The sequence below is a fragment of the Populus alba genome, chromosome 4 (assembly GCF_005239225.2).
Source record: "Populus alba chromosome 4, ASM523922v2, whole genome shotgun sequence".
NCBI lineage: Eukaryota > Viridiplantae > Streptophyta > Magnoliopsida > Malpighiales > Salicaceae > Populus > Populus alba.
In genome coordinates this window covers 14095586-14167674 of record NC_133287.1, presented here as the reverse complement: position 1 = coordinate 14167674, position 72089 = coordinate 14095586, and the positions used below count along the sequence as shown (strand labels likewise).

The 72089-nt window shown below is 30.9% G+C and overlaps 2 protein-coding genes and 1 non-coding gene across 3 annotated transcripts; 2 read left to right on the top strand and 1 right to left on the bottom strand.

The window, feature by feature from the left end:
- The first annotated feature begins 1492 nt into the window (after nucleotides 1-1492).
- LOC118050866 (small nucleolar RNA R71) lies at nucleotides 1493-1601 on the top strand. Its single transcript, XR_004687936.1, has one exon. It is a non-coding gene; the product is annotated as a small nucleolar RNA R71 (small nucleolar RNA).
- Nucleotides 1602-25433: 23832 nt separating this feature from the next.
- On the top strand, nucleotides 25434-26934 carry LOC118050851 (zinc-finger homeodomain protein 9). Its single transcript, XM_035061328.2, has one exon. The coding sequence runs from the start codon at nucleotides 25686-25688 to the stop codon at nucleotides 26697-26699; it is 1014 nt and encodes a 337-aa protein (XP_034917219.1). The 5' UTR covers nucleotides 25434-25685; the 3' UTR covers nucleotides 26700-26934.
- A 34622-nt stretch (nucleotides 26935-61556) lies between these two features.
- On the bottom strand, nucleotides 61557-62351 carry LOC118050850 (mini zinc finger protein 2-like). The gene has a single exon (XM_035061327.2). It carries the CDS (start codon nucleotides 62214-62216, stop codon nucleotides 61824-61826), a length of 393 nt encoding a protein of 130 aa, XP_034917218.1. The 5' UTR covers nucleotides 62217-62351; the 3' UTR covers nucleotides 61557-61823.
- Between the last annotated feature and the right edge of the window lie 9738 nt (nucleotides 62352-72089).

Sequence of the window (72089 nt, the reverse complement as noted above, 5' to 3'; positions counted from 1 at the left end):
TAATCAAACATAGAGTATACTTAACGTACATAAAATATAACAAGAATGTAAATAATAGTAGTAGTAATAGTAGTAGTAGTAGTAAAAAAAAGAAGAGGAAGAAATTAATGAGAACTTTGAGATGGAAGATTACGTAAGGATTAAACAATGATAAAAACAAATGTTAAGGTTAGAGGATCCACTAATGGTATTTCAAACAAGTACAGTATAAACTCTTATTACTCAATTTGGAAACCACACACGAAGGAGGTTCCAATCGGATGATTTGTCATTATTAACTCATTATAAATTGTTAACATGATCATATTAATTATCTTATTTAAGTAACACTGAACTTTTAAATATTGTCAGGAACTCATGATGTTAACTTCTGTTAACAACAAATCAAGTTCCTTTCGTAGTATAGGTGTAGGTAATACCATATGATTGGGCTATGAGAGTGCCAAGCATTTGTTGTACCAAGTGTTATACAACACAAATCTAGATTAACCATTTAACAAGCAAGGTTTAAGAATTAGTAAGATAAAAAGATAAGACATGTTAATATTAAATATCAAGGTCCATGTTGAGTTTACACCATACTTGTTCTTATACCATTAGTGTAACCTTTTCACCTTGACATAATAAACTTAGCTAAACATAATGAAGAAGAGAAACATAAATAAACAAAACAAGAACATAAAGAAAATACAAGTTAACTATGTAAAGGAAAGGAAATGAAAAGCATAAACAAGATATTAATGAAAGCAAAACTTAAAATTTACAAAAAAAAATATAAAGAGAGAAATAAAGAGCATGAACTTGATCTAAACAACCAAGCTCCTAAATACATGGCAAATGCCTCCTTTTAATGAATGAATGCAATGTTTCCTCAAGATTTCTTCTAGGAGGTGGAGCATAAGGAGGTGCATATCCATGAGAATTTTGAAAATTATGGTGTGCTTGAAACAATGGCTGTGAAATTTGTGCATTATTGTTATCACTCTTCCAACTAAAATTTAGGTGATTTCTCCAACCAGGATTGTATGTTTGCGAGTATGGGTTATGATTGGGCCTTTGGAAACTGTTTAAAGCATGGGCTTGTTCATGGAGGCATTCCTTGAAAAAAGGCAAAGTTGGACAATCATTGATTGCATGTTCATTTGTTTCACAGATTTGACACACGATGTCTTGAACAAATTTTAGTTGACCACTCTTTTTCAATTTTAGTGCCTCGAGTTTTCTAGCTAAAGATGCAAACTTGGATTGGAGGTCATGATCTTCCCTAAGGTTATACATACCTCCATTAGATGTATGAGGTTGAGTTTTACCCGGTGCCTCATAAGTGCCCGTAGTGTCCCAATTTTGCGCATTTTCAACTAGCAAGTCTAGGTACTCCATTGCTTTATTAGGGTCTTTATCTTCAAAAGTTCCATTGGACATCAATTCAACCATTTGCCTATCTTTAGGTGTTAATCCTTCGTAAAATTGTGAAACCAATCTCCATGTTTCAAAACCATGATGAGGGCAAGTATTAAGCAAGTCTCGATACCTATCCCAACATTGGTAAAATGTTTCACCTGGTTTTTGAGTGAAAGTGGTGATTTGTTTTTTGAAAGAGTTGGTTTTGTGAGATGGAAAAAACTTCTTTAAAAATTATTGTTGCATTTCATCCCAAGCACGAATGGATCCTGACCTAAGATTTTGTAGCCATGTTTTAGCTTTATCTTTTAATGAAAAAGGAAAAAGCTTTAATCTAATGGTATTCATGCTACAATTTAAGTCATTATAGGTGTTACAAACTTCTTCAAATTCTCTCAAATGCAAGTATGGATCTTCAATTTGACCCTTGATTTTGCTGATTTAAGTCCTTTAAGTCTCACATCTTTTATGGTTTGATCCTTATTTCTTCAATCAAGTCCTTAATCGCTTATCAAACTTCAACATTTATGGAATTAAACCCCTGATTTGACCAAAATAACTTTTTAAAATTGCAATTCAATAAGGCAAATTATTCAGTCCAATCTAAAACACACCAAACATGGGACAAGAGAGTTATTTGTCTAGTCTAGTCCTAGGGACTTCAATTACTTCAAATTAAAGCCCAAATTCAATTAAATTAAAAAAAAAAAAAAAAAACAATTTTCCTTGCAATTAAGGCCTATAAAATTCCAATTGAGTTATTAAACATCTAATCTTGAATTTGTTTTGTTAATACAGCCTTCATGAGTCAAAATTGGACTGTTAATTTATTAACTTTGGATATTTTGATCCTCTCCAACTAGTTTTTGGAAATTTTCTGGAAATTCTTCATGTTGTTTCCACTGAAATCTTTTTTTTTTTTAGCTTTTTAAAATTTTTTATATTTTTTTTGGTATATTTATTTGGGGTCCCAAAATGGGTAACAAAATTAGTGTTGGTAGTACTATACTTGTTAATAAATTGAATCTAAACATTGCTAAGCATGGTAGGCCTTATAAGCTTCAATGGTTGAATAAATATGGTGAAGTTATGGTGACTAAACAAGGTTTGATCTTTTTTTCAATTAGAAAGTATAAGGATGAGATTTAATGATTCCTATGCATGCTAATCATTTATTATTAGGGATACCTTGGCAATTTGAGAGGAAGGCCAAGTATGATGAATTTTAAAAAAGGTATTCTCTTGAGAAAGATGGAAGGATATATACACTTGCATCATTGTCACCTAGACAGGTTTATGAAGACCAATTGAAATTGAAAAGAAAAGTGAAGCTGAAATGGTAATACAACAATATGAGATCATGGTTACAATGCAAAAATGTATATGAAAGTGGTTAGTAAGGTGTGCTTATTTGAAATTATTACTATTTTCATATAGTGTTGTTGGAGGCAAAAGTTGGCAAAAAAAGAGCTTTGAAAGCTTAAACAATACCAATTAAAGTTGAAAAGAGAATGCAATGCCAAAGAGACAAATAAATCATGTGAGGTCATAAGTCTAAAGAGTTAAAATAAAGTGAGACTTAAGGAAAATATAAAAGAGGAGAAAAAACTCAGATTTGGATAAAAGAGAAAAAAAAGTCAATTGAAGCCGAGAATGGAGAAAAGAAAATAAGGATGAGAAAAGAGAGAAAGATCAAGAGTGCTTATTTTACTAATAAGCCTATGTTTTACTTGTGTATAAGGAAGCATATTTTAACACTAACAATCTTGATTCTTTTATTCCTAGTGTTGCTATATTTGTTTTACAAGATTTTGAGGATAATATAGGACAATCAAATTTATATTTAGCTTAATTTTTCCTCTTACACATCTTTATGCCAACAAGCATAGTTTTTTTTTTTATCTAAATATTGGATCAAGTTGAAATTGTTCCAAAAGTTTTCAGAGATCATTTTTTTTATCTTGGGATAAAATTGCAGGTCAATCAGAGTTTATTAAGGCTTTATGATAAAGGGTCGAAGTTGTTGTCTAGATTTTGCTATGTATTTCCTAATGAGATCCATGGTGGTTTGCTATTGATAAAAGATACGATCAATAATAGTATGATAAAGTATAGACATCTTGTCCTTAGAATTGATGATATTCTTAATGAGTTGCATGGATCATGTATGTTTAGTAAAATTAATTTGAAAATTGTTTATCATCAAATTAAAATTAAAGAAGGTGATGAAGGGAAAAATAACTTTAAGACTAAATATAGATTGTTTAAATAGTTAGTCATGTTATTTAGTCTTACTATTGCACATAGTAATTTAATGAGATCTATGAATAGTATATTGTGTGCATTCATAGGTAGCTTGATTGTTGATTACTTTGATGATATTCATAGTAAGAATCTAGGTAAGTGACACGACCAAAAGATTGATGTCTTCTCCCAAGTGTAGGAGTGTTGAAGTAATAAATAACCCAGCAAGACCGGGGTCGAACCATAGAGAGGTTAATTGTATAAATTATAAATAACAAGACAACAACAACAACAACAACAATAACAACAACAATAATAACAATAATAGTAATAATAATAATAATAATACTTAGTACGTGGCGTTGTTATACCTGAGAATGATCTAAAAGATCGGGTCACAGGTTTCCAGCCTATATACTGAGTTTATGAAAAGATCAAAGAGATAAATTATATAATATAAACAGAATGTAAATAATAGTAATAGTAATAGTAATAGTAATAGTAGTAATAGTAGTAGTAGTAGTAATAGTAGTAGTAGTAAAAAGAAGAGGAGGAAGAAATTAATGAGAACTTTGAGACGGAAGATTAATGTAAGGATTAAACAATGATAAAAACAAATATCAAGGTTAAAGGATCCACCAATGGTATTTCAAACAAGTATAGTATAAACTCTTATTACTCAATTTGGAAACCACGCACGGAGGAAGTTCCAATCGGATAATTTATCATTAATAGCTCATTATAAATTATTAACATGATCATATTAATTATCTTATTTACATAACACCAAACTTTTAAATATTTTCAGGAATTCATGATGTTAACTGATGTTAACAACAAATCAAGTTCCTTTCATAGCCCAGGTGTAGGTAATACCATATGGTTGGGCTATGAGAGTGCCAAGCATTTATTATATCAAGTATTATACAACACAAATCTAGATTAACCATTTAACAAGCAAGGTATTAAGAATTAGTAAGATAAAAAGATAAAACATGTTAATATTAAATATCAAGGTCCATGTTGAGTTTACACCATACTTATTATTACACCATTAGTGTAACCTTTTCACCTTGACATAATAAACTTAGCTAAACATAATGAAGAAGAGAAACATAAATAAACAAAACAAGAACATAAAGAAAATACAAGTTAACTAAGTAAAGGAGAGGAAATGAAAAGCATAAACAAGATAACGAGAACAAAACTTAAAAATTACAAAAAAAAATATATAAAGAGAGAGAGGAAGAGCAAATTCTAGATCTGAACAATCCAGCCCCTAAATGCATGGCAAATGCCACCTTTTACAGGCCAAAATTTGGAATTATTGATTTGATGACTAATTGTTGAGTGGGTGGCCAACTCTTGACTTAGTGAAAATCCTTATCTTGTTGTCTGAATAAAACTAAATTTCTAGCATCAGAACTGGGACCACTTGAAAATATGAAAGTTGTAGGAAATTGTCTCAGCTTTCCAGAAAAAAAAAATAGGGAGGTCATTTGGACTTTTAGAACTCCAAATATGGGCCAAACACTGAACAGTGTTCGGGTTGCAGGACAGATTCGGACTTCTCTGTTGTTGTTATAATTTGGACTTGCAAACGGCCTTCTTAGATCTTGGTGTCCACATGAAAGTTGTAAGCCTATGTCTTAATAAATCTGTGTAAACATTTGAGATTATTTTGACATCTAGAACTCGAGATATGACCCAATTACCGAACAGTGTTCCAGTTTGGACTACACCAACATCTCTTTTCTAAGTTTGGCCCTCTCTTTGTCCTTTCAATTTCCATACTTGAAATCATCAATCAATCCTTTGATTTATGTGATAGGCCTACATTTAAGATGAACATTTACCATATATTAAGGCATTTTATAGTATTAGACTTGTTATTATAAAACATGCTTTAGTTAAGGAGTTATTGATACTTCAAGTGCAAAATGATGATATAAAACCTTGATAAATATGCACTTTTAATTACTAATCAGCGGCGCACACCTGAATCGCTTTGGACCACACAAATTCAGCAGCGAGCACCTGATTCACTATGGACAACATAATTCGACAGCGAGCACCTGATTCACTACAGACAACACAAATTCAACAGTGAACAGCTTATTCACTACGGACCACACAAATTCGACAATGAACACCTGATTCACTACAGACTACACAATTCAGCAGCGAACCCTTGATTCGCTACGAACACCACCAATTCCGTAGTGAACACCTTATTCCCTGTGGAACACATAAATTTGGTAGTGAACACCTGATTTGCTTCGGGCCATAGAAATTCGATAGCAAAAACCTGATTCGTTGTAGACAACACAATTCGATAGGGAAAACTCATTCGCTGCCAACACACAGTTTGATAGCGAAAACTCATTTCCTACAGTCAACACAGTTTAGCAGCGAAAACTCATTTCCTGCAGTCAACACATTTCGGTAGCAAAACTGATTCACTGATGACACATAATTCGGCTACAAAAACTCATTCGCTACAAACAACACAATTCGGCAGTGAACACCTGATTCACTTCGAACCACACAAATTTGGCAAAGAACACCTGAATCGCTACGAAACACACAAATTTGATAGTGAACATGTTGTGATGTCGCGGTCGCACAAATTAATTACCCTGGCTTCAAACACAACACACAAGATACTATAGAGCAACCAAGGGGTTGATCCCACGAGGAAGGTTCAAGTCAGATTTTTATGCTAGATAATATGCAATTTTAGGAGGTTTGGACGTTATCTAAGCTGAAGCAAAAGAATACAGAAAACTATCAAACAAAATTTAATAAAATCAGAAAATTATCAAGAGAACAAACCTTGATCGCAAGCACACATCCACCTACAGAATTCAGAACTGATCATGGAAACGAAACATCAATTTATATTCTTAATATTTATCTCTTCTTAGCATTGGTTAGTTAATGGATCCACTGTATAACTAACCCTAACCATCAAACAACCATAGTGTTCACACTAGTAATTTAATTCAATGACAGCCTTCAAAATTGGATAAGTTGATTAATCAAAAAAACATAACTATCCGCAGTCTATGTTTGATTTGATTGAATGTTCTCCCTAAGATTTATAACGTAGATCCACCACAATTATTAAACTCAGTTGTTTCACAAGTTCATATACCATAACTCAGGTTTTGATATCAAACTTAGCAATAGATTTTCTATAATAATAACTTAAAGTCCGCTCTAGCAATTAAAATAAACAATCATAGGAGAACAAACATATTCATCATATAAACTGAAAAGAAAAGGTAAAATAAATCTCATAGTTCTTGAAATCCAAAGGTTTCCGTGTTCTTATAACCAAGAAAATGAGTTTACCCCTACATGTTTGTTGAACAACTAATCAAAAAGAAGGGGGAATGCATGATTTCGGGTTTCTTATAAGAGGGGGCATTTTTCTCCTCTTGGCTGACTGCCCCCCTTTTCTTCTCTCATTCTTTTTGTATCCTACGAAACCCTAGTCTCGATATTACAAAATAGTCCTCCCTTAAGTAGATAGTTTACATTTAAGTACTTCGATAACTATTTTCCTAAAAAAAAAGAAATAGCCTTGCATGAAATCTTCAAGCTTTGACTTAGAAGAGCTAAATTGCTGAAATAAAAACTTGGATATCGATTTAGATGCTTCGGAATGTAATTTGGATTCGTTTCTTCATGAAACCTGTTTGTTGGTAGAATTCAGTTGTCATATTTGAAAAATCATTTCTCCCTCATATGAAATCGTTTTTTGCTGCAATTTGGAGCGTCGATAGGCATTTGAGTCAGGAATCCAACACTATTTAGTTTGCATCAATTGGACTTCTCTAGCTCCAAATATTCAAGTCAACATTGGCAGATTGTGATAATTGACTTTAAAGGCTGCAATTTCTCTTTCTTATTTTATTTTCTTGCCTTAGATGTCCAAAAAGGTATGGATCTTAGCTTTTTAATGTCACTAGAATCACTTCATTTTGATCTCTAGAGCTCACGCTCTGCACAAAACATCGACTAAGGGTCAAAAGGTATGGATCTTAGCTTTTTAATGTCACTAGAATCACTTCATTTTGATCTCTAGAGCTCACGCTCTGCACAAAACATCGACTAAGGGTCAAATCTACCAATTACCTCCAATTTACTCCTTTTTGCATCTTTCATCCAAAAGTGCCTTCAAAACATAAAACAAAGAATATCAAGGCATTTTATATAAAAAAAAATTGGCAAAACACTAGTTAAATGTGGGTGAAACTATCGAATAATATGGTTGCGTTAGAACACCTGATTTGCTGCAGACAACAGAATTCGGCAGCGAACACCTGATTCGCTGCGAACAACACAATTCGGCAGTGAACCCCTAATTAGCTGCAGACAAAACAAATTAAGCAGCAAGCACCTAATTCACTATGGACAACACAATTCGACAGCGAAAACTCATTCACTACAGTCAACACAGTTCAGCAGTGAAACTGATTCGCTTCTAACACATAATTCAGCAACAAAAACTCATTCGCTAAAGACAACACAAATCAGCAGCAAAACTGCATTGTTGTCGATTCAGAAATCGTCAGCTAAACTGCATCGCTACCGATTTAAAAATCGCTAGCCACAAACTGCGTCGCTACCGATTCAGAAAATCAGCAGCTAGAAACTGTGCCACTGCCTATTCAAAAATCGACAGCGATGGTGGAGTCATTTCGGTTTCACTTCTCTTTCTTTTTTTTTTTTTTTTTTTTGGTTTTTACAAACTTTGAGGTAGATGTCTTCATGGAAAATTTGATTAATTATTTTATAATTTTCAAGAAACAAACCTTACCCCATTTGGAGTTATAGAACTCCAAATATGGATAAAAACACTTGAGAAAGGTCAGGCTATATGTTACAAGATAGATTCTCATGCCACTAAATTTCAATGAATTTAAGTGTGTAAACAACAAAACTAGGTTTGACCCTCTTCACCAAAAGTGTATTTATGTCTTATCTTACTAAAGAAAGAAACCCGTATTTGAAACTAAGTTCTACAACTATAGTGAGGAGTGAAAAACTAATTAGTGTTCTGGTGCATTGTTAGGAATTGTTAAACTTAACAAGTCTAAGTATGAAGTTTAGAAGAAGTGTTTTTTATACAAAGTATGAGTATGTAGATTGTAAGGAATGTACTAACAAAAAGTATTCATATGGTGTAAGGGGGACATTGGGGACAAGATCCTTTGTCAATGGAGCTCACTCAACCAAAGAAGGAGGTAAGTAAAGTCTTACTTACAAATTATGATGTCGATTTAAGTTTTTGGTTGTAATTATAAATACTATGTATGAAAATAATATAGATAAATTGTAAATGGTAGTGTGAAATCAATGTGATTTGGTTGCTTTTGCAACGTACGAAAACTAATGACTGATTCCAACGCCTCCATCTTATCTTGATTAATGCTATCAAATGACTTGGCCTTGTGGGATTCATTGGCAAATGCATCCATGACTGGCAGGGCTGGTACAGGTGTCGCTGACTTCACAAATGCTGGATTATGTTGAGGCCCTTGACCATGTTCACTCATTCTTTCTTCAGGCTGAGCTGCTGTCAGAGTCTGATTAAAGATGATCGGTCGGTTAGAAGGACCTTCACTAGAGGTATTTCTCAATGTTTGCTCGAGTAAGCTAATGATGAAAGCCACACTTGTCTTCAGAGACTCCAACTCTTCTTGAAAATGGGCGTCACAGTGAGCACGCTCTTCATTTTCTATGTTTCTTGCTTAAAGTCGGGTGTTGTAGACTTTTAGGGTCTACACCCTTGATTGGCTGACTTTTACTTTTGTTCAATTTTACCCATGAAGAACTTCAATTTAAAACCTAGATTTCAGCACATTTTTTCCTTTGGTCCTTGGTTTTGGATTTATGCAATTTGACCCTTGATTGATAATAAACTACCAATTTCTTCAATTTGATCCTTGATTTGGTCAATTTCAATCACTTTATTCACGCACCTTTTCCAATTTTGTCCTTGGCTTTTTATTTCTTCAATCAAGTCCCTAATTGACCATTAAACTTCAATATCTATGCAATTAAGCCCCTAATTTAATCAAATTAACTCTAAAAAATTCTACTTTGACCCCAGAACTTTAATTTCTTCTAATTAAAGCCTATATTGACTTTAAAATTAATTTTTCTTATAATCAAACCCTATATAAATTCAATTAAACCTCCAATAAAAATTAATTAAGTCCATAAACATTCGATTTTGGACTTTTTTTCTCAAAATTGAATTTTTCTTTGTTAACAAGGCTCTTCATCTGTAAAATATACTATCAAATTTTAATCTTTGAATTTTTGAGTCTCCTCAACCAACTTCTAGCCATTTTCTAGGCACTCTGATATCATCTTCTCACTATTATTATTTTTTGGATTTTTTTTGTTTTTTACTTTGAATATTTTTTTTGATTTTTTGAAAGAGAAAAAAATAAATTTGAAGAATAACCAAAAAAAATAGGTTATTACAAGCAGATATAAAAGAAAAAGGAACAACAACAACAGAAAGTACCAATGATGCTGAATAATTACAGTGATAATGAAGAGTAAGATTAGAGAGGCAAGAAGAATGACAATTCTCGTATAGGTTGCTATCTCCATTAAAGTCTTTATACTTGTCCCTCTTGACTCTTTTCTGCATACGTTTTCTTTTCATTTTAATTTTTAATCTTATAATTCCTTATTACCTACCACGTGCATAGAGAGGCCTACAACAGTCAATAATTTAGGTGGTTAAGCCACACAACAAACAATCAGATTGATGGGGCTCTCTCCTCCTGCCAACAACCCCTCCCCTCTGCATCCCCGAGATAGGGCCTTTGTACAAGTTTGCTAGCTGTGCCCATGACATTTCATTTTCTGTAAGTAAGTGTATTTGACATACAATTCTTGCTGACAATCAATCAGATTGCTGGATTGATTTTTTACAACATAAAAAATCAAAGTTCAAGCTCAGTAAGTGTATTTTAAAAAACAATTCCCAACCCGACATGATAATTGAAAAAAATAACAATTACCAATTTTCAAGAATTAAAATATAGAGGGATGAAATCAAAAAAAAAATCTTGAAAAACAAAGCATTAATAAAACAGGTTGAAATTATCAAAACTCATAAATAAGATCATGTAAATGGTGTAATCCAATAGAAGTCAAAATAGAAAAAAAAAAATTAATTCTATAAAGAATTGAATTTTGAAAGACAATAAAAAAGGATAAAAAAGTAACCTAAAAAACCTTGACCACCCGGACAAACCTCATACCTAGATTATTAAATAGGGATAACTTGATTGAAAAGAAAACTGAAGAAAATAACAAAGTTCATTTTTCAAAACGAACAACTTCAAATGATGTAATCAAGAAAAGAAAATGATGCCATCTTATGTTAACTTTACAAACTCATAACCCTAAATAGTGACTAAACTGGAAGCACCACATTTGAAAAGCCACTATTTTAAAACTCGACTCAACCAGATGAGTTAACTTGTAACCTAAGTGACTTATGGCTTAGACCAAGCTGGATTTCAAAAGAAATTGGGGGAGAATTAATCTAGTGTAAGGCGGTCAACCCTAGGCAAATCCAGTCAAAACACATTAACTATTTGCTTTTTCTTTTTTCAAAATAGTATTGTTTTTACTTTTTAGAAATCAAAAAGATTTGGATCACTTGGGTTAACTCGGGTCAACCCACTCGACCCGTGACTTGTTACTTGTCTTGGATTGACTCCCAAGTAGGATCTAAAAATAATGGGAAAAACCAAGTAAACCAAATCCCAAAAAAATCAAACTTTGAATGATGAAATAAAAAAATCCTGGATAAAAAATAGCAATTAATAGAATAAGGACCTCATTAAAAAAAAAAAAAAAAGTGGACAACCTAAAATTTTGAATTGAAGGGTAAAACTTAAAAAAGGGATTGAATTTAAAAAAAAAATCAAGATTATAGATCTAAAGGTGAAATTAAAAACAAACTAAAATTTGATAAAGGTTAGGAATTAAAATTAAAAATTAAAACATTGAGGGCCAAACCTTAAATATCATCAAATTTTGAATTAAAGAGCAAGATTAAAAAGAAAATTCAAATTCACCAAAGAATTCAAAATAAAAATAAAAATCAAGAGAATAATGACCAAATATGAAAAAAAAAAAAAATAAGATCATGGATTTAATGATGAAATTGAAAAAAAAAATTAAAATTTGATATAAGAGTGAAGAATCTGAATTAAAAATTAAAACATTGAGGGTCAAACCTGAAATATTATAGAATAAGATGATAAATTTAATATAAAAATCAAATGGAAAAGGATGAAATTGAAAAAAAAAAATAAGATTTGATGCAATTAAAAGAATGAGGATCAAATGTGATAAAATTAACAAATAACACTTTTTAAATTTTTTTCAAGTACAACATGTTTTTCAAAGTTGAAAAGAGAGAAAAGAGATTGGGAGAAATGTCGATGGAGCTCTACCATATGTAGAAAGGCTACACACACCACACCACCATGAAGGTGACAGCGAGACGCATCAAAAGCTGCCTTGAAAGGTGGTGTTCAACAACTAGGAGGCGCTGTACATGCCAATAACTTTTTTTAATTTAATTTATACAAATATTAAAATTTCCATAATTCCATATAATATTAATGGAAAAAATATATATATAAAAAAAAACCTTTAATTTTAGCTATAAATTATTTGACTTAAAGAATATTTTAGTGATTGTACTGTACCAAGAAGATTAAAAAACTGAATGCACCTCTACCCTTATAGTTAAGAAAATTAAACTTTTCTTGATATTTTAGATTTTATATTATGTAAATAAAATAATAAGATATATTTACTCTCCTTAAAACTTATAACAGCAAGTATCTCCCATGAAAAAATAACACATTACTCTTCAATTTAAGGTAGAAGACTTGAATAGGTAATAGCAAAATCACACTGTGCTTTTGTTATAATAATCATGCAGGTTCTTTATGGACACACTCGTTTCTGTAATACCTCTGAGAAGCATGTAGGGTCCCCTACCAGATGCCTAGTTGCTGTTCTTAGGTAGATTTGTCAGAGATCATTATTAGGCATGTTGTCGCCCCTTTTTTTTTCTTTTTTCTGCTGGTTCATTTTTTTTAGCTCGGAAGGACTCCATTTTCACGTCTACATGGGCCTTGAAAGCAGACAACACGGTAAACCTGCACGGGCCTCCAAATAAATCATGATTTCTGATTTTATCTTCTCGCTCTGTTTATATAATCTTTCGCTGGATTTCTATTTTTTTATTTTAGTTTTTGTTCCAAATCTTTTCAGTTTCAAATTATACCACTCAATGTCATGTTTATCGATAAGCAATGCTGCTCTACAACATCAGTTTTTTTTTAAAAAAAAAACATTTTTCACAATCTACGAACACTAAATGATTTGCCTTCTAGGTCACCTAGACTATTACTCTTCAGAAAAGGTACAGTATAGACATGCAGGCACAGGAATATTCAATGGCATCGCCTTCTGTAGCATCTGTCCTCGAAGTAATTTGCAAGTGCCGTATCATCAATTACATTAAAGAACCTTATCCTTCTTCCCATATGAGAGTCTCTCTCCACCTCTTACTGTTTCACATTTTGCCCGTTTGAATCCCAAACTACTCTTTGCCTTGTGGGTCATGCTACGCTGGAGAGAAAAACAAACCATTATTGCACAAAAGCTATGCTAGTTGTTGCCTTTCACTAAAACAATCCTATTATTAATCTAGGGAGACAAGGAATTATGCATCTCATCTTCCTCCCATAACGTCCACTTCGCAATACATCAGTTCAGTTGCTTACGCTCCTATGCAGGTATGGATTCGAGATGATTGGTAGTATTGGGGTGATTATTTTAGCATGGATTCAGTTTTTAACTTAAAAAAAATAATCAAATCAATTTAAAAAAAAAAATTCAAAACCAAAATCAGTTTAAACTAACTGGTTTTGATTTGAATAATCAGTCTTGGTTTGATTCTGTTAAATTTGTTCCGGTAAAAACATAAAAAAAAAAAAAAAAAAAAAAACCTCGCATGATTTCTGGCCACACATCCACATGATCTCAAATTACTTGCTCGTTTTAACCAATGTTTCTCGACACTAGATAATTTAAATACAATTAAAGGATGATAAAGCAAGCATGGATCATTATACTGGGCTGTGCAACTCATAGCCATCTGCAAAGGAAAATAAACACAAGCAGAATCTCACATCAGATCTGCTTCAATCGTAGTTGGATTATTCTTTGATGGCTATCAACTGGGTTTTGGGGTGTTCTTGGGCTACTGTGGTTTTTTATTTTGTTGTCTTTGGTTCGACAATTGGGTTTGTTTTAGGAAAGAACGAAGAAAAGAGAGAGAGGCGTGGTGGAGGTCATCCGTGCTTGCTATGTTAGATCTGAAGAGTTTGGTTTTTTACTTTTCTTTGGTAAAAGATAAAAAAAAAAATACAGGGGGTGGGGGGGTGGGGGGCGGATAGGGAGCTGTCGTTGGGTTTTGACAATGATGGGTGATGAAGAAGATGAGAGAAAATAAAATAAAAAGCTTAGAAAATTGAGTATTTGTATTTTTTTTATTTTTTAGTGTTGGTTGAACTGATTTGGATCAATTGATTTTAGATAGTTAAAATTAAAATTAAACTAAATCAATATTTTTTTTGTTTTTTAATTGGTTAATTCGGACTTCTCCGTTGTTGTTATAATTTGGACTTGAAAACGACCTTTTTTAAATCTTGGACTCCACATGAAAGTTGTTGGCCTATGTCTTACCAAATCTTTCCAAAACATTGAGGTTATTTGGACATCTAGAACTCGAGATATGACTCAATTACCGCACAGTGTTCCAGTTTAGACTGCACTAACATCTCTTTTCTAAGTTTGGCCCTCTCTTTGTCCTTTCAATTTCAATACTTAAACTCATCAATCAATCCTTTCATTTATGTAATAGGCCTACATTTAAGATGAACATTTACCATAAATTAAAGATATCTTATATTATTAGGTATGTTATTATAAAACATGCTTTAATTAAGGAGTTATTGATACTTTAAATGTAAAATGATGATATAAAACCTTGATAAAATACACTTTTAAATACTAATCATTAGCTTTCTAACGAGACCGACCTCACTTAAATTAGAGTTCTAGAGCTCTAGATATAAGTAAAAATATAAGAAAGGGTTAAGCTGCAACCCCTGCTGACAGTTTCTATAAGTTACTAAAACGAGAAATTTAGACATGTTAGGGGTAGAATTTAGTTTCTTTCCCTTCAGAAAATGCGTAGTTCTATGTCTTAGTGTTTAAAGGAAATAAGCCATGTTCGAAACTAAAATTTATAATATTAGTTATAATTAAATAAAGAACAATGATTTTAAATGATGTAATGAGAAACACAAATGTAAAGAAAAAATTATTGAAGGGAGGTCAATATTTGTTGTTATTATTGCTATTATTGGTATTATGAGAAATGTAACTTAAATAGGAAATAATATGGAATATTTGTAAATACAAGAGGGAGCACAGGAGCTACATAATAGCAGCAGGGAAGCGCAAGTCAAGCTTCTGCAACAAGTAGGTATATATATATATATCCCCTCAAAATGGGGAAACATTTAATGAAACAAGTGAAAAATGGAAACAGGTTTTATTAACTATCCTGATTAGGAATGGTTAATGATATCAATGGGTTTCATCGATATCGATATTTCTTTGGATTTGATTAGTTGGTCCAAGATATGGGAGACTAATGATGTTAGTAGATTTTGCTAACATCAGCATGATTACCATGAAACGTGGAGGATATTAAACTTGATTAACTATTCAGATTAATAATAGTTAATGATATCAATTGGCTACATTGATATTGATATTTTCACAAAAACGTGATTACCTACTCCTGGTATGAAGGCTAATGATATCAAGGATCCTTTGACATCAGCATTTTGGAGGATATTATAAGGTATTGTTGGAACTTGATTTCCTATCAAATGGTATCAATGGGTTATATTGATACCAACATTCATAATAAACTTGATTAGTCGATCCCGGTATAAGAGACTAATGATAATCATGAGATTCATTAGCATTGGCATTACCTTTCAAAGGTTCTTAGAAAAGAAAAGATTTGATTAGCTATCCATTGAAGAATAGTAAATTATACCAATAAATTGATATCGACACTTTCTTGAAGGAATTGTCTTTCGGTATTAGTATATGATATTGGTTAGAAATTGAGAGTGGAATGGAAAAATGTTAGTGAATTCATGAGAAAAAAAAAATCCTATATGGACCAAGTGGGGAATTGTAAGAAGTATGAATGTATGTTAGTCTTGAATAAATTACTTAATTACCAATGTTACTATTGTTTTTCCATGAAATTTATTATCCAATGTTATATTTGTTTCAAGTTCGTTGCACTCACTTTAGGAGTGAATATTAGATCTTTGTATCTTTTTGTTATCTAGTTTAAATTGAATGTTCATGTATTTTGTATCTTAAGAAACTGTCATGACTTAAATTGTATTAATATCTTTTAAATTGAGTGTATGAACTTAAATTATATTTCATGTATTTATATTTTACATGTAAGTTTGTTTACTTATTTAGTACTATTTAATACTTCATTTCTATTATATCGATGTTTGAGAAATTGTGATTGTGTTTATGGATTGTTGGAATTGAGACCTAGGATGATTAAATCATGATTGGATAATGATTAATAAAAGTGTAACAGGTTGTTATCAATAACTTAAGACTTCATGATATAGGAGACACTCTGCCAAAATTTCGGTAGACTTTCATATGAATTCATTTTTTTTTAATAATTTTTTTTACCATGCCTTTTCTTATATTATGATTGGTGTATTGTTTTGTTAATTGAGTTATTACAAATCGAACTAGTTAAAGCCTGATTTTACTATAAAAAAAAAATATCAGATAATTATGTTCAAACTTTTTTTTCTGTTTTTTTAAAAGGGCATGCTGTGGAAATCTTTGACAGCATCATTAAGCCTAGCCGAGTAGGCCACCTTGAAACTCCCGAACTAATTTTTTTTACCTCAAGTTTTGAATTAAACTATGTGAAAGTTGTCACGACGTGACCCAATAAATTTGACAAGTTTAAAAACAACTTGGATGAAAGATAAAAACATAGTTTGTTTTTAAAAAAATTATGATGACATTATTTTTAATAATGAGACAACGACATATTGGATTAAGCCTGATCGACCTAAATAAACCATCAAATTCAACTTCAATCAAAACTCCTCTTTGGCATAAACTTTTGGCTCTTTTGATCAATATGTAAAAATAGCTCTCCAACATAGAAATGTTATTTTGGCTCTCTAATATAACTTCCTCTCCGGAGCCATAAAAATAAGGGATGAAAACACAATTTTTTTTTATTTTTTCCTTTTTGCTCTTCGCTTGAAGATGCCCTTAGTTTTGCTATGCCTTTGATATTGCAAACATGGCTAGCATGTCCCATTGTCACCCAGTTTTTGTAATGATAGTTATTGGTTCTCATCTATCTTTTTATTATGGCAAAGGGGTGGAATTTGTTTTGCTGAATTCTCTTTCTTCTTCCCTTTTTTTTTTTTTTTTTTCCTATTCCCTTGATATAACATATGCCTTATCCACGTCATCTTATAGTTGGATTGTACAATATTACTCCACTGTTGTATTGCTATTATATGGTACAAGAGCAAGTTACACTTCTCAAATAAGAGATGGAAATGAATGCTCCTGGTTAGATTTTGTATTATTTATACCGAACTTAAAATAATTATCAAAACCTAACTTAAACTTAATTAATTAGATTTTAGATACTTATTAAATATTTATATCTGGAACTCAAATTCAAAATTAAAATTTTCAATTTAAATTATTTAGTATATAATTAGTTTGATATACATTTTATTTTTTTAATTTTTAAAGTTATACATTTATTTCAAATGCAATTGGTAACGATATTGAAATGAAAACTCTAACTTTTTTTCCTTTAAAACTAGTGAAAATTACCAAACTTATTATCTATCTTGTTTGATCAAAATTATGGCTAACCTTGATCAAACATAATAGAGAATATGGCTAACAAATCATCTAATAAGTGACTTAATCATAAAAGTTTGAGACCAAAAGATTTATTCCCTATGTGGTCTCAAGTTCAAGCACTATAGTTGCTAAAATAATGGTCATTTAAAGTTTATATAATTATTAATTTTAAAACTTATAAAATTAGTCGAGATATACATTAGTTGTTTTGAACACTTGTATTAATAAAAAAAAATAATTATAGGTAACAATATCAATAAAAATAAAAAATTTCTGAGAGAGTACGCAAGTAGTCAATTGTCACACAACCCTACAGGCCTATACCAATGTGACCCTGTCCCTAAGAAAGACCAAATTCTATCATGCATCTTGCTTTCGAGATTTAAATATGTTTTATTAACTGTAGTCACACAGTAGATAATGGAATGATGCTGATGCACGAACTATTCTTTTAAGTTGTCTGTAAAGTACTTTGGGTACTTTGTTTGTAATTTAATAGAGGCATGTGTCTTAACAATGGTGTCAATTGTCACCTCAATGACTAAACGTTTGAAGTCGAATTAATTTGCGATAACTTTTTAGAATTCAAAACCCTTGTGGGAGTATCCTGCCCAATTAGGACGGTGCCAAACCAATACATTTCTGTTGCTGATTGGATGGAATCATAGTTTTAGCAAATTCTTTTGTTTTTTTGCTATTCGACCTGAGAACCGACGGTTTAAAATCACCATTGCCCCTCTGCTTCTTTGAGCCTCGTTGAAATTGTGATTCAATTCTGTTTTTGAAAATTTTTAAATGTTTTTAATTTTAAATTATTTTATATATATTTTTAAATCGCTTTAATATATTAATATAAAAATAAATTTTAAATAATAATAATAATAAATAAAATATTAATTTAATATATTTACAAAATATTTTGAAAAATAATATTTAACAAACTTCTAAGCATGTTTTTAGTTTGACTATATAAAAAAATAATTCAAAATTAAACCTAATGTTAAAGAATCAATTTAATTCAATAACTTAAGTTAAGTTACATGAAATTTTAAAAATAATTTATATTAATTTTTAGTACACTTTTTAAGTGAAAAAAAAAAATTATTTTAAAATTTATACATGTCACATTATTTTTATTTAATTTATTTTTTTAATTAAAATAAAGATTATAAGATTCAAACTTATAATTATTTAATTATTAAGATTTTGGTATCACATCAAATAATTAATTTAATTTCTAGTTAACTACAAAATAGGATATTATAGTATTGTCATGGAAACGCATGTATCAGTGGAATATTCTTAAAAAAAGAATTCCACTGGTGGTACTTATCAATGCACAAAGAGACTAAAGCATCACATGATTGAAACGAAACCCCGCCATCACTGCCGTGAACCAGCCATTGCTGCCATCATAGGCAAAACCACCACCCATGAGAACAACCCCCCACCCCATTCAATTAACTCCAATCAATTATCTTCTTTCCTTGAGACAGCCTTGAAGAGTTAGAGTTCATGAAAAGGAAGGATAAAAAAAAAAGAATTTGTTATCTTCTTTCATTTTAGATTTACTATTCTAGTATATTCTATATATCGAACGGATCAATTTTCAAGCTGAATAAATATTAGAAGACATGATTGTTTGGTATTAATTGCTTTTACTTTGAAATTAAACCGCATATCACTTTAAAAAAGAAAATTATTTTTAGTATCTCTACTTTTAATCAAAAGCACAACGGTTTATTATGAGACCCATTTTTTAATTAATATAACAACGTTTTTCTTTAATTTTTTTAAAAAAATATATATAAAAAATTACTTCACTTAAACCTCTATAAATTAATATCCTTAAAATCATAAAAAAAAATCTATTAATTAATTGAGATATTGTTTAATTAATAATGTATATATTAAATAATAAAAAACTAATTTACAATAACAACTTAACAAATGGGGTCATAAATGAGAGTGATAATAAAATTATATAGTTGCAAATGCATCTTTACCTGATTTGAAATATAGACCCCCATTTTTTCTCAATCTTCTTATTGCTTGATGAATGAGGACTTGCTAATTTTTATTTGGTTCATTTTTGTCATTTGACTTCTAACCCACTCGAGTTGGCCCATGGAAGGCCACCTCAAAATGGCTAAGAATTGAAAATGCTCTTAGAAACTTTTTCATTTTAATTTTTTTTTTAAATGTTGAAACAAAAAACTCTCGAGTTTTGTTTTACCTGGGTGAGCCGCCCATGAGAATTAGCTACCTAAAAAATCTTTGTATTTTTTAATTGGAAAAATCACCCATCACAGTGAAACCAATGTTAAAAGAGTTAGGCCACCCAAAAAATCTTTGTATTTTTCAATTGGAAAAGTCACTCATCACTATGAGATCAATGTTGGAAAAAAAAAAAAACCCTTAAGTTTTTTTTTACCTTGGTGGGCCGCCCATAAGAATTAGACAACCCAAAAAATCTTTATATTTTTCAATTGAGAAAGTCATCCATCACAATGTGAACCTTTGATTTTTGACCTAAGCAGGTCGCCCATAAAAATTAGGCCACCCGAAAAATCTTTATATTTTTCAATTGGAAAAATCACTCATTACAATTAGACTCTTCAAGTTTTTCACCTAGGCAGGTTGCCCATAAGAATTAGACTACTTAAAAAATCTTTATATTTTTCTACATTGGGCAGGTCACCTGAAACAACTTGATCATTTTTTGAAGAAAAAAAATCAAAAGAAAAGAAGAGGAATGACTTTCATGCTTTTTTCTTTTTTTTTACAAACTTACTATACAAAGCCAAAAGAAAATGAATTTTTCAATGTCTTTGCACCATAAGTATTTAAAGATGGGGCAACTGTTATAACCCATTTTTGTCCTATTTACTTATAATCTAATTTTACATGGATTAAAATTTAAAATTAAAAGATTAGGGATTTATTTCAATGAAAAGTGGAATTTGTCAACTTATAAAAAAACCAGGGACTACAATGTGTTTTTGTCATTCTCTCCTTATTATCAAGACAATCATAGTTATTCTTTTTCAAATTTATTTCTTAATCAAATTCAATTTTAAAAACAGAATGAGTTTGTTTGGAACTTTGTTTTCCATGTGATGTAGTACTCTTAAATTATAAATATAGATTCTGGCACATATAAAAAGGAGGGGAAATCGAAGGAGAAAACGAGAGAGAACAAGAGAAAGAATGAGAGAGAGAGAGAGAGAACAAAAAAAAAAAACACACAAAGATGAAAGGAGAAACATAGGGGAGGAAACCAAAAGCAAAAGGACAATTTACCCAAGATGCCAGTAACAACACTCCAGCAGGTAAGCTTTTGTTTTTCCCTCCCTTGCATTTTAATTACATGGCTACTATAATAGGCGTGCATGTAGGATCCACACATGCTTGCAGGTAAATTAGTTGGGTTACTAGTTGAACCAATAATCGATCGAGTTGCTAGGCTCTGCCTAGCCCGTATGGTTGGGCTAGATCCAGCCCCCAAAAAAATAAAAATAAAATGTATAATAAAAAATAATTTTCTTTTTCTTTAAATTTAAATTTTACAGATTTATTTCCTGGCGCTAAAGTAAAAAATACTATATCTTTTGGGATACATAATATTTACCAACATCAAAGTTAGAAATATTTGTAGTCGAGTGTTCATTGACACCAGAGTCAGGAATATCCTAGGCAGGCTATGAAAAGCATAATATAACAAACTCTTAGTAATTTAAAACAAAACCAGCAATGCAGCCTAGCTTAGGTAGGACGCTTAACAGATGATAGTATCTTCCTTTTCATGTAACGAGTCTTGCACCATAGAATCTTTGTTGACCAGTTAAAGTTTTTAATGATCATAATACTATGTGGCGATTCCTTAAACTAGATATTTTCTCATAAAAAACAATATATCAGATAGATATCTGTTTTTTTTTTCCATTGAAAATTTTTAATGAATCGCCGTGATGTCTGGGTGACATGATTAATAAACCAATCATTATGAACCATGTCATCAACTCCAATATCATAACCTTATTTTCTTATTATCATCATTTGATGTTTCAACTAAACTTATAACACCTTTATCCTCATTATTATTAAGTTTGAAGGAGTCATACTTATATTGATCACAATATATAATTTTAATCTTATTTTCATCAGAAATTCCCATAACCATATATTCCATTGTCCTAGACATACCAGCAATAACAAAATACAATGATTTTCTAAGTGGTTGAGCATATAGGAGTATTCCTACAATAGTATCTCCATGATTTATACTATATAAGCTTTTATGTTTAGGTCAACTACTCACATACAAATCCATCATGTATGATTCATTTCGAACAAACAATTCCATTATATTTCTAAAATCCACATCACATACAATCAAGACAGGAAAATATTGATGTTCCCCAACAAGACACATCTAAGTAATATCTATTTCAATATTATTATAATTCAAAACAAGTCTTTCACATATAACTTGTTTGGTATCTTCAAATGGCATGCCTCAGGTAGAATTCAAGAACACATTACTTATGTCAATGTAAATAATACTATTATTCATACCAAGAACAATAGTACCACCATAATGACACAATGTAAAGAAGTTGGAAGGTATATTCTGTAAAATAAGAGTATCCATTTCATAAAAAAATAAATCATCTCACAATTTAACACAATTCCTCATTGTTATTACTTTGACTTTTATAATATCAATGAACACATATCTAATTGCATCAATTAAAATCAAAATTATCAAAATTATAACAAATATTCAATCACAACAATTTTTACCAAAATTAACACAAACTCTAGTTGCTATGATTTCAACCATAGCTTTAATAATAACATCAATTGATTGAAAAACTATCTATTTGTATCAATTAAAACAAAATTTATCTCAATTCAAAAAAATCCTCAAACGTGACACGTTACCCTAAAATTCAATTTAAACCTCATTTCTTTAATTCAAACCTAATTGATTTCATAAATAACATTAATTGAATAACAACACAAAATTTGATTCACTCAAACTCAAAATTATCTCAAAATCAACAAAATATATAATTATCGAACACAACACAAATAATCATAAATCAAAACTCAAATTTTCTCTATTCAACAATGAAACCCATAAAATTAAAAGACAATGCAATTGTTTTACCTTGATTTTTTGATGGCTAGGTTGTGGTTTTACTGGTTGTTGTGGTAAGGAGGCTGTAAATTCAACAATGAAAGAATCGTGGAGGATTGACGGTGTTTTTGACAATTGGAAGTTATTTTGGTGTATTTTTAGGTTTTTTTTTTTTTTTTTTTTTTTTAATTTCAAAGAAGAGGTAGCCATGAAGAACTGATAAGCGTTTAAAAACTCATTGTAATCGTGATTCTGAATCGCGATTATATTCTATACCTGTGATTTAGAATCGTGATTGTATACATAATCACACTTTTATATCGTGGTTTTGTTTAAAAACATGATTTGAATTAACGATTGTGTCATGTTATTTTATTTATCTAATACCTTTTCAACCTGTGTTATTCCTCTAAAATTTTATGCTAACAATATCATTTTTAAAAAACAAATCTAAAATTATTATGCTTTATAACATGTTTCATTATTATTTATTTCACATAGTGTTATTAAAAAGGTCTACCCTTGTCGTAGCTTGACAATCTATCAATTTAGAACTTGATTTGGATCAAATTTTATATTGAATTAAGATGAAATTCAATCCAAATAAGATTTAATTTGATTTTTTAACTTTTTCTAAAATAAAATCATTTTAATTTAAACAAATCTAGAAAATTTTTTTTTTTAAATTGACATAAATTAACTCAAATGAACTCATTCAACTCATAATCCGAGCCTTTAACCTAATAATAAACCAAGCTAGATGTTATAGCTATTGTATTACATTGAGGGTACTATCTTCTAATAGTTTTTTTCCATAAAAAATATAAATTTTGGAAGAAAGATAAATTATCTATACTAGAATAGATAATTCATAAAGATTTTGTTTATTATAATTCAATTTAATATTTTATAATTAGTAAAATGTAACTGATACTAATATATATATTTTTAAAATATCTTAAATTCAAATTTTATATAAAACTTGAGTTATTATTTAAAGGTAATACAATTATTTAATTATCAAATCAACCTTTCATTTTACATAATTTTTATTACGATTATTAAGGGTGTTGACAGTCCAATCTAGTCTGATTTGGCCCCAAAAAACCTACCAAATCAAATTATATTAATTTTACAAGATATAAACTGGATCGAAGTGAAAACTGGTTCAAACTGAACCGGTTCAATCAAGGCCAATTTATCTAGTATAAAACTAGGAACCTAATCCCAGCATTCCTAAATAATTAATCTAGAAAGATTTGAGCATAACAACATATGAAGATAATTGAACGGTAAAACCAAATTACAGTACAGTTATAAAAAGAAGATGAATTGATACGATGTCGTCCAGCTTGAGAGATGGAGTTAACTACAAACGGCGTTCATCATCCTAATATTCTGCCAGGCCGACAAGGATACCTTTAATTTTAAGCATGTAGGAGCGTCCTGGACAACTTAAACTTAAAAGACAGTTTTGTCCATGGCCAAGCTGCGTTTTTCTTTATCCTTTCTAAGGAACAATTTGGTTTTGCAGTATTTTTCACTTTTTGTTTAACTACATATAAAAAATTGTTCGGTAGCAATGATTTTTCTTTTTTATATTGGCTACGCATAATTACCTTTCCATCCTTGCGCTTGATTTTATAAAAGCTAAAATTATATATTTTTTAAATTATAATTAAAAATATATATTATTTTTAAACCACAATTATAAAATTTATTATACTATCAAATAGATATTTAAACAATATTTAGCATTGCACTCTAACTGTATTTTTTTAAAATTTTAATTTTTTATATTTAAATTAATTTTTTTAAAATTTTTTTGAATCGTTGTGTTAGTATTAAAAATAAATTAATAAAATAATAAAAATATTATTGTAATGTATTAGTTGCGGATGCCTTGCCTTAAGAAAGTAAAGAATAATTCTATATCAAAATATTACTTAAATATACTATAATTCAGTTTTGTTATCAGGGAATTGTATTAACACCTTTCTAATATATATACTTTTTTATTCATTTACAAGCTATATGCATACATCAACATGTATGTGTATATATAAATACACACACGTACAAATTAAAAGACTCTACGGGTCAACTCAGTCCCCAGCTAAACCTAGCCTTGATTATAATTGTATACTGGAAAGCCAATTGACTCGGAGAAATGAATCATTATTGAGAGCCACAGAGGCTGAGTCAAACCCAGCAGGACTTATAAAAAAATAATAAAAAAAAGAGAGTCGTGTTTCTGTGTGAATATAATATTGGATAATAATACTTTATGGTAATTGGGATTTCCTTATGCTTTACAATATTTGAAGTTAAAACAGGCATGGGAGCAATCTAACAGTAAAGGAAGGTATAAATATTACTATACTAGCCAGGGTCAATCACTGGGCATATTTATTAGTCACAACATCTAACCTCAAGTGGGGTCAACAACTTAACCATAGATTAGAACTAGGGTTAAAAAGACAAGTGGGTCAAGGTTAAGAAGCACAACCACAAAAACCAGATTTTTTATTTATCAACAGTACTTATTGCTGCTCATCATCATCATCACTCATCACACAACGATATCCTAAGCTTAGCTCTCTCCTTTCTCCTCAAAATCTCCACAGCTCTTTTCTCCTGTAAACAATCCCATCATCCATTTCCCTTAACACCACCACCAACCTTTTCTTTTTTTTTCTTCTTCTTTTTTTCTGTCTTCAAAAAACCCTAACTTTATAAAACCCCTTCACATCTTCATAAACAATTTTCACTTCTTTCTTAACATTTAAATGTTTGAGCCATGGACATAAACCCAGCAACAGGAACAGGAACAGCAACGGCAACGGCAACAGCAACAGCAACAACCCCCACCAACAATAACACTAACACCACAATTCCAAAATCCCCAGAGGCAGACACTGGAACACCAACCCGGATCCCTCAAACAAAGCCTTTGTCTTTCACCAACGGTGTCCTCAAACGCCACCATCCACACCACCACCACCACCACAATCATTTTTCACAACCACCAGTAGTCATAACCTACAAAGAATGCCTCAAGAACCACGCTGCTACCATAGGTGGCCATGCTCTAGATGGCTGTGGAGAATTCATGCCTTCTCCGACCGCCACACACACCGATCCAACTTCTTTAAAATGTGCCGCTTGTGGCTGCCATCGCAACTTTCACCGCCGTGAACCTGAAGATTCCCCCCCTCACACCACCGCTATAACAACCATAGAGTACCAACCTCACCACCGCCACCACCCACCACCGCCACAAGCGCAACCTCAGCATAATAGAAGCCCCAATTCAGCCTCTCCTCCTCCGATCTCCTCCTCTTACTATCCATCAGCTCCACACATGCTGCTAGCACTCTCAGGGGGTGTATCGGGTCTGAATGAGAATGTGAATATAAATGCTCCTCCACCAGCTGGTTCTTCGCCGCGAAAACGATTTAGGACGAAGTTCAGCCAGAGCCAAAAAGAGAGAATGCACCAGTTTGCAGAGAAAGTTGGATGGAAGATGCAAAAAAGAGACGAAGATTTGGTTCAAGAGTTCTGCAATGAAGTTGGGGTTGATAGAAGTGCGTTGAAAGTTTGGATGCATAACAACAAGAACAGCTTTGGTAAGAAAGAACACATTAATGGGAACAATGATGACATTATTAGGAGCAGTAATCTTGAAAACTCTTACAGCAACAATGAGAGCAACAAAGACATTATGAACAATAACAACAGCAACAATCACCACTTTGAGAATGATAGTCATGCTGCACATGTTGGGACTAATGGTTCTTCTTCATCTTCTTAAAACTCGATCAAGGATTGTTGTTTTAATTAATGATGATGATAATAATTGTTAGCTAGATAGAGAGATCATCAGTAAGGATGGCACTAGCTGTCAGTTTCTTTCTTTAAGTCTCCTTTTCCTTTAAAAATTCCTGATTTTTGTTTTTAGTTTTGATTAATGATGGTCAATATCACTTGGAAGAAGATAGCGTGGGAGCGATTTGATCCAAATTAAGGGAAAGATTATTCTCAGTTAATTTATCTAATTTTGACTCTTCATCATCATCATCATCATCTAGTACCAGTTAACTTTGTTCTGTTGCTTGTGCTATTTCTTGGTTAGCTATATTTTCCTTGTTCTTGGCATATCTGGGACTGATCTTTCAAGGGTTTCTGGGGATCATGAACTTTTGGTTAAATTCTCTTTCCTCGGCTGATCAATAACTAAAACCGTTAAGCAAACCTGAAACTTTGTGCATCTTTCCTGGAAATGAAGCTAGAGGATTTCAATCCCTGAATCTGATATCTCTTCGTAATGCCTAGAGAGAGACAATGAGAGAAGAGGAGAGATTCTTCTTTATCATCTTGTGTTTGAGAGAAAGGAGCAAAAAGCGGCTACATATTATTCTAACATATCTCATCAGTGCTGAAGTTCTTGTAAAAGATTTTATGAATCTTATATTTAACTAGGAATGCATTATTATTTCAATGATCAGAGTCCCATTATTTTAGTCAGATCTTGGATTGTGAATGTTTATTTCCATGAATACAAAAGGTGGTGTTAACTAAGGAAACATGCTTGGCTGTGCTCCATATATTATTGCAATACGGGAATCTTCCTTCCATCTTTTTTAGAACTAAGTATAGTATTCTTCTTCTTTTCAACAAAAAAGAAAGAAAGAAAAAAGAACAAAGTATAGTATTCTTCTTTGTTATAATCTGCATTAGCTTTGGGATGAGGTCAGACATGATGGCCTATTGCTCAGTCCCGAGTGAAGCTTACCTCTCTAATCAATATTAATCAAACCTCACTTTCCTTTTAAGGGAAGCAGGTCTCATAATTACTGCTACCACAATTATTAAAATAAGAGATGGTGACGAAAGGGGTACTTCAATGTTTGACTGCCTCGTGTAGCCCCTCTCTCGGTTTGTTTCGTATTTTTTTTCATTGATGAAGAGCCTGTTTGTTTCGCATTGTATTTATTGTGTTTACTTTTAAAATCTTAACGTTAAAAATAAAAATAAAATTTCAAATAAAATTTTAATTTATTTTTAAATAAAAGAAACATCACATGCCATAGTATCAATCACTCGCACAAGGATATAAACTGCCCCTCATGAGCGTTCCCTATATTCCACCCTTGAAACCAGCGGCATGGGTGCATCACAATTTGGAACATGGCCACCAACCTAAATTATAAACAACAAATTAATAAAGAGCGAATGATATCATACAAATAAAGAGTTAATGCTAAATCATATCTTGTGACCATTTTAAGCTGAAGTACGTATTTTCCAATAAAGAGTTAATGCTTTACCATTTATATCCCCGACCTTGAAGAGGGATCTATCCTCGTGCCATACTAACAATCACGAAATAATTCAACATGTATCAATTTCCATGATAGGTCTTGAACCCATGCCATAGCTTTGATAATAACGGTAACATCATTCATAGTTACATGCAATCATTACATAATTTCTTGTGAATATTATAATTTTTAGAGTGAAATTATGTGTGTGATAGATGTTATGAGTCCAAGATGATTAACCAGTGAATGGAATGTTAATTAGTTGAATATTGAAGTATAATAAATTTTTAGTTGATAATTTGAGACCTTCTAGTATAGAAAAAACTCATTCCAATCATTGTTCAATTATCCTTGACTGTTCATATCTATCACATTTAATTATGGTTTGCTACACACACACACTCAAATCTTCCAATAAAATAAAGAAGCATAATTACACTTATTATGTATGACACAACAAAAAAAACTAATATGACATCATAAGTTTATATAATGAAGTTGAGTTCAAATTACATAATCTGCAGAACAATTAATATTTAAATACAAAATCCATTATAGTACAAAAAAAAATCTAATACAAGTTTAATTAAAATTATCAAAAGTTGTCCTACACATCTATCATTTGACCCGTGGTCGTAAAGTACCTGTAATTAATTTATAAATAATAATAATAATAATAATAATAATAATAATAATAATTAATTGTACATAATGCAAACACTTCAACAAACAAAACATATGTAATGATGCATTTAGAATGTAACTCGTTATTGTCAATAATTCTTTAATTATTAATCAACATAATCCATCTATTCATCTACATTATTCATTCATCACATTGAGTTTTCTTGTTTGTCATTTGTTTAATAAATCGTTCCTTTATTGATATTTGTTCTCTATAAACTCAATCTTTCTAAGTAATATCCAACACCATGGTAATTAATTTCTTCACCTATGTTTAGGCGTTGTTCTTACTTCTAGAAATCTAGATCCATTGCTCAGTATCAATGTTAGTCCTAATACTGGGAAAACTAACCCCATATCCCTATTATCGAGAAACTTATTTCTGCTCCCTTTACTAGGTATTCATCCCATTACTGGGAAACTAATTCCTTGACCTCTAATTGGCCATTAATTTCCATTACCGGGAAACTAATTTCTCTGCCCCTTATCGAACATTAATTCCCATTATCGGAAAACTAATTCCTTCGCTCTTTACTAAACATTAGTCCCATTACTAGAAAATCAATTCCTTCATTATAAACCAAAATTTCAATACAATATAATATTTCAATATGCTACTATGATAAACTAAGTAAAAAAATGATGAGGTGCATAACACCTACCTACTATCATAGCTCGATTTGTACCTCCCTGCTATTGTACAACTCTTGTGACCTCTTATGTATCAACAGGTATACCACATTATTTTTCATAACATGTTCATTCCGCACACACACAATTATACATAAGTTCACCATAATTTCACATAAATCTATTTTATGCAATATAGTCCTTTATTGGCCGACCATTAGGCCCTTAAGGACCTCATGGTTTTCTTCATCATCTCTATCTAATTTAACACCAAACACAACCTATTATAACCTAATTTGATCAATTTATATTCAATTCATATTTTCCTTAAAATTCTACCATAAATCCTAACATTAATTTCATGATTTCAATCTCAATTGTTATTCGTTTCATATGAAATTGCAAGATTAGGCTTAAAACTCCTTACTGAATGATAATCTAGTTTTTGAATCCTAACCAATCAAAATTTTGAACATTTCTATCATTTTCCCCATCTTTCTTCACCCTCTCTCTCTCTAACTCAATCTTTCCTCTCTTCGATCTTTTTTAATTTCTTGTGTGGATGTGTTTCTTCTTTGTTTTCATTCCTATTTATCACTTCTCTAACCCTTTTAATGGTGAAAAGAAGGAAGAATATGATAAAACATTATTTCTCTCTTGCGGTTGCGCCATCAGTTTTTAACAAAGACAATAGCCAAAATGATCTTACTATTTGAAAAATGGTTTGTTTGTTTTATTTAAATTGGTTTAGCCATTTCTTAAAATGGCTAGACCATTTCTAGTTCTAGACCAATGCATAAATCCGACCATAAACCTTTCTTCTTTTATCTTCTTATGTATATATATTCACTTTTTTATTTAATTTTATCACACTATAATTCATATCTCCTGAAATCATTCTGTAAATTTATACCAAAGTGCCCTTAAACTCCTCATCTTTTATTCACATCCATCTGTAAATATTATAATCATCATTTATCTCAATTTTTTTTTTTTTATATTTAAGAAAAGTTTTAGTTGGGAGTTTACATTGTCCCTTCTTTAAGAAAATTTCATCTTTGAAATTTGAATTTCCATACCTGTTTGTAGAAAAAAATCATGATGTTTCTCTTTCATCTCTGATTCTTTTTCTCAAGTTTCTTCATTGACTTAGGAACTTCTCCATAGTACTTTCATCATATGGATATTTTTATTTCTCAACTCTTTTTTGCTTTGATCCAGAATCCTTACTACTTTTAGTTTCATGATCAAATCTCTACTAACCTTTAGTAGGACTTATGGTAGTACTCAAGAAGTGTCTATATCAATGTTTTGTAATAAAAAAACATGAAATACATCATTTATCTTGGCTAAATATGGAGGTAAAGCTAACTTATATGTTATCGGTCCAATTCTCTTCAACACTTTATAGGGTTCAATATACCATAGTGTTAATTTTCCTTTCATGCCAAACCATAACACATGTTTCAAAGGAGAAACCTTCAAATACACCATATCTCCAACATTAAACTCCTATTTTTAGGCCTTCTTCTAACATTTGTATAATGTTTTTTTCCTATCTTGAGTAGCTTCCATTTTGTCTTTTATAATTTTCAGCTTTTCTAAAATGATCTAGGCCTGTTCACGGTTCGGTTCGGTTCGGTTTGAATCATAAAAACCAACCGAACCATGTAACTCATATTTTTAGAATTTCAAACCAAACCGAACCGAATTCTGGTTCAAACCGAACTGGTTCGGTTCGGTTGAATCCGGTTTTGGAGCTAAAAAACCGGGGAACCTAATCATTAAATTAATCTGGTTGAATCTTGAATGTTGTGATGGACCGCAACCAACGGCAACACCTGAGAAAGATAAAAAGAAAGCAGAAAATTAAGAGGAGTTAAAAAGATCCAAGCCTTAGTCTTGAACTGACACGGGAATAGGATTGATTACGGGATCTGCTTACTCCCCAGCACCTAGATTCATTGTATTGACTACGTCAACCAGATGTGGAACTTCAGGTGGCAAGACGCAGGGGCAAGGAGAATTAAAATGAAATGGCAGGTGGCAAGACGAAGGGCCAGGAGAATTAAAATGAAATAGCAAGAATCAAGATGCAGGGGCAAAAGACAAGACATATACAAAAGGGAGAAGGGAGAAGGGAGAAGAGAGAGGATGAAAATTGATGGGTGGCGGCTTGTCAATTAGGGTTAGGAACTCTTTAGTCATGTTATATTGTTATTTATACTACCGGTTCGGTTCACCGGTTTAAGTGGTCAAACCGGAACCGAATCGAACCAGTAAAATTTTATGGTTTTATAAATTGGTTTAATCGGTTTTTTTTATCTCGGTTCGGTTTTCTTGGTTAATTTTTTATCGATTCTCTCGGTTTTTTCAGTTAATTGGTTTTTTTGAACACCCCTAAAATGATCTACACCAATTCTAATCCTATCAACTTCCCATCTCCAATTTTTTTCACAATAAACAAGAGTTTGACACTTTTTACCATACAAAGCTTTATAAAGAGCCATCCCTATTATAGACTGATAATTATTGTTGTACATGAATTTTATAAGTGGTAGATGTTCTTCTTGGTTGCCCTCAAATTCCAAAATATAAGCCCTAAACAAATCCTCTAAAGTCTGGATTGTTCTCTTTGAATGTCCATTCATTTAGAGGTGAAATGTTGTGCTCAAATTTACTTTCATCCCTAGAGCACATTAAATACTTATCCATAATCATGAGGTGAATCTAGGATCTTGATCAGAAACAATCAACATAGTCACCCTATGCAATCTTACCATTTCATTCACATATAGCTTGTCCAACTTATCAACTATATTTGTCATTTCATAGGTAAGAAAAGTGCAGATTTTATCAAGTGATCCATAGTAACCTATAGTATTACATCACTACCCTTTTTCTTCTTAGGTAAACTTGACATAAAGTCTATAGTATTATCTCCCCACTTCTACTTAGGTATCAATAATGGTTGTAGATGCCCTACTAACTTTTGATGTTCCATTTAGGTATCAATAATTTTTTTAAAAACAATCAATTTGAGCTCTATGTTAGTGAACCAATTCATTCCTAGAATTAAATCAAAATCACATAAATCTAATGACTTTACATTCACTTCCATATCATATCCCTCGATAATAATTTTAACTCCCTTTTTATATATATATATATATATACAACATTCTCTAAGGGTGTGCTAATTAAAAACCCCTTTTCTAACTTAATTGGTTCTTTTTTAGTCTATTTTCATTTTTTCTTGCCATAAAATAATGTGTAGCACCCAGATATATCAAACACATGTACAAACTAATTTTCTAATTATAATATCCCTATATCAGGGATAAAACAACAATCTCATGTTAACTGATAAACAGAGTAATAATTATATGTACAAACACACACACACAGGGTGTTCATATTAAAATTTATCAAAATTTTCACTAAGATTTCGACAGAGTCTCCCCTATATCAGGAGGCCCCAAGTTATCGACATACAACTTGTTTACACTTCTAATATTCTGCATCTCCAAACTCAATTCAACCCAATCATCCTGGGTCTCAATCCCACAAAACATCATTATTCATGTCATCCAAAATATTTATGATATACATTGAACAACAATTATCATTATAGATGGACTTAAACTATTATTGTCCAACTGTTATTGTCTAGACCTTGGACTGTTACTGTCTTATACCGTTACTCTCTAGGTATTGAATTGTTATTGTCCAATTGATACTGTTTAGACCTTGGACTGTAACTGTCTAGACATTAAACTGTTACTGTCCAATCGTTACTGTCTAGACATTGGGTTGTTATTGTCTAGACATTGGATTTAAATAGGAACAATTCAAATATAAAGAAACGAATGATAACTATGGTTGGATGAAGAATGAAAACATTAATGGGTGTAATGAGAAAAACATAAAATATAAAGAAAGAAATGATTGAAAGAAAAACCTATTAGCTATTGATATGATTATTACAAAACATATCCATGAATGAGAGAAATTTATGAGATAAACTTGTGATTTCAGAAGGGACCATCAGTGTGATGCAACAGCAGCAACAGGGGAGCACGAGTAGAGCTTTTATTGTAGGTAGGTGGTCTGCACCTATACTTTCTAGTTAAATTCCATGATTTAATATGTTATTGATGTGATATGTGAATTATTGAATGTTGGATATTATGGAAATGAGGAAATTTTGCATAATGATGTCGATATTTTGAATAGTGTTCAAGGTGAAAGGATGTTATCCAGAGTTCTAGAACTCCATTTCAGGCAAGATTGGTCTCGTTGGAAAGCTAAAACATGATGCTACAAGTTATCTGAAGGAAGGAGAACCCAATTCTGCCCCCAAGATAGTCAAAATTGCTTATAACCTAATTCATTCCTACTACCCTACAAAGTCAAACACGACTCAGTCTCGGTTAGTGACCCATAACTAGAGTTCTACTGCTCCAAATTGAGAAATACCAATTTCCTTAGTTAGCTAACATCCAAAACTTCACATTGAGATTATGTCCTAGCTTACAATGAGCATTGGGGACAAAGTTGAATCTAAGCATAACATTTCATCTTCAGATGGATGGTCAATCTGAAAGGACCATTCAAACTCTTAAGGATCTCCTATCATTGGTGGAGTATACTTATAATAATAGCCATCAAGCTACTATTGGTATGGCTCCATATGAAGCATTGTATGATAGGAAATGTCGTACCACAATTTGTTGTAATGAAGTAGGAGAGAGGAAGCTTTTAGGACTTGAAATAATGCAATTGACAACTGACAAGGTAAAGGTGATTAGAAAGAGGATGAAGAAAGCCCAGGATAGATAGAAAAGTTACGCAGATAATCGAAGAAGGCTTTTGGAATTCTAAATGGGGGATAAGGTATTCTATAAGCTACAAAGGAATGACTAGCTCTAGGATCAATTAAAACATAAACTTGCATTATATCTAATTGTAAAGTACTTGCCACCACATCAGGTACATCTCCTACATCCTTATGGGTCTGTGATATACCTGATCTTGAGTCCTCCCCTCCTAAGCACTAGGCCTCCCCCAAGAAGCATTCGTTCCTGACTAGGTAGGCCTGATAGGACGATCGACTATGGGGACAATCCTTCTTTCTATGACTCATGTCCCTGCAATAGTAACAACCTCTGCCTACATGCAGGCACTCTCTCCATTGATTCCCCTCTCCTCTACAAATATAACATCCCTCTAGCATCGTGGTGTAATCTCTAGGGTGTTGCTGCTCACACCTTTGACATAATGGATACACTAGTCCTTTCTGCTTTGTTGACCCTCCAACAGTTGTGACTCCCTGTCTAGCCTGTCCTTCCTAGGATCCTCTTCCACCAACCTGTCTAGATCCTCCTGAGCTACCTCCTAGGGTGAAACTCCCGCTTCTCCTCTAGAGCTATCTTGATGACTGCCCACTCTTCCTTTTATTTAGGAGAGGTCTTTGAGTCAAAAACCCAAAATCTCTCTTTTTAGCTCCAGCTGCCTAACTTTGCTTGTCCACTAGCTTCAGAGCATCTCTTATTACCCTCTTCATACCTTAAGCAGCTTGTACCAATTCCCAAACAGACTGGAATTGCATGGGTATCAATATCATTTTCAGCTCCTGCCTCAGCCCATCACGAAACCTCTCCACCCCGTGGCACTCTGTGGGAAGGTAAGTGGAGGCAAAAACTGCTAAGTCTTGGAATCTCCTCTCATACTCTAAAACTGTCAAATCTCCCTGCCTTAAATCCAAAAACTCTTGTTCCTTCTCCCTTTTATATTCCCAAGAATAGTACATCTCCTTAAGCTATTTATGAAAGTCCCTCCATCTTAATCCCTCCTCTGATATAAATCTTTCCACTTTCCTCAGTATCCTCCTCGCCACAGTAAGTCATACAACCAATCTCTCGCATACCCTTCACCTACTACACTATGGTGACTACTCCCTCTAGTGTTGGAGTTGTACTGAAGGCTCCCCCTGCCGTTCCTGCTACTACAACTCTCATTATATGATTCATAAAAGCAGAATCTGAAAAGGTATTTTACACAGCTGCCAGTGCCACTAATCGGGATACATGATTTCCTTCATGTCTGTCTGATACCTCAAGCATTGAAACCTTCGCTTGACGGGACACTGAATCATTTTGAAGTCTCACTAACTCGTCCCCTTCAGAGTGCACTGATGTTGTAGGTACATGAGAGGAGGTGTCCACCAAGGGATCTGATTAATATTTAAAAGTGCATTTTTATTAAGGTTTTATATCATCATTTTGCACTTGAAGTATCAATAACTCCTTAGCTAGAGCGTGTTTTATATAACATATCTAATACTATAAGATACCTTTAATTTATGGTAAATGTTCATCTTAAATGTAGGCCTATCACATAAATCAAGGGATTGATTAATGAGTTTAACTACTGAAATTGAGAAGACAAAGAGAGCGTTAAGCTTAGAAAAGAGATGATGGTTTAGCCAAAATGAAACACCACTCGATTATTGGATCATAACTAGAGTTGTAGAATTTGAATTTAGGTCTACTATATATAGATGAAAAGCTAAGAAAGAGGCTTAAAACTTTCATATGGAGTACAAGATTCAAAAAGTTTGTTTTCAAGTTCAAATTATAGCAACAACGGAGAAGTTCGAATCTATCCTGTTTAGTGTTCAGCCCATATCTCGAGTTCTAGAAATCCAAATGCACCGATTCTTTTTATGATAGAAAGCTGAGATAATTTCCTAGAACTTTCATGACATAAATTTGTTCAAATTCTAACGTTAGGAATAACATTTTTTGCAAACAAGAAGATAAGGATTGTCACCAAGTCAAGATATGGCCAGATTAGTCATCAAATCAATAGTTCTAAATATTGACCTATAAAAGGAGGCATTTTCCATGCATTTAGGCATCTTGGTGTTCAGATTAAGATCCTGCTCTTGCTTTCTTTATTTGTATTTTGTAATGTTCAATTTTTATTCCATGTTATATTTTCATTAATCTCTTGTTTATGCATTTCATTTCCTTTACTATACTTATATAATCATGTTCTCCTCTTGTTTATTCATGTTACTCTTCTTCATAATGTTTAGCTAAGTTTATTATGTCAAGGTGAAAAGGTTTCACTAATGGTGTTAGAATAGGTATAATATAAACTTAACATGGACTTCAATGTTTATAACCAAGAAGGTTTTTTTTAACATGTCTTAATCTTTTTATCTTACTAATTCTTAATACCTTGCTTGTTAAATGGTTAATCTAGATTTGTGTTATATAACACTTGGTACAACAAATGCTTGGCACTTTCATAGATAACCGTATGGTATAACCTACACTTGTGCTATGAAAGGAACTTGATTTGTTATTAATATAAGTTAGCATCATGAATTCTTGACAATATTTAAAATTTTGGTGTTACTTAAATAAGATAATTAATATGATCATGTTAAAAATGTATAATGAACTATTAAGGATAAATTATCTGATTGAAACCTTCTTTTTGTGTGATTTTTCCAGTTGAGTAATAAAAAGAGTTTATACTATACTTTTTTGAAATACCATTTATGGATCCTCTAACCTTGACATTCATTTTTATCATTGTTTAATCCTCACATTATTATTATTGTTGTTATTATAGTACTATAATGAACTATTAAGTTATATTGAAACGTTCTTTAATACTTATTTTAATGGTACATAACCCCATTATAGTATAAAGGGGCTTCTAATATAAGTCCAATCAAAATTATCAAAAGTTGTCCTACACATCTATCATGTAGTTCATGGCTGTGAGGTATTTGTAATTAATTTATCAATAAAAATTAATTCTTCATCATATAGATACTTCAACAAATAAAACATATGTAATAATGCATTCAAAATGTAACTCATTATTGTCAATAATTTTCCAATTATTAATTATAATTCATCTATTCATCTACTTTAGTCATTCATCACATCGAGTTTTCTTATGTCATTGGTTTAATAAACCATTCCTTTCCTACCATTTATTCTCTATAAACTCAATCTTTCTAAGTAATACCCAACATCGGGTAATTCCTTTCTTCACCTATGTTCAGGCATTGTTCCTGCTTTAAAAAATCTAGATCCATTGTTCAGTGTTGGGCAGTAGTCTCAATACCAGGAAAACTAATCCTTAATGCCCATTACTGCGCATTAGGCACATTACCAGAAAACTAATTCCCCTGTCCCTTACCGAACATTAATTCCCTTTACTTGGAAACTAATTCCTTCGCCCTTTACCGAGAATTAATCCCATTATCAAGAAATCAATTCCTTTGCTCCTTCTTGAATTGGATTTTAAATGTACTTTCAATTAACTTGATAGATTTTAAAGTTGGGATAATTAATTAAGAGTGTGTGTTGAATGAAAAATGTCTTTGCATAATGATCTTTTATAATTGTTTTCTTGTTTAGACTTCACTAGGAGGTGTGCTTGCATTATGGTAGCATGATAGGCCATATGTCAAGAATTAACACACAATTGGTTAGTGGAACTATTTTAAGAAACTTTCTTAATCAAATACAATAAATGAAGAGTAGATGAACTACATTGACAAAATATCAAGAATAAAGGGATCAAATATACCATTAATCTTTTTAACTATTCTTTCTATTAACGTAACATAAGTTTATTAAAGATAATGTATACAAGAATTGTTTTTTTTTTTTAAAAGTTTTGTTTGAAAAGAATATACTCTTTTGGTCACTTAATTAGTACTTAAAAGTGCATTTTATCAAGGTTTTATATCATCATTTTGCACTTGAAGTATCAATAACTCCTTAACTAAAGCATGTTTTATAATAGCATACCTAATAATATAAGATACCTTTAATTTATGGTAAATGTTCATCTTAAATGCAGGCCTATCACATAAATGAAAGGATTGATTGATGAGTTTAAGTATTGAAATTGAAAGGACAAAGAGAGGGCCAAACTTAGAAAAGAGATGTTGGTGCAGTCCAAACTGGAACACTGTTCAATAATTGAGTCATATCTCGATTTCTAGATGTCCAAATGATCTCAAATTTTAGGAAAACTTTGGTAAGACATAGGCCTACAACTTTGATGTGGAGGCCAAGATCTAAGAAGGCCATTTTCAAGTCCAAATTATAGTAACAACGGAGAAGTCCGAATCTGTCCTGTAGCCCAGACACTGTTCAGTGTTCAACCTATATCTCGAGTTTTAGAAGTCCAAATGACCTCAATTTTTTTTCCTGGAAAGCTAAGACAATTTCCTACAACTTTCATAAGGTGAATCCAGTTCTAATGCTAACAATGATGTTTTATTCAGACAAGAAGATAAGAATTTTCACCAAGTCAAGAGTTGGCCACCCACTCAACAATTAGTCATCAAATCAATAGTTCTAAATTTTGGCTTATAAAAAGAGGCATTTGCCATGCATTTAGGGGCTTGGTTTTTCAGATCAAGAACTTGCTCTTTCTCTCTCTTTATATACATATTTTTAATTCTTTAGTTTTGCTTTCATTAATATCTTGTTTATGCTTTTCATTTCCTTTCCTTTACTTAGTTAACTTGTATCTTATTTATGTTCTTGTTTTGTTTATTTATGTTTCTCTTCTTCATTATGTTTAGCTAAGTTCATTATGTCAAGGTGAAAAGGTTACACTAATGGTGTAAGAATAAGTATATTGTAAACTCAACATGGACCTTAATGTTTACTATTAACATGTTCTATCTTTTTATCTTACTAATTCTTAATACCTTGCTTATTAAATAGTTAATCTAGATTTGTGTTGTATAACACTTGATACAATAAATGCTTAGCACTCTCATAGCCCAACCATATGGTATTACCTACACCTGTGCTATGAAAGGAACTTGATTTGTTGTTAACATAAGTTAGCATCATGAATTTCTGACAATATTTAAAAGTTTGATGTTAGTTAAATAAGATAATTAATATGATCATGTTAATAATTTATAATGAGCTATTAATGATAAACCATCCGATTGGAATCTCCTTTGTGTGTGGTTTCTAGTTGAATAACAAGAATTTATACTATACTTGTTTGAAATACCATTAGTGGATCCTCTAACCTTGACATTTGTTTTTATCATTGTTTAATCCTTACATTAATCTTCCATCTCAAAGTTCTCTTCAACTTTTTCTTCATCTTCTTCTTTATTATTATTGTTGTTGTTGTTGTTGTTGTTGTTGTATTATTATTGTCTATAATTTATACAATTAACCTCTCTGTGGTTCGACCTCGGTCTTGCCGGGTTATTTATTACTTTGACACTCTTGCACTTGGGACAAGATATCAATCTTTTGGTCGTGTCATCACTCATGGTCAATGATATAGTTATTTTCTTTTATGCTATACATTGATTCTTATTTCATGACTTATGTTCATAATGCATAAAAAGTTTTTCTTAAACCTTGTCATTGAGAAGAATACATAGTAAGTGTACATTTTGATTTGTTCTATTTGGTTGTTTGTATTTTTTATTTTATTTTGTGTAGGGTCCTATTTAAGGGAGGTGCTACTGAGATTTTATTATAAATACATAGATGCACTAAAAAAAACCATAAACGATACATAGAGAATTTAAATGAATATGCTTAATTATTTAGTTATATTGTTTATATGTTGAGGAAAAGTTTAGGGTCAAAACAAAGCAATTGTGCTTCTTGAAGTAGTAGTGTTCTTGAGCCTACGATGTATTTGGGTTTTGATCTTGAAAAGGTACTTGATGCATATGATAATGATACAAGTTTGTCAACTACGGGTTACAAATCTGGCGTCATCTACTTGACATCCTTATTTTGGCAAGTTAATAGCATAATGGAAGCCAAATTTAAGCATGTAAGAAAATTTATTTTATCCAAACATAACATTAAATTAATGATTAAATATTATATAGTCAACTATTAATTAATTTGTTTTCATGTTAACAAATATGGAAGCTACACAAACAATAACATCAATAATGTAAGCGTGGATGAAAATGCCAACTTGAGAGTATCTTGAATGGATTGCCATAGTTGAGGCTTGGTGGGGGGAAGTTTAAGGTTACTACATATATAATCAATACTTTTAGTTATCATATATATATATATACACATGTCAAATGGTTATAAGATATGTTTCATAGTGTGGGTTCTTGAATAGAAATAATAAGATTCGTGATACCATTAACAAGCATACCAGCTGGTTGCTTTTTATTTTACTAACAATGCAAAGCGCCTAGTGAAAGTTTGCTTTATTTTCAAGTATTTTTCTTAAAATGGAAGTTATTATTTTGTGATAATGTATAACCAATGATTTATTTTGCAGGCTATACAACTTGGACGTGAGTCAACTCCGATGGCTGTATACTTGAAAACATTTATACGGAAAGAGGATAGACAAAAAAGGGTGCATTAGTTCATGGACAACTGAGTGGAGCTGTTTATTGCACGGAAACGTTGAAACTTTTTGTACATTGTTTGGACTCATATATATAATATATATATTTTTTTAATCATATCTTTGACTTTATTTTTTGTTTACAAACAATATAACATCAACATACATGTCAAACATGGAGACGACCCTTCAACCCATATAGAATATGATTTAGAGTTGTGATTTGAGGTTGGAGCAACTAGAGGATTCAATAAGAATTGGGTTTATGGTTTCTTTATGACTATGACATTTGATATGAGGTCAGACTATAGTGTCCTAAATATAGGCCTATAATTATAAGCCTATAATTTAACCTGTGACAACCATCACCAGCTGTTAAGAGTTGGTTAAACAACAAATTAGTGCTTGAGGGATGAAATAGAGGCAAAGTATGAGGAATAAAGAAAGAAGCAATGGGAGGAGATGATGGCATACCTATTTAGACATTATTATCCTCTTTAGAGACCTTCGTGAGATTTTCCTCTATTGGATTTTTCGAATATCATACATAAAGTGAAAACTATGAAATAAAAATATCCAGGAGTCCTTATGATCCTATTAGATAGATCTAGAGTTGTTTAGGGATTTATTACCTGAAGATCTAATGTTCTTTGGCTTTGAATAATTCCTTAAAGGCTAGGTTGTCACAAACCATAAGCTATCTAATTGTTCAGCCTCCAATGATAATCCACATGGACCAGCTGTGACAAATATCCTAAATCTTTATTTAGGAGAGAGGGATTGCTATGTCTAGAGTGTTAGCTCTAATATTGTGTTTACGTATTTTTTTTTTCCTAATATACAACCACTCCTCATTTATATAAATAAAAGGTATAACTTATTATTTATAAATCTGAAAGAAACCCTATAAATTAGCAAAATATCAGTTTTTTCCCTGAATAATATCCATATATTAAGTTAAAGAAAATTTTAGAAACTAACTCAATCAAGTTTCTTGTTTTTCTAGGTCTAGAAAAATAACCACTATATTAATTATAATTTAGTTCTTAATTTGAAAAATATATTTTAATCAATTCATACTTAGTTAAATCATCCCAATTTAATTTCTTACTAATGGTTCTTAATGTGTTTGACCCGTTAAGTTATAATATGTTGGCCCAAATATAAATTATAATTATAATTAAATAGAATTAAATAACTTAAGCAATTTAATTTATTATTAATTCACAATTGATTAATTTATATTTGACGATCAAGTGCATCATCTAGTAATGTGTCATGATCTCCCAAATATTAGATAAGTTATTAGTTGTTTGACTTAACCTTTCAATGACCAGTTTTTTAGTATAATTAATATCCTTTCATCAATAATGTTAAACCATGGAGCATGTCTACCATGTTAAATTATGTTTGTTCTCCATATAATAGTCATTGATCGTTTAAATAAGATTTAATTTTTTTTTCAAATCTCATTTCACCTTGGACAAGGATTTCTCTGTCAATACTATTTGAGAATAGATGAAATATTTTCTCCAATTCACATAAGGTGATGAATTCTCTCTTGATCCTCTCTTATGAGAACAACTACTTTCTTTCATAAATGATATAACATAATATGTATTAATCTTTATGACTCTAATAAATGTCCAGTATTTAAGAGAGTATCGACCAAGAAATTTTAGAAATAATGGTTTGATGTAATAGGAATCCTATAATTATAACAACTTTATAATTTTCTTTGCAAAATATTTTTTCCCTATGAACTTTTATCTTTACTCTAGATTCATTAATATAATATTATATGAATATTAAAGATAAATTAAGCATTTAATTAATAATAAATATGTATTTACATGAATATAATAATGCCACGTGTAACCAACCGGTTGGCTACAAGGAATATTAAACTAACATCCCCCCCTTCACCTCCACCTCTATCTACAACTTCTTCTTAATGTTTATAAATTTTTATAATTGATTTTTATATCTAAATCAATAATATTAAATGTGATCTTCAAGTTAATTTTTTTTTTGTTTAATGTTATTTAATGTCAAATTGTTTGATAATATTTTTTTAAAAATAACAAATTACTAAACCACCAACAAAATCACTAATGAACATAAAAAACTGTTGGTGATTTTATTGGCACAACAAACTCATTTTCCTCTGAGAATTATAGAGAGTTGTTACTATTTTGTTATAGACAAATGGATTCACCAAAAGAACATGGTTGTCAGTGATTTTGTCTATTAATCAATTGGTTAGACAAGATATATGACATATAATTTATTTATGGATGGTCCGTGGTAAGAGTTTCCGATAGATAGACTGATAGAAATTGGTTGTTACCTATTTTTATCATCGATGCTAATATTCCATCATCAAATCTATTAAAGTTTAAATCACCAATATAATTACCAATGAATCTGAAATTCATGACACGATAATAGTCGATGAAATGTTTTCTTTTGTAAATCCATCAATGATATTTGTACCAATGGACACACAGCTTTTAATTGATATATTTCAACTATTTAGAAGAATTAAGGCCAACTTCAGGAGCTTTTCTTTGATTTTTTCAAATGTAAGGATACAATATAGAAAATAAATATGTTAGAACCAAAGGTTTATTTTAAGAATTGTAAGGTGCATTTAATGTCTATTTGATCGGAAGACTAAAATGTTTTAGCATGACTTTTTGTGAAATAACAAAATGTCTACTTATCTTACACAAAATTTAAATTTCACAAAAACCTCTAATGAATACTAAAAATGCTAAGTTTTTAATATTTTTTTTATAATTATAATTTTTTTATTTGACGGTGTATTATCACACCAACTTGCTTATTGTTCTAATATAAAAGATAAGGTGCCAATATATTAGTTCAAGTGATACGGAAAATCATTAAAATTTCGTAGTAAGTTGATATCTCTATGTAGAAATATTTCAAGTTATGGTTCCAAAAGAGATGTGGAGGAAGGTGTCAAAATTGTTAACTCATGTGTACACAATTTTCAGCAGCAAAAAAGAAAAAGAAAAAGAAAAAGATATTGACATGGAAGTGTAGCCAACTACTATCCCAAATTAATGGTTGACATTGAGAGTTCCCTTCGTCTCATATTAGCGTCATTTGCTTAAGTTGAATTGAGGCTTTCTTTTCCCCAGACCAATTTCGAAGATTTGATCACCACACATTTCACATGTAATGTCACATGTGATGTTACTAACAAATCATTGTTTAGCAGTACTTGAAAAGTTTGCTTTCGCCATTTTCCTCGTATACACAACTACCTAATGTGTGGCTGTGTGCAATTTACCATTGCCGCTAATCATGAAACATTAATTGCTCAATGAGGAAGTTAACGAAATTCATGCTTCTTTGCTTTATGATTGACCGGGAAGTTTCTGTTCCAAGCTACATGTACCATATAGCATGCTTGTGACCTAAGGAATATGTGATTAGAGATTGAACTTACGCGACTAATTTATGGTTCACGTTTCCCTTTTGCCTAATTAAACTACCTGAAGTCTGCTTGTAATTGAGTAGCAAATCTCAGTTAGGATGTTTTTACTATAAATGTAAATGGTAGTGTTGTGAGCTGGAATAGTTTTAAACAAAATGCTATAGCAGATTCTATAACTGAAGTTGAATATTACTCTACGTCCGAGGTAACAAAAAATATTATATTTAGATGAAGAATTTCATCATAAAATTAGGTGTGGCTCCTTGCATTGTTGATCTTCTAGCCCTATACTATGATAATAATATATCCATTGCACAAGTAAAGAAATAAGGTCTCATTAAAGATCCAAATATGTAATTAGAGGATTCTATTAATTAACAAGAGAAATCAAATAGAGGAAAGAAGTAGACATAGTACGAGTATCCACTCAAGAGAATGTTGCAAAACCTTTCAATAAGGCACTATTCCAACGGAAACATGATCATCAAATGAAGGGATATTGTATTGGATACATGATTAATTAGCTTTAGTGCAAGTGGGAGATACTTAATGAATATACCTTGTAGCTAATTGGTTTGTTAAATGCAATACTAATTTTATTCATATAAATATATTTATTATTAATAAAGGCTTTCTTTATCTTTAATATTTAATTATATTTGATTAATGAGTTTTGAGTAAAGATAAAGTTGTGGAATAAAAAATCTTGGCATAGAAAATTATAAAGTTGTTATAATTATGAGATTCATGTTGTATCAAAGCATTGTTTCTAAATATTCCTAGTCAATGTAATATTAAGACAATATATTAATTAGAGCTACTGATAAATGTACATATTATGTTCATTCCTGTATGTAAGGAATCAATTGCTTTCATAAACTGAAACATGAGGAAAATCTAAAACTAATATATTGGTACTTGTTATATGACATGCACACTGAATTGGCTCTCATTATAATTCCACATGGAGAAATCACCTACATATATGGAAAGACTCATGTGATAATTGTGTAATTGATCTTTAAACTTGAGATCATTAAGTTATCTTATATAAGAAGTGTTATTATTTGATTCTAACTACACGTCAAATAAGCAAATATTAGGTATATATTTGGAAGTCTATAGCTCCATATTTTGGAAGTCTACACCTTTAACTTAGATCAAACTTTGCTCAATTTGGAAGTCTATAGCTTCATATTTATTCGTTTGAAGTTGTGAACTCGATTAGCCAAAATTGTTGAAACAGGGATGCCCATATGACAAACAATGTGTAACTCATCATGTCTTCATTAAGTCTAAATGACATGTCATTTAGGGTTATAGTTTAGGATTTAAAAATTTCAATTGAGTACTTGTTCTTTTAATTTCTTTTATTTACAACCATAATGGCCTCCCAACTTTTAAATTCGTGCAAATTGGCCCTTGATAAACTTAATTGTCATCTCCAAAGTTGACCACCCTTTTTATTTTAGTCATTGGTTTTGAATTTTTGCATTTTAGCCCTTAATTAATCAATGAAGTTCCAATTTAAAATTCAATTAAACCCTTGAAAAATTCTAATTGAATCGTTAAACATCCAATTTTAAATGTTTCTCTTCAAATTGATTTTTTCTCCCAAATAAAGCCTTCACTAGTCATAAATATACTGTCAAATTTTCTAGTATTTGGTAATTTCCTATGCGTTCTAGTATATTCTTCTCACTGATAATTTTTAATTTTTTTTTTTTTTTAAAATTTTTCTTCCATCATCTTTTCCATGTCTTAGTATTTTATATTATTTTTGTTTATGTGGGGGCTAAAACATAGGTAACAATTATGTGTTTCCTAATGAGATTCCTAGTGAATTTCCATCGATAAGAGAACTCGAACATCGGATTGATCTTGTACCTAGTGCATTGATTCCTAATAGACAAGCCTATCAAAATAATCTTTTGGAAACAAAGGAGTTTAAAAAACATGTAAAAAAGTAGATGACAAATAGGTATTCCTTTGAGATGGATAGAAGGCCTATAGCTCACCTTTTACACCCAAGCAAATATATGATGAGCAACTGAAATTAAAGAAAAGAAAGATGGCTAAAAAGGAGAGCTTATATATATCATGAACACCTTTTTTTCTAACAAAGTTCTCCTGGGCTTTGAAGATGATGTTATTTTTTGGTTTGAAACTGACTTGTTTTTTTAAGGGATAATCTTTATATTATAGATTCAATGAAATAACCTTTTGAAAAGGGAGGAGATGATAAAAACCAAGTTAGGTTTGAATTTCACCTTAAAATACATGCTAACCAGTTTTGCAAGATTGAGCATATCTTTCATAATGTACATCAGATCAAGCTAAGATATTACAAGAAGATACTAGACACATGAAACTATATTGTGGTAAATTTGTAGTTCAATCTAATTTTAGGAACATATTATTTAAATTTTTTGAATTTGATACTATTTTGGAATATTCATCAACAACATGTTCTTTATTGGCTATTTTTTACCCAATCAGTCTAAACATGTAATGTTTTAATTTTGAACAGTAAAGAAAGATTTAATAAGGCTTATTTGTGCCCTAAACATGTATATAGGCTTGGGCTACAAGGGTTCCTAATGTGGCTTGGATTTATTAAAGAATTGAAGTTCTTTCTTTCCTAAGATATTTGTGGCGGCTGGAGGCTCTATAAATACTTTAGTTTCAATTCTTTTTTATTTCTTTTGGTTCTATTTAAGTTTAGGTAGCTTATTTTTTCATTTTTAATTTATGCTTTAAGGTTTGATTAATTAGTTAAGGCCAAAAGATTGTTTGGGCTTAATTATTAATTAGTTTTAGTTATGGCTTAAGCCTTGTTTGGGTCCATACTTTCAGGTATGTTAGTATATGTTTTGGGTTAATTTTGTAAGTGGATCAATTTATCCCACAATGTTAGATCCATTAAGGATTTTATTTTCAAGAGTATAAATACTCTTTGTAAGGAAAAAAATATTCAAACTTGATAATAGTATTGCTGCTGAATTTATTCAACTTGTGTGAGAGAGATTTTCGCATTCCTTGATTCTCTAAAGAAGTGAAATTGCTTATCGAAGAACAAGTGACTTTGTGGTGTCTTTCTCATACTTCTCATTCGCGAATTGGTATTTGTAAGGTGTTGTTGTCTTGAGACATGTTTTCATTGTGTCCCACTACTATCAGACTTGTTTTGACTTTCTGGAATTTATTGCAATTTTTTAGTGAGTTGTATGACCACGTGATCACGAGGTTTACATCATTTCATAGAGGATTGTAGTGTTTATTCTTGATGTATCGATGAATAGTTAATTAAAACTGACTTATCGAAGAACAATTGGCTTCGTGGTGTCTTCCTTATACTTCTCATTCATGAATTGTTATTCTTATGTTAGAGATTCTTATTTTAATAGTGTTGGTGTCTTGAGACAAGTTTCTATTGTTTCACATTTCTATCAGACATGTTTCAACCTTCCAGGATTTGTTATCAATTTTATTGTGAGATACATGATAACGAGGTTCATATTAGTTCATAGAGAATTGTAGTTTATATGCTTGATGTATCAATGCATAGTTAAAGAACTTGTATCGATGCTGCTCGCAACAGGATAAAGTTCAATTTAATCACTAAAAGGGATTGGTAGGTCTTCCTTATTAGTAGGAGCTTTCTATAAAAGTACCTTTGTTTTAATGCTCTTTTCTCTAATGAGCAGCACCTACTTGATGACTCAGCTCATTGCCCCCTTTCGAATTTGAAATCGCCCCCATTAAATTTCAGATGAATATAATGCAAAAAGTATCCACTTTTTGCATTTTTCTTCCTTTCGTAGCTAGGTTGCTTTGTACTAGGAAATTGTACTGAGAAAGGCTACACATGGAGTACGCTTATGGCAGTCTTTCGATCGGATTAGGGGTATAATTGTTGAGGGGAGTCAATCCCTTGCCGTCTAATTGATTAAATAGAGTTATAATTGTTGGAAATATGCTTATTTTATTTTGACCCTTAGTGCTGATATTTTTAAAATAGTTCAATGCTTTAATCAAGATTAAGCATTTATTTGTTATTACTATGCTTTTGAAATAAAGGAGAACTTTCACAGATTGCTTGATGTTTTTGGCCGTTGATAATGTCAATGGCAATCCTTTTGTAGGCAATGTCGCTTTGTGCAAATTTTGAGAAAAAAAGAGGAAGCAATTAATGTGAGACCAACCATCATTTTAAAGCTGCAACAAAATTGTGATACAGAATAAAGGATAAACCTTTAAATCCTTACCCGTGCTCGTACACCTTCGTCAAGAAAAGGAAAGAAGCATATTTAAGCGGATATTGAAGGAAACACTTGGAACAAGTCATTGGAGGACCACAAAATTATTAATTGGAGCATAAAGATTGCTGCACTTTATGTTGTGGTCCAATAATTATCGACCCATATGCCCTTGCTTATTATCTCCATCTCTGATGCTCTAGATGTTTTGGTCTCTATTAGCCTTTCATCAACTAAACTTCAACTTTATGGACAAATGGCTGATTTATTAGATGCGATTTGGCAACGAAATTTCAACTTGAATGAATATTAGCACAATCTAGTCTTTATTATTTTTTTTCTATATATCAAAGATCCCAGGATTGATTCTTCAAAAAAAAAAAAAAAAAAGGAACAAGATTGGCTTAATAGCCATCCATCCTGTTACATTTCAAACCATTTAGAGTTTGCTTCCCCAAAGGATATATTTAATATTTTTTTATTACAAACAAACAATTTTAATTTTGGGAACTTGTGCCTTTTAAAATGAAGCTTTGTGTGAGATTAAAAGGTTCCCATCTTTGGTGGAGTAATGTACCACAGAACATGTTCCATGTTTGAACTTAGATGGGGTGGGTAGAATATTGTAATTACATGGTAAAATAAAAATAAAAATAAAAAAGGTCAAGGCCCTGCATGAATCTATGTTCATGTCCGGTCGATCTATGCATGAGATCGCAAAGCAAGAGAAAACTCCAGTTGTCTGACCCAAATGGGAAGCTTTTAGCACTCACCTCCCTACCCCCACTTATTGGTTAGATCAAGACCCTGTGACTGCGTAATTGACACCTGAGCTGCAATTAGTTGCGAGGATCCAATAAGATAACCTGTTTGTTTGAAGAGTTAGGTTAATCATTTTCGAAAAGACATTTTACCTTAATAAATTATCATTACGCATATGAAAATAATTGTTTGTTTGAAGGCTACCGACACAAGATAATGATTAATGCTATCACCTATTTTTCATTACCTCGTAATTAATTAACATTTAATTTTTCTTTCATAATTTTAATTCTTTTAAAAAAACCTGCGGACTTCTAAGCAACAGCAGCACAGTACAATGGTCAAAATGACAAAAAAATAAAAAAAATAAAATTCATGTGCCATTCCCCGAACCTTTTACTTCTTGGGTCGAAATTATGATATTGTTGATTCTTTTGTTAATTTCAGAGCAGTGAAATTCATTTTTCATATGCTTTTAACCTTTCCTTTTCAATTTTTATGGAAGAATTCAACGCAACTAACACTCTATTTATCATGAAGGATTGAGGGATTGATGGATAAAAGAGGAGAAATTGAGTTAAATGTATCCTTTATTGTACAAAAATAATAGCAATCAAAGAAGGGATTGGAGGGATCCCTAAAATCCTTCTTTATAAAATAGTTTTCAATCCTAGGTATATTGATTTGTATATACCCATTCCTTTGAAATTTTCAATTTTTCAAGGTATGTTTGTTTTGCTTAAAATATTTTAAAGATAAAAAATATTTGATCATAAAATATTTTTCAATGTCTATCTTTAAAACTATTTTTACGTAAAATATTTTAGATGTAAATATTTTTTTAATGGTGATAGAGGTGGTCATAGTGATGGTGGAGAAGGTGGTGGTAATGAGATGACAATAATGGTTGTGACATGGTTATGATAGTGGTGATGGTGAAGATGAAGGTGGTAATGAGATGACAATAATGGTTGTGACATAGTTATGATAGTGGTGATGGTGGTAGTGACATGCCGACAGTGGTTGTGACATGATAGTGGTGGTTAAGGGGTCATAATGGGGGTAAAAAAAGAAGATGGTGATAAAAGAAAAGGTGGGGATGAGGTGGTGGTGGTGAGATGGTGGAAGCATCGGTAGTCGTGGTGACATGGAGGTGGTGGTTGAAATAGTTGGATGATATTTTAAGTGGATAACTATTTGTAAAATATTTTACGGAACTTTATGAGTTGAAAATATTTTTTATCAAAACAAAAAAAACAAAGTTTAAAGGTTGACTGTAAATTATTTTATATTTAATAATTTTCTTGTAAAATATTTTACGGGAAACAAACACAAAAAAATATTTTTTGAAAAGTATTTTTCAAAACCAAATGCAAGAAAATCTAGAAAATATTTTCCTATAAAATATTTTACGTGAAACAAACAAATGCTTGGATTTAGATAGATCGGCTCTTTATCTTTTCCTTTCTTGTTAGTCAAACGCTTAGGTAGCGTTTGGTTACTATCTTGAGACAAAAGGGATGACAGTGGATACAAAAATGTGTTTGGTGGAAGTGATAGAGATAAAAACATAAAAATAAATGTGTATCTAGGACAATTTTAGAGTGAATTTCTGACTTCCATAACATGAGGAATAAAAAGAACATGTCTCCATAAACAATATTTTTTATTTTTTATTCCTAAAATATCATAGTAAAAAACTATCAATTCTAAAATTATTTAACGAAAACATGTTAAGATAAAAATAATTATTATCATAATTTTAAAGCTCAATTAGGAGATCAATTTAGGGCAAAGCTCAAGTCTTAGTTGAGGTCCAAGTAGTGGGTTGGGTTAACTTGAGTCAACATAATAATAAAAATGATTATTATTTTAGTTTTAAAACTCGATTCAGGGGTTGATTGGAGGTAAGACTCGAGTCACAAGTGGGGTTGACCATTAACCCAGGTTAATATAAGGACAAAAATGGTTATTATTATAATTTTTAAACCTGACTAGGTAGTCAAGCTGGGATAAGATCAAGGTCACATGTTAAGAGGGTCAACACAGGTTGACCCAGGTTAACATAAAGTAAAGATGATTATTATTATAGTTTTAAAACTTGATTTAGGGTTAAATCAAGGCAAAACCCGGGTCACAAATTAGGAGGTTTAACCTGAGCTGAGCCAGGTTAATGTAATGATAAAAATAGTTATTATCATAGTTTTAAAACCTGACTAAGAAGTTGACCAGGACAAGGCCTAGGTCATGAGTTAGGAGGGTTAACACGAGTTGACCCAAGTTAATGTATGGATAAAAAAAGTTATTATCATATTTTTAAAACCTGATTCGGGAGTTCATCTAAGGCAAGTTTAGGTCACAAGTTGTGAGGGTCAACCCAACTAACCCTAATTTTTTAAAAAAATAATCAAAGAAACTTTGTTCTTACAAAAAAAGTTCAAAAAATTAATGGTTTTTTTATCAGTGTTTTATCTTGGGTTGACTTGGTTTTTTGACCGGGTTAAGTCGAGTCAATTCTTCCTTTATTTCTTCTAAAACTTGAACTAGTCTAGGATTCAAGTTAACCCATCAAGTTAGTCGTAGTTTTATAACTAAGGTTAACACTCAATATAAACTAAAGTACAAAAAAAATATTTATTTTTTAATATATGTAAGGTTGACAACAATACGTATTAAAGGTAAAATAGACTTTTTATATTTTATTATATTTTGTCTACCATAACTAAACAGGATATGGAGACAATTACATTGTCTTGTACATCACTACTAAATACAATTTTGTCCTTGTTATTGTTTTTGTCTTGTCTATTCTATGTTCATTGTCTTTGTCTTTTCTATCTAGGGACAATGACCAAACACCACTATAGAAAAATAACAACACATTTATCCTTTCCTATATTTCATCCCTCCACTTTACATAATCTATCCTTTCTAACAAACATAGCCTAAAAAAAAAACCTAGAACATGTTAGTTTAATATGTCCTGTAGCCAATCGGTTGATTACACGTGACATTATTATATTCATGTAAATACATATTTATTATTAAAAAATACTTAATTTATCCTTAATATTCATATAATATTAAATTAATAAATCTAATATTTGATTTATAAATCTAGAGTAAAGATAAAGGTCATTGGATAAAAATACTTTGCAAAGTAAATTATAAAGTTGTTATAATTATGAGATTTCTATTAAATCAAAACATTGTTTCTAAAATATTCTTGGTCGATACTCTTTTAAATACTAGACATTTATTAGAGTCGTAGAGATTGGTATATATTATATTTTTTCCTTTATGAAAGTTTGTAGTTGTTCTAATAAGTTAAGGTATTAAATGATATACATAACTAATATATAGGTGTTTGTCACAAGACATGTACACTAAACTGACCTGCATGAGAATTCCATATGGAGAGATCATTTATGTCTATGGAAAAACTTATATGACGATTTTGTAAGTGATTCTTAGACTTGAGATCACTAAGTTATCTTATATAAAAAAAATGTTATGCTTTGATCTTGTTATATGTTATTTTAATCAAGATGACGAAGGGCTGACATTGGATATGATATAAACTATATGAAGGTACTTGAGTGATAAAGAGAGGATTTATCACTCTAGGTGAATTATAAAAAATATTCCATTTATTCTTAAATAGTATTAACTGAGAAATCATTGGTCAATGTTGAATGGGATTTGAAAAGAGTTTCAAATCTTATTTAAACAAAATAGACCATCGTTGCTACCCAAATTTTGACCATCTATTCTAAAAAACTAATGAAATTTGAAAAGAGTTTCAAGGTGGAATTAATATTGTTTCCATTCAAATTTCGACCCTGTTTTTTAATTTTTTTTGAAATAAAACAAAAAATAACAGAATACCCAAAAACTATATTCTTGATATAGTTGCGTCGTTTTTTATGTCTTTTCCAAAGAATTTAAAATAAAGAAAGAAAAAAGAAAAAGAAAAAGAAAAAGAAAAAAAATACATTTAATCTTTAGTGATTTAATTATAATTGTGGAAGGGAGAGGAACAATTTGAAAATTGAAAACCTCTCACCAAGCAACTCATTTTTTTAATTAAATGGTCTACAATCATTCTCTTAATCCCGGGATTCATTTTTCTTTGCTTTGCCTCCAAGTTATTAAATAAATGATTGAGATTTATTTTTGAAATTTAATGGTTAATCTTGATTTACCTTGCCTTGAGCCAAAGAAAAAATTACATATAAACAGATGTTCACATAGAAGGAGAGAGGGAGAATAATTTTAAGAAAGCATAAGCACTACCACAATCTTTATATTTACCAATGGAATTTTCCATCGATATTTGTACTGTCATTTCATTGGCAATTAATTTACCAATAAAATCACCGACATAAATATTTTGTTGGTGAATTTTTCATGAGTATTTTTTTTCTTGTTGGTAATAAAAAAATATTATTCGATGGATTTACTGATGAAAAAAACACAAAAAAATAAATTACCCGCTTCATTCCTGTCGGTATTTCCCTTTGAAAAATACCGTATGTAATTCCGTTGGTAATTATTTAAAAATATTTTTTAAAAATCCATTTTACAAAACTATAAAATAATTAAATTAATATAGATCAACACTCTATTATTATTATTATTATTATTATTATTTGGTAAAAGTCGAAAGTTATATTAATAAAAATGCTACAAAGATAATATAGCCTAACTTACAATCAACACTATATTATATTCAAAATGCTTGAAAAAAAAAGAAAATCAACTCAAACAAATTTGCAACAAATAAATAATACAAAAAAATAAATTCAACTAAAAAAAATCATATGAAAAAAAGAAGTTTTGATTACTAAAAATTTAAAAATCATATAAATAAATCAATTAAAAGTTGATCTCATATGAAAAAAAATCTTACAACAATATTGATAGCAGCTTCATTTTTCTGCTCCAACCGAGAGACTACAATCACAGCAGCAGCACTGTGAACAGCAGCAAAAGATCCAGCCGTAACCAGTTTCACCAGCAGCTCCTCCTCTCAGTAACGTGAGCAATAGTTCAGCCAAACATGACCAGCTTCACATAAACTATCTCCTCAGCCATGCAACAACAGTTCAGCCTTCATTTTCTCTACACTGTGAGCAGCAATGAAATATATTCTTCATCAGCAACCGCTGGTTCCATCGTGACCAGTTGTAATCCAATAGCTTCCTTCAAGTAACAAATCGTGCAACAGCAAGTTTTTGCCTCTCCATCACAGCAGACCCAAGGTTCAGCATTAACTTTAGCTCCATCAACTTCTAATCCAGACTTCGTAGTGAATGACAGCAACTTTGAACAAAAACTGTAGTGGTTCCTGCTTTCACAACTCCTTTTGTGAGGTAAAATTTATGTATTCGGTGCAATAAAAAAGAAGGGAAAGAAAGCTTGTTTTGTTTTTATTTTTAAGCAGTGTTGAATCTAGGTGTAAGATTTATAAGTCAGTTATGGTTTTTGTTATTATTCTTTTTTATGCATGGATTCTGGGCATAAGCCATGGCGAGGTCATTATAGACTGTTTTGACCTTTCAAAAGTGAAACAGAGTATTTATTTTTGCTTGTGGGGTTAATTATTCAAGACTTGGTGATTTAGAAAAATATTTACTGTCGTAATCGTATTTTTTTGGGTCAATATCTCAGCATCACAGCAAAACCTTTTTTTTATTTTATTTTATTATTATCACTTTATATTGATATCAATATTTATGATATTATTGATTATTCTACTCATAATTTATCCATGCCAACAATAATACTTACTACAATAATCATATCTCCCTTTGGTCAATGTGTCATTTATTATTGCATTGCAACTAAAACTCCTTTTTTATTATCACTTTATATTGATATCAGTATTTATAATACCATTTATTATTCTACTTGGTAATTTATCTATGCCGAGACAATATTTATCATTATGATTAATTAACTTTTTTCTAGGTGACTAATCAATTTATACCGATATTAATATCTATAATATCATTAATTATCTTTACCTAATAATTAATCTATACAGACAATGATATTCTTTGTAATCATTAGTCACATTTTTTTAAGTGTTTAATTAATTTATGCTGATATCAATATTCATAAAATTATTATACCAATATTTATATAAACACAATTAGGGATCCTATCTGCAATTCTTTTTTATATAATAAGTCTTCAATAATTTTCAATGGATAATTTCATTCAAATTCACATTTCTTATTATAAATTTAATTATTTTTCCCTTAACAATTATCATCTCTCTAATACTACAATATAATTTATTATTGAATAGAGCTCATTGCTAGTTATCCAATTTTTTTATCCTAAATTCTACATTTTGCTAGCCCTAAAGGCCTTTCCTTTCCTTTTTTTTTTTTTTTTTTTATCATTAAACATTGAGTTTCAACCTAATTCAGTTATAATTAGCTTAATTAAAACCATAATACTCATCAATTTTATAAAAAGTTCAAACAAAATTCCCAACTCCCACTCTCTCTCTCTAGTTGAACATGTATCCTTGTAAGGGAAAGGATTTTCCTTTAAATTTGTAAATTTTTTCCACTTGCTCAATATTTATTCATGCTTCTACATTTAATTATAACAAAAAAATATCCTTACAATTATAAAAATCATAAAAATCCATTATTTCATAATACCCAAACATCACTTTAAACCTCAATATGCTAAAATCCTTAAAACCAAACACAATAAAAGTTGGTCTTACCTTGAAACAACAACCAAAAAGAAATTTGGAAGGAAATTCAAGCTTCCTATCACCTTTTATTTTCCCCCCCCTCTCTCTCTCTCTCTCTATCTCTCTCTATAACATTAATTTTTATCTTCCAAGACTTTAAATCCTTTAAAATCACTTACTTTCCTTGTTTGATCACTCTCTAGCCCTATTGATTTCTTAAAACGACTATGTTTTAAGAGATTTATCAAGAAATATGAAGAAAAAAAAAATCTCAAATACCCTCTCAATCAAGCTGCCAGTTTTACGGAGAGAAAAGGAGTATTTATACTCCTTATTTTGCCTATTTGCTAATTGGCCTCTAAGGATTTTAATATTCTTTATTTCTCTCCCTATATTTTTAACAAATACTAATGTCTCTCCTAACTTTCTTATTGTTTAATCCACTCTTTAATATCCACTTAAATAATTGTTATTTGAAATACACACATACATAAAGGGCTTACATTCTCCCCTTTTAAAAACATTTTGTCTTCAAAATTTCAAATTTCTACCCAGATTGAAAAACATTTTGGGATATTTTCTTCTCATTTGTAACTCTCTTTCCCAAATTTCTTCCTCTACGTGAAAGGTTTTCTATAATACCTTTACTACAAGAATTTTCTTGTTTCTCAATTCTGTATCACTGTAATCTAGTATTCATATCGGTTTGACCTATTACCTCTACTTTATGTTCTTCTACAATCTCTTCCTCCTTTTAAGATTCTTCTTCTAGTAGATCTAGCTCTTGTACTCCTACTAGTGTAATAAGAAACATTAGCCCCTTATTTCTACTAGTAGAAGTACCAGCTTTAGAGTTTTCTCTACCAAAGGTTTTTTTTTTTAAATCTAGTTAAACATACTTAAAAAGAAAGTAGAAAAATCAAGAGAAGAAAAGTAAGGTTCCTTAACTTAATCTTAGCACATAAAAGTTTCATTTTTAGGAATTCAAAAGAAAAAAGAATGAGATGCTGAAGTAAAGAAAAATTATAGCTGAGATTCTACCATTAACTATTAAAGTGATTTTGGCATGCTCATATGAAACAATGATATATGTACCAAGATTCATGAGATAATTGTTATCATCAAGATGAACCAAGTTCTTTGGCCTTATCATGTACAAAACCATGTGAAAGATGTCATGTGATTCTTGACATGGATGCAGACTTCAATTCTTATAAATATTGGTCATGATATCATCAGCCTTTCCTGTAAGGTCACATTATTCCTTGCATATATCATTTGTTTCTCCTATACATAAGGCTTTATGATAAAGTAATTTTTTAACAACATTATGTTAAAAGTTTACTTTAGGGGGTAACTGGTAATAATAAGATAAAATAGTGAGCTCAGTTAGGCCTTGACCCAACCAAGCCCATACACTTGATTGCATTGAGGCCCAATCGAGCCTTAATGCTCGGTTAGGCCACAACCTAACAGGGTCTCACACTTAGTTGGATTAAGGCACAACCAAGTCTCAAGCCCAAACAAGTTCTTTTTCTCCCTCTTTTTTTAATACCACAAGCCATGAGTCTATGAAAACTATACTTGGAGATATAACAGAGGAATAGAGCTACCACTTTATGAGTTGAAAGATTTTTTTCTAAATATTACCTATATGTTTTTCAAGTTTTACTGGATATAAAATGCCAGGTTTTAGCAAGAAGAGAGGGGCTTTTTCTCTCAAGATAAGACATAGAAAAAACATCTTACTCTCTCTACTCAATATCTTTCCATATCACTACCTAAAAATCCTAAATTGATTTTGGCACTGGAGGATTTTTTACAAGTAATAACCCTTCAACCATACAACTATCATCCTTGAAGTAAGTTCACATTCATTGAAGTGAGTTTCTAACATCATTAGTATCATAACCTTAACAGGATTGTAAATGACTTGATGTATTCTAACCTCAATTGTTTTGAAGGAAAAACTGCATTAAACAACATATTATCAAATATAAGATCATGCTTAGACCTTTACACTTTATTTGGATGGAATACTAAACATGTAAGAAATATAATAAATGAACTAAAACAAAAGGGTGTCCTTAAATGGTTAAAATATTGTTCACACACTAACAATGTACTATGGACTAGAGCAATGCATTTTTTTTCACTTTGGTCCTTGAACTTTTTTTTCTTTGGCTGTGTCCTTTAATTGCAAAATTAGTAGACAATTGGTTCAAATTTGCTGGCTAGGGATGAGATTGAAATATGGAGGGTTAACTTAGAAAATGCATCGAAAATGAATGGTGTGTTTAAAGTTTATGAAAAAAGTACAATTTAGTCCCCTAATTTCCAAACTTAGCCCTTTCTGGACCCTTATGTTTTTATAAATTCAATTTTGATACACAACTTCTTTTCTATTTTTCAGTCCCTTTTTGGCTACCGCTATGATAGCTAAAATGTAGATAGATAGGCAATACATTATTTGCTTTAACAAGAGATGCATTTTTTTTTAAAAAAAAGACTAAATAGGGGTTGTTAGCCCCTTAAAAAGATCAACAAATATAAGGCCTATGTGTTCAAGTTTGAGTTTCTTTTTAATAGGTTCATTTCACTTCCTTAGTTTTATTCTGATTTAATCCTTTGATATTTCTTTGTTTTCACATTTAAGTTAGGGTTATGTAAGGCTTAAATGACGACAATGTTAATTTTGTTTTAACTAGATCACTATTTGAATTGAATAGACAATTTGTTGATGGCCCTCTTGGTTGAACAAGCTATAATAATATTTATTTATTAATATTTATGGTAGTTGATTAGTTTATTTAGTGATATAATGATTGAGTTTTTAATGATCGTGTAAAATATTTCATCATATGCAAACAAAATAATAACATTTATATATTTTTTATGCAATTATATGCACGGGACTAATTAAAGGCTAGTGGTTTCCAAGAATAATTAGGTGAAAGGAAATGATATGACATAAAGCATTTTCTTGTTGATATTTATTACATTAAAAAAATTAAATAAAGGAAATGAAGTTTGTTTTGGTTTTTTTTAGTTTATTTGTTTTATTTAATAATCTTAATTTGAAATGAAACTCCTCCACATCCTAGATTGGACTCCTCTCCAATTAGTGCTAACATAATAAATTACTTTAGCTAAATCATAAACTTTTAAATTTCGATTGATGGTTAGGATTATTTCATATATTGATTGACTTTAAAATAATTAAATTACCTAATTTATGCCAAATGAAAAGCTTTTCCTTTAGATTTTATTTTTTATGATTATTAAGAAACATTCCAAATTTATACAATCTCTTGTAACTCTATTTTTCTTATAACAAAAATAAGAATCAGTGCTTAAAAGAAAAATTATAACTAATCAACTTTATCAGCCAAGGAGTACTACTTCACTTGAAAAGGTTGAAAAATATTAGTGAATGCTTTCTCATTCCCTTTGTAATCTTCTCTTGTGGTTGAATTGTAAAATCAAGGGCAGGGATTTGATAACGGGTTTGGCACCAGCCTGGTCCGTTCTAGACTACAAACAATGGTCGTTAGGGCCGAAGGTGTTTTGCTTTTGATGTTGAAATATTAGCTAGGAAATAATGACATATGGGCTATATCATTATATCGCCCCAAACTTTTTATGTGAAGGATGTTTTCAATTGATTGCTTTCACTTATGGAAACATACAGTGCTGTTGAGAGAGTCCCTTCTTTCTGCCAGCATCTATGATGATAAATTTGGTAGCTAGAGATATTGTGGTTGGTTATGGACGTGGTGAAAGAAGATAAATTTAACTTCCACCTTGGACTCTATGTGTGTGTGTGTGTGTGTGTGTGTGTGTGTGTGTATATTATGGACGTGGTGAAAGAAGATAAAATTTAATTTCCACCTTGGCACTCTATGTATAGAATTATCCATGATATATATATATATATATATTTGTCCCTTGAATGGTCGAATTGGTGCGCATTACATAAAGGAATATTTCTCTCCTCTAAGCCCTTAATATTCCTATTTCCACCATTTATTTAACAATTTTTAATGGTCATGGTATCTTCGGGTTAGTTTCTGCATTCCAACATCGAGTTTCTTTCTAGTTACACTTAGAATTTAGAGCCCGAAGAATGCATTCACTTACAACTAGTTTAAATTTCAAAAAATCTAAAAAGGAGAGATTTGAATTTGAAACTTTCTAATAGAAATTTCAAGCTTTTAAGCACAAGAGTGTCCTTTAGAGGGCATTTTCTGAAATATCTTTTTGTGGGGATCAATATTATTAATATATCGGAAGGCTTATAAATCTCCCGTGCAATAATCACGAGATCTCGGTTACTTAGTGCAGTACTGTTTCTTAGTACTGGGTAACTTAATTAGTGTAAATTCCAGGGGTCTAAGCTTGTGGAAACAATTATTTTCCCTCTTAAACTACAGTCTCATGCATGGGCTTGTGATGATGTTCTTGAAATTGACATCTGCCCAATTCAAATATAACATGTGCCCGCAAGGTTTGTTCCCTCCATACTCATGAATGCTTAACCTGAACACTCTTGCTTGCTCATACACCACATGAAAACATCTAACCATTGTCAGCATATTAATTATATTTGATATGATTTCTTTATAAATAAAGTCAGGAATAAAGCTTGATTGCAGGCTCCATATTGTTCTGATACTTAATATTACAAAGCTTGAAAATGACGCGGTCAGTTTTGTTCTTGGAGATCCTTTCATGTCTTTCTATATTCATCTTTGAACTAATGAATTTTATTGACCAACAAAACGAGATGAATTATATAGGCTAAGCTTTTTTATCAACTTTTAAGTATATGGCTAAGTGAATTTTCTATCATTACAACCAACATGATTAGTTTTGTGGGCCTATAACCTTAAATACAAAGTTATCTTACCATATAGATATGACTACCACATCTAGGAAGTGTTCCCTAGATTTCTTTTCTGAGCTCCTCAATGTAATATTGCAAAATGGCTAATGAACTACCTCAAGAATCAATCAGCAAAAGAGCACAATTACTGGGCTAAAATGGAAAAAAAATTAAGATATGCAAAGGTAGAAGCTTATTAACTTGATTCGATAACTATATGATCAATTTTGAGGGAAATGAAGCTTCTGCTGCTGCTTAAATTGTTATTGTTCAAACTTCTGATGCTTTCATTACAACCTAGGTGGGAAGGAGAGATTTAAGAATGCTATCAACTGAATACCGGACTCATTTGAATGTTGCATAAAAAAGTTCATATGTTGCATAAAAAAGTTCACAATAATTTCATGACAATAATATTCATTATCTTCCACCGTTAATTTTTCACCTTTGTTTAGTACATGCTCTTTCTGCCTTGTGGAATTGTGACTCAAAGACAACAAAACTTCTGGATTACATATGCTTTATTCACTCCAATCATGAAGCTTATAACAGCTAATTCGTCCTAGTGCCAGCAATTTGCTATGGCAATGTTCATTGATCATCAAAAACACATCACTCAATTCATTTTCACTGTTCTCCATTAGTTTTTCACATGTACAAATCATATATAGAGGAGCTCTACTTATGATGTCCATCAACCCTAAAAACCATTAATAATAAAACAACAAGAGCAACAATCACAAATCCAAACAGGAAAAGTAAAAGTCATACACTAAACATAAAACCCCAGCACTCTTCGAAATTCTAATTACCATTTGAAGAAGGTGAAGGACAATCACATACCACCTCTGTCTCCACTTCCCTCCTGTGGAAGTTTCTATGGCAACCACAAGCGGCACAAGTGAGTGCACCAGCTGTGCCTTCCTCGCCACTAGCCATGAACTCTCTGCACCCGTCAACAGCATAACCTCCAACACTAACAGCATGATTCTTTAGGCACTCTCCATATTTAACATTCCTGATAGTGAAAGAAGTCGTTGAGCTTCTTGAAGGTTCTTCCGTTCTTCTTACCACCACTTGTCGCTTCCTCATCTTGCTAGCCCCCAATTCCACACTGCCTTCTCCTCTTTCAAATCCTTGATAAACTAGGCTAGAACTCTCCAATTGGAAGACTGGCCAGTAATTAGAAGCCGGCATCTGGAGAGAAAGAGGGGAAAGGAGAGAGAATCAATAACTTCCTTTTAGTTGTTACTACAAGCCCTAACCCTAGAGGGTGTATTTATAACATGTAAACCTGACCTAATACATTTTATCAGGTACCATGACCTTTTAATTACTATTTACTTTTCTTTCTAACAATATATGTGTGCGTGGTAAAATATTAATTTTTCCATACACTTGCCTTTGTATCAGCTACTGTGAAATGATAATCGAACTGCCTTGACGACAGATTAGCATAGTGATAAATAAAAGAAGAAAAACCCTAAATGATGAAAAAGCTTTACTTTTCGCGCTAAACTCTGATTGGTTTAAAGTAGAATGAACAGCTAAGATCTTAAACCTAATGTATACTGTGGCCCCTAAACTGTCGCTGATGCCAAAAGGAAGTTTTGTGGGGTGCATTGATACGATGCCAACAAAATTTGTCTAGCTAAACCTGATAACATGTCAATGTTAAGTAATCTTGCCATTTGAAAAGGCCTTCCATTTTCGAGTAAATCACTCAATATTATAATTGTAATTATAAGAAGAACTAAAAGACATGGGCAAAAGGAACAGTTCCATCCATTTCTTAAAATTCACTCTAGGTTATAGCAGTAATATAAAATTTTATTTCAGTCACTGAAACTTTTTTCCCCTTCAATTTCATCATTTCTTGTCATGTTTTTCATTTTTTATGTGTTGATATTTTTTCTGTATGCATTTTCTTGGCAATTTAATGTTTTGGTCAAATTTCTGACTTGAGATAGAGTCTAATTTAATAGGATAAATCATTGCAGTTAATTGTATAGAACACAATTCAAAGTAACAGGACCAAATTGAAAGGAAAAAAAAACTTAAATTATAAGAAAAACTAAAAGACATGGGCAAAAGTAACACTTACATCCATTTCCCAAAATTCACTATAGACTTTTTTTTTTGGCCATTGAACTTTTTCCGCCTTCAATCTCATCATTTTTTTTTTTTTTTTGCCATGTTTATCATCCTTTATAGGATAATATTTTCTTATATGTGCATTTTCTTGGAAATTCAAGCTTTTGGCTGAATTTCTAATTTGAGATAAAATCTAATTTAATAACATGGAATTGCAATTAATAGTATAGAACACAATTCAAATTAGGAGGACCAAACTAAAAGGAAAAAAACAACTTGGTCTTAAGTCATATTCACTCAAAACGTTTGGGTTTAAAATTTCTATGTCAATTCATTTTTTATTTGTTTAATATTAGATGTGTCGTTGTGGTCCAAACTTTATTTTATGAACATTTCAATCCCTGATTTTTAGGGAAAAGAAAGAAAGTTATTGAAGAATAAAGGAGGAGAGAAAAAGTGGTAAATTGGCTACATTTTGATGAAAAACAAACATAATTATTGGTATCAATAGGTTCCTTTCAGCAAGAGGAGTTCCATTGAAGTATTTTTACCTTTTATTTTGTAAAAAAAAATTAAAAATAGATCAAGGCTTGTGATTGTTTTGAATTAGATGATTTTTTTAGTTTTGTGATCAATTAAAGATTGGATTGAGATTAGATATGGGTTTATTCAAATTTATAGAGTACCAGGTGTTTTCTAGAAAAAAAAAATTGAAAATGATTTTTTTTCTTTCCTACTAGGTTAAGGCTGACTTGATAGCAACTTGAGGTGGCCAAAGACATACGAGTAAATAATGTAGTATTTTGTCACTATAGACGACACATCACCTATTTTATTTTTGAATTTTTTAAAAAGGGTGGACGATGTCATTTTGATAAAGAGTAGAAAAATAGAGGCTAGGTGCGTAGGCTTCTTCTTGAATGCCCATGCACACCTCACTTTGTTTTAATCTTTATGTTTTTTTCCCTTTAATTTTAATTGAAATTCATTAAACAAAATAATTAAAAATATATTTGGAATAGTTTTTTTTTTTTTAAATACCATTCAATTTTATTTTCTTTTGGATAAGATGATATCATTCTTTTTTATAATTTTAATAAATTCTCTTTTTGTGTAACCCTTAATATTGTTTTTTAATTTTGGTCGCTTTCTAGCACATGTCTCTTTTAATTATCATATAATTAAATAAGAAATAAGTTTTAAAAAATAGGCTAATTTAACCATGTTCATGACTAAGTTTAAGGTTTGGTAGGCTAATTTCGTTTGATCCAAAACATCATTATCTCAATATTTAAGATAATAAAAAAAGAACAAATATTATGGAAAAAACAATTATTTAGAAAAAAGAACTTGTTAATAAGATAAATGAGGTTTAATTAAAGAGATGCATTTTTATCTTTGTTTGTTTTGATATTTGCTTTAATTATTTTTTTATATTTATTAAATAAAGAATATAAAAAAAAATTATATATATATTTAAAAAAAAAAGCTTAATGAGAAAAGGAGGTATTATACTAGTAAATTATTAAATTATTACTTTTTTTTGAATACATGTCAACATATAATTGAATAATAATCGAAACATGAGATCATATCACTTTAGCTATATTTTTTTGCTCAACTTCTTAATTTAGTCTTTGATTATTGATATGACCAAAAGATTGATGTCTTCTCCCAAGTGTAAGAGTGTCAAAGTAATAAATAACCGGGTAAGACCAGGGTCGAATCATAAGGAGGTTAATTGTATAAATTATAGACAACAATAATACAACAACAATAACAATAACAATACTAATAGTAATAATAATAGTAATTATTATTATTATTATTATTATTATTATCATTAGTGGATCCTCTAACCTTAACATTTATTTTTATCATTGTTCAATCCTCACATTAATTTTACATCTTAAAGTATCTTTAACTTATTATTGTTGTTGTTGTTGTTAGTCTTATCATTATCATTATTATTATTATTATTATTATTATTATTATTATTATTATTATTATATAGTAAATCTCCTTGTGATTCGACCCCGGTCTTGCCGGGTTATTTATTCCTTTGACACTCTGCACTTGGGAGAAGACATCAATCTTTTGGTTGTGTCAGTTGCTGATCCAGAAATCATCAATGAAATCTAGTTTTACATTTTACACTAAAATTGTCAGTGCACATAGGCTATTACTTAGAAATCGTTACGAGGACTGAGTCATTGCCAACCTAGGAATCGTTAACACATCATAGTTTTAAGGTTGATGTTGAAATCATCGACGCAATCTAAGTCTTATAGCTGACTCATGAAATCATAAACGCACTTAGTCTACCGTTGGACATGAAAATCATTGATAAAAACTAAGTCGGTGTCGACCTAGGAATCGTCAGTGAGATTCATTTCTACGGCTAATGCTGAATTCGTCAACATACACATCCTACTACTATTATTAAGATTATTGATGAAATTGAGTCATTGTTGACTTAGAAATTGTCAGTGCAATCCAATTCTACGACTAACTCAGAATCCGTTGATGAAAACTGAGTTGCTGTTAACTCAGAAATCATCAATGAAATTGCTTCTATAGCTGGCACATGAATTCATCAACACACATAATCATTCTCTCTATGTTTTCAATTCCATTAATTATGCTAAATTCATCAACACAAACTAATAACCAATGCACATCACACAAGGATATCATTTTAATCCTATGTCTTATCCCTCTAAGGATCATGTAAGGTTTCCCCCACTTTTTTTTTCCAAACATTTTTTTCCATTATCCCTTAAATTTACACATGAAATTCATCATTTTATCATAATCATAATCACAATAACATGCTACAAATACACTTTCATTTACTTGGTTCATAACTATGCAATTTCGTCAATCACACAATAGAATCAAGGCATCAACATAATACAATTTTTGTTTCAACTCTAGTATGCTTTTAAGGTTCAATGATAATACAATCCTACATATAACATCATTCTAACCCATCATCACACAATTTCATCCAACACATTAGCATAAATCACATCATTAGCACTAGTATGCTTTATGTTTTAATTTTAACATGGTCTAAGGTTCTACCAAGATCATAATCCATGCATTACGTCTCATTATATTTGAATTTTTTCCTACCCTCAACTAAGGCTAGTCCTCCACCTCATTTTGTGTATTTAAAATTTTCCATTTTCTTTGTTAAGTGTTCTGGAATTAGGTCCCCTATTCATCCCTATTTTTCATGCATTCATTAGTCTAGTTTTCCTTAGCAGTTGGTGTAAGGATCTTAGGTCATTTACTTAGGGTTTTCTTCTTCCTTTTGGTCCTAAAGTCTCAATAATAAGTGGGGAAGGAGGTTTAATTCATACCTTATGATTTTTAGTAGCTTTAGGAAGGGATTTTACAGTTTTTTCTTCCCTTTAACTCTTAGTTTTTTTCTTTGTCTTCCTCTCTACTTTTGGTTTTCTTCCTTCTTTCTCCAACTACACCAGCCAACCTCTTACACTCTTTCTCCTGCTATGTTTTTGGTCATTTATGCTTTTCTTTAACTATATTTCCTCTCTAATGTTCAAGAGAGGTGCATGCAGCTAGGTTTAAGGGTTTTCTCTTTGAAAAAGAGGGAAAAGGTCTGTTGCATGAAGTTGGCTGGTTTTTTGGAAGAGGAAGGGTCACCTTCTCTTTTTTTCTTGCATTTATACCCCCTCTTAAATGAGGTGGGGTGTTTGGGTGCTGGACATGGTTGTTCTTATCCCTCTTTTCAATTATTTTGGGCAGGTTTCTATTCCAATTCTTTCTTAGGATAGGCCGACCCTTTTCCTCTAGGTTTTCTCTAAGGCTGGCCAGTTTATATCCTTCAATTTTTCCTAATTTTGGTTGGCCAAAGACTATTTTTTTTTTTGTCATGTTTTACAAAATGCATGGATTCACCAAGGCACACAATTTTTGTTTACTCATAAATCATCATCGAAAACTGCTTCCATAGCTAACGCATGGATTATTTCTAGTTTACCTTCTCTATTGATGGATCCTATAGCCAAGTATAGGATACCATTTCCATCACATTTCTCTCAATTTGTGTCTTAGAACATATATCTTTAGAAGAAGGTGTTCCATGCAAAATAGATAAGAATCCAATCTTAGATTTTTCCATGCTAAGCTATTTTAGCATCTAGTCTATATGCATGGATTGAGACAATCTATGCAACCTTCTAGATTTATTTATATAGATCTCTATATCCAATATATAAGGTTCTTCTTCCAATTTCTTTATGAAGAAATTCTTGGACAACCAAAACTTTACTAATTAGAGTAAAGATATGTTGTTTTTTTAACAATAATATATCATCTACATGTAATATTAGGATAATGACACCACTTCCACTAACCTTTTATAAACACAAGGTTTATCCATATTTTTTTATGAAATCAAATCTATTGATTACACCATTAAAATTAGATATTCCGACTACTTAAAGCTTGCATTGTACATTTGTACATTGCCTTTCATGTTAGTCTTTCTCTTAAAGACCTACTTAGATCCATTGGGTTTTATCCCTTTAGGTGGATCAACCAAGTTCCAAACTTGGTTAGTACATGAAGTCCATAGCTTCAAGTCATTTCTTGGAATAAATATCATATATTACTTCAATGTAATTGGTAGGCTCATCAATTATGAGCAACCTATCATTCACAACTTTCGTGGGAGGTCCTTATCTAATTTATGCATGGCATTTCCTACCAAACTTATAGAGATTTTACATACAATGTTTAAGCATTAAGAATATATTTCATCTAGATGTGGTGTTCTAAGAGGTGTAGAGAATCTCATTATGTTATAGATAATCCTTGAAATATTTGGTCAAATATTAACCACCTTGATCTAATAAATGTTTCTTACTTATTCGAATTTGTATTTCAATTTTATTGCACTTTATATTGAACCTGGACATTTTAAAATCAAGTATATATAAACTATTCATATAATTACCGTATCCATAAAAACATCATTATTATAAAAGAACAACTTTTGTCCTTAATAATAAATTGAAATCCATTCAATACTAAATAAAATGGTAACAATGTATTAAAATAATGAAACAAAATAACAATTATAAAGCTCTAGTATTAGCCCATAAGGTAAAATAAAATAACTAGTCCCTACAACTAATGCAACAACCTTTGCTTCATTATTGAATCTTATGTCCACTTTGCCTTAAACAAATTTTCATATAAGCTTTATTAAGCTTCTTTGCCTTTATGGTTGCAAGGTATTCCTTGTAATTCCTTCTCTAATGTCTTTCATTGTCATAATGATGACAAGGGTCATTGTCTTTCTTGATGCCTCCAATAGGTAAGTTTACTTTAGAGACAAGATCATTATTCTTCTTATCCTTCTTTTTAGACATTCTAGAAGAACTAGACCTTTTTCCTTCTTAAGGGCTCTTTAAGCATATTGAGCAATTTTGGCAATGTACTATCCAACGTGTTCATGTAATAGTTCATAATGAATTGCGAAAAGCTTTGGGGTAATGATTGCAAGATCAAATTAACACTTAACTCATGGTCCATGAAAAAACCCAATTGGTCTAATTTCTCAATATAGCTAATCATTTGTAAAGCATGGGTGTTCATTGAAAAACCATCTATCATCTTGTAGTGGAACAATTCCTTAGAGTTATCATACCTCTCAGTCCTCCAAGCCCCATCGAACAATTTTGTGAGATACATAACTATAGTATGAGCATCCATATTCTCATGTTGCTTTTGAAGTTCAGGTGACATATAGGCTAACATCACAAATGCAGCCTGTTCATCATCATCAACACAACGTTGATGTTCATTCCTAACTTCTTCTTCAACATCCTCAGCAGGGGTATTTGCAATTGGATTTTATAGAACATACAACCTCCTTTCTTGCTTAAGAACAATTCTTACATTTCAATGTCAATTTAAGAAATTTGGTTCATTCAATTTGTTAGCATCAAGTATGCTTTGTAGAGATATGCTCCTACTCATTTTATATATCAACCTATTAATGTAAAGATAACAAGTATTAGTTTTATGCATACATATTTAAATCTAAATTTAGATAAGGTCATAAATCCTAAGTTGATCTTCTATTATTTTCTTGCAAATCAATAGCCCTCCTTATTAATTCAAAAAATCTTGCTTAGATTTTCCTAGTGGGTTAGGATCCTATTTAATTTATCCAACCTTGAGTTATCAACAAATCAAAATAAGTTAAATTAGATAGATAACATAGTTTATCAATCATAACTCTATGTGACTCCTAGATCAGTTAGATGACAATTCTTTGTCTAAACATATCTCATATGTTTCGCCTAACCCATGTCTCTAAACTCATATAATCATAAGTGACTCATCCAAATCATATAGGTTAGTTAAGTAGAACCTAATTTTATAGCATTAAACATATTAGATTAATGGTAACCTTGAGTGACTCAACAAGTAATCCATGAATAAAACTCTAGTTTTATGCATATAAAATTGGAAAACAACTTTTCATGTTCTCAACATATATTTAATATTTAATGAGGGATTTAACAATTAAACAGGTCTTATTCAAAGCATGTCATAACAAATATATATTTCATACATAACAATTTATATATAACATAAACCCCTAGAATGCCATTTTATATGGATGATTATGGACATATCTAAGTTAATTTCCTCGAGCCATTAAAGGAAATTAGATGGTCAAATCTTACGTAGTTGTTACAAATCTTTATAAGTCCTTTGCAAGCACCTCAGTTGCAGCCCTTATCACCATTTCTTTCTTCATCTTAGATTACACAATAATTTCCTATCTAAATTCCTACATTTCTAAATTACATAAAATTTATTTAATTAATTAAGAAACCTCGAGTTACATTCGATAGAAATTAGATGAGAAAAGAATTTACAACCTAGAAGAAAAATAGAGATAAGGCAGAAATGCAAGCTCTATTTAATAAAAATTACAACTATTCAACCATCAAATAAAAACATAATCAACATTAGTCTTTAATGTCCATAATCATTCATATTGTTTTTTTATATCATGATAAATTACATTGCATGCTTCAATTATAATTACTGGCTTTATGTGTTACCATAAAATAATATTTCTATGACTTAGAAATATTCAATCAAATCTAATTTGATAAATTCCCAAACGAAACAAATTTTATTATGTTTGTTCTCTATATAATAGATATTGATCGTTTGAATAAGATTTGAAACTCTTTTCATATCTTATTTCACCTTGGCCAATGATTTCTTAGTTAATACCATTTGAATATAGATGGAATATTTTTCTTTATTCACCTAGGATGATGAATCCTCTCTTGATGACTGATGTACCTTTATATGGTTTATATTATACCCAATGTCTGTCCTTCCATTACCTTGATTAAAATAACATATAACATGATCAAAACATAATATTCTCTACATAAGATAACTTAGTGATTACTTACATAATCATCACGTGATCATTTTCATAGACATAGGTAATCTATTCATATAGAATCCTCATTCAGGTCAGTTTAATGTACATGTTTTATGAGAAGCACTTACATTTTATTTCTATGTATCCTTTATATCTCAGTTTATGAGAACAATTGCTTTATTTTTTAAAGGAAATAACATAATATATACTCGCCTTAATGACTTTAATGAATATCCAATATTTAAGAGAGCATCGTGCAAGAATATTTTAGGAATAATACTTTGATGCAACATGATTCCATAATTATAACAACTTTATAACTTTCTTTGTAAAGAATTTTTATCACATGGACTTTATCTTTATACTAAATTCATTAATATAGTATTATATATATATATATATATATTAAAGATAAATTAAACTTTTATTATTTTTTGCTCACCAAGTGGTTCATAATTTTCTTAATATATCAGCCTAACAGCTGCATATGTTCCAGAATCTACTATTTAATTAAGAATGGCTAACGTCAGCTCCTTGAGTGCATATATATAACTAAAATTTGGAAACATCTTTTTAAGTTTATGTATTAAGAATTCTAATCTTGATAAAAGGATTATATATGATGGGAAATACAACTATACTATACTTTGGTGATGATGGAATTTTGAGCCAAATTATACGTGCACATGCTGTTAGTAACTCAGACAAGACTAAGTCAGCATGCATGAAATTTATCTAGGGTGCGCAACATTATGAATTTTGTGTTGTTAATCATGTTTATCAACAGGAAGAAAGACATTTGGAACACTACTGCTTTATTTTTTCGTTAAGAAGAAAATGTTTGATCTCTGGTATTTTTTTTAACGAAAGAAAGACATTAATGTCAATTGAACATTTTACAGGCAGTACTAACGCTTACATAATTAGATGTAACTTGGAATTTGCATTGCATGCCATGCACAATTGAATGTATGACTTCGTACTTTATTCCCCCCCCCCCTTCCTTTCCTTTCCTTTCGAGGTTTTTGTTTTTTGTTTTTCATGAAACAAACGCAATTGTTTAAATTTAGTTGGAATTTAAGACGGTTAGTATGGATAGATTTTGTGGGGCTGATAGGGACTTAAGTATGATTATGTTTTGAGAAGATTGTGAATGATGAGGCCTTTTGCTACTCACCAACCCAACCCAGCCAGTGATGTCCACAGAAAAAGTGTAGCGATTTAGGCTTCTGGGGTCCTTGGGCAAGGCATCTTAGGCTTCTAATGAAATCACAAATTACCCTTTTTCAAATCTTAAGGTATCCGACATTAGAACTGACAAAAACAAGTAACTAATGAAAATAAACAATAATTGTGATTTTGTGGATATGCTGATTTAACTAAGGAAGTTGCTGTTGATTGATGCAACTTAACCTACAGGACTCTTTCCCCCGCTCACAAAATTACAATAATCTTGCAGAACCATTATGCAATGGACTTGTCAACATCATTTATCGCTAAAGAAAACTTGCTTTCAGATTTCT

What these genes read in the sequence shown, in the direction of transcription:
- LOC118050851 (XM_035061328.2), top strand. Translation starts at nt 25,686, where the DNA reads ATGGACATAAACCCAGCAACAGGAACAGGAACAGCAACGGCAACGGCA.
- LOC118050850 (XM_035061327.2), bottom strand. Translation starts at nt 62,216, where the DNA reads ATGCCGGCTTCTAATTACTGGCCAGTCTTCCAATTGGAGAGTTCTAGC.